Consider the following 60,948-nt stretch of genomic DNA (forward strand, 5'->3'; position numbering starts at 1 on the left):
AAGCTACCACCAAAAATGTATCAACACCTTCCATCAAAGAGGAGGGTGATAAATGCCCATCCATCCCTAAGAATAGTCCAGTGTTACTTGTAAGATTAGGTTTTAATAAAAACATGGTGTTGCCTAGAATTATTCATGCCTTAAAAAAGAGTGTAAGTATTTTTCCCCTTATGTAAGCTATGCACTTTAGTTAATTCATTATAAATTAGTTTGTTTCTAGGGGCTATTTCTCCACAGATAAGCTTTCTTCTCTGTTTCAGTTTTGTTCTGTGGCGGTTGCTGTTGTTTATTCCTGAGTGTGTTCCTCCATGAGTCTGCCACCCTGAGTGTTACTGAACACTGCTTACTAGACACACACTGATGGGTTACCAAGGAGAGGACTATAATCCAGCCTGAAATTATTCATGGCAGCATTTGTTGGTTGTCAACCAGGTCTGGTCGATAAGCAATAACTTTATTGTTACAACATGTGGTGGGGTTTTATATACTAAGCGCCATGCTGAGAAGAGCACAATAAAACCTGCTTGGTAAACCTGATTACCCGAAGTGACGCAGGCATCTATGTCGCCTGAGAATTTTCTCACAGGTTGGGATGTTGTTATTTTTAAGTTAGAGCAGTTCCATGATGCCCAAATTCACACAAATTAATAAATGGCTTACGAACATGTCAGAGTTTCTCCTGATAAATTTGGGACCGGCCACTAAAGACCAGACGTTGATTGCACAACGAACTGCAGCTCTCTGTTTAATTCTTAGCAGGTGGGCACAGGCCGGGCCTTCCCATCTTGCATTGCCAATGAACCTTGAACGTGACCTCTCCAAGGGAAGGACGGGAATTCATTCGCCATGTTTACTTTATACTGAAACTCTTTATAGATGAAGACCCCTAACTGTGCTGAATTGTTCTTAGTTAAGAGTGTGAGATGTGTGGCGTGACTGGTATTTCTGACAGTCTCAGCATTTTAAGAAGCTCATCTAATTTTATAGATGTTTCACATGAGCTTGTTCTTTAAGGGCAGTGAGGGCTTTGGAGCTGGCTGAAAACTTACAAACGACTTGAGCCCAGCTCCAAAGCCTCACTGCTTGTAAAGAACAAGCTCATGAGAAATATCTGTGAAATCAGATGAGCTCCTTAGTAGATTCTCACAAAGGACTGCATTATTTAAATGCCAATTTACTCTGTATGGCTAAGTGGTAAGGAGGGAAGACATTCAAGGGAGACTCTTCTTACTGACACATCCTTGGAATTGCCCAGATAACCTGGGACTGCACCTCTTCCTTTCAAGTGTTTTATGCAAGCCACCCACAAGTCAGCATTCACTACTGCGTTACTGAGTGGGTAATTATCCAGGGGCAATTGGGGGCATTCTTGTTTCCCCTCTTTCTTTCACAGATCTTGTTGTCTCTCTTTGCAAATTATGGCATGATTCCTGAATATATGCATCTGTCCTTCAGAAGAAAAAGCCTTGTACGAGCAGAAGGCTGCCTTAGATGGTGAGAAAGAACACTGCTTCCGAGGGTTGTCAGAGGCCTCCATTTGAGGAGGCTTCTGGCTATCAGTCTTTTTAGATCATCAGCACTTAAAAAACTAGCAAAAACTATCGGCTCTCTCGTGAGGTACATATACATGGAAACATTCTGCAATGCAGGTTTGGGTGGTTGATAGACCTACGATAACCATCTCCAGATTAAAAACCCTGGAACAGCCAGTCCATTGAGTACAAAAGGCTATTAATTGGAACCTTCAATCTATAGCTTTCATCCTTACTGTACTTCAGGGACGTTGCCCAGTCACATTAAACATATTGCCTAGGTTTCCATTAAATGGAAGTAGAAGATGCTGTTCACGCGTGAGATGCAGTGGAACTATTACTGCACTGATCATTAGGGGAACTAAATCTAACTCCAATTCTAACTGTAATTAACTTGCTACAATATATAGTTTTCTTAATTCGCTGAGTAATAGTTTCTTTGTCAATAAGTTTAAAAGATTGGGTTAGGTTTTCTCTAAGGTCTATTCCAGCTTGGCAATTATATGGCTACCTGGATTTTGTAAGAAAGGTTTCCTAATCTTACTGATTTCTGACTTAATAAGAGAAATCTTATATTAGTTCAGAAGAATACAGACATGGCAGCATTATTGTGGAATTGGACATCTGGACATTAAAAGGAAATTTTAAAAATTACTTTTTGATATATATTTTTGCAAATTTATGTCTCTGTTTATGTCTGCTTATAATTTTACTTCTATTTTTATTTCAAGTGTATAATTACTACAACATGAATACTTAAAATTATTGTTTTATGCCTTGTTTTTTAAAATATGTTATCTTTTACATGCTTAGTGACAAACAGAAAACATATCTCAGAAGTGATGAGTGATTTTATTAAATTTATACTTTGATTTTTATTTGTAGGGGAAAATTAATTGCTTTCTTCTAAATTGTGTCTAGTTAGGGAGGCAGAACATCCACACAGGTAGAGCCAGACATGTGATTTACACTGCCTGGTTCAAATCTTGTCTCTGCCCCTCATTAACGCTATGACCTGGAGCAGTAATGACAGTGGCCACTTTGCAGGACATTGGTAGACATGAGATACATACAACTTGGTAAAGTGTTAGCCCACTAGAGGTTTTGTATAAATATTATTCCACTTAATTTTTGTTTTTATTTACAAAATATATTTTAAAATTAGGAATGTAAGAATAAAACTGTATTCATTGCTTTTGGGGTGGGGGTTGGGGAGGCTCTGAGTAGTAGAAAAACTCCAATATACACATTTGTTTATCTCTGACAGAAGGTGTTCAAAGTAACCAACCCAAAAGTGAAATGGTCTTCTGTGGGACCAGGGACCTGGGCTTCTTCTATGATTTCCTCTGCTATCCTCAGCCTCCATTGATCTCTGCACTGGCCACCATGCACTGGACACCTAGAAGGAGGAAGGGGTGGAGGAGAACATATTGCTGTTCTAAGGACATGTCTCCTGCTTCTGTGCTATGAATTTCAACTTAATCATGGGCCAGTCTTAGCTGCAAGCTTTACACAAGGCGCCCTGTACCTATCTAAAAATTGGGGTTCCATTTCTAAGGAAAAAGACAATATACATTCAGGGATAATTAGCACTGTTGTCACAAAAACTAAATAAGTCATTTTTTAAAAATCAGGGTTAACTAGATCCATATAAAGAAAATATAGTTACTTCATGATTTAGTGATAAATAAGAGCAGTCCTTAGTTTCCTCAACAGTCATTAATCTCTCTAATAACTTAATAACCCCGTGAACTTTTGACCTATACCTTTTCCATTATTCCCTTCATTTATTGTATAAAACTGAAATATTTCACTTTTCAGGAAAATTCCCTTAAATTTCTCATCTTGTTAAGGTACTTATTCCTGTAATTTTATATCTTCCATATCGCATTCTAATCTTAGCACACATGACACTATAATCATTCGTTACATGTCTATATCCCTTATTAGAATATTCCTTGAGGGCAAACATTACATCTGACATGTTTTTGTAACCTCAGCCCCTCGCACATTCCTGGAACATAGTATGTTCAATCACTGCCTGTTAAAAACAAAGAAAAATGAATGGACTATCTGAGGTAATTTATATGTAGGATTATATAGAACATTGGCAACTGATGCATGTAAATTAGAAATCAGCTATTAGGCACATCACATATATTTGTTTAAGGTATCCAAGTAACATAACAAACACTTGAATTATTGCTCTAATAGAATGTAGTCAAAAGAATAAGTGGACTAAAAAATGCTCCTTTTTCCTCCTGCCTTCTCTGTCCCCTGATCAGGAAGTAAAGAAAATAAGAATCTTGAGCTATGATTTCAGTATATCTCGTATGAAGGGTAGTATTAAAATTCTGCCTTCTTCATATCATAGCAGGGAGAGTAGACAACAAACCTCAGTTTTCAGCTCCTTTCTTATTCCGGGCCAGCTTGAAGGATATGCTCAGAACTCATGGATAAAGGAAAGAAACTGACAGTCTTCTGACGTGACCGCAGAAATGAAGTGTTGCCTTACAGAGAGAAGCCTTGTGCGTTGTAAGGCAGTTAAAATGTATTTTCTAACTCTAGGTTAAAATTGTACTATCTCCGAAAAAGAGTGTTTGCTTGGGGGAGGCATGAGAGTGTGTGTGCACGCGTGTTGGTTCTACCATTGTTACCTAGGCAAGTGTCTCCCGGGTTCATGACACATATTGACTGTGGTGTAGAGAAGAACTTAGGTGTGACAGGGACTGCAATTTAGTTCACACATTCTGAACAATGAACCCATGGCATCGACAGTCTAGTCTCAGGAGAACAACATGCACAAATGGTCTGGTGGAAACTCCTGAGCACATGCTTTTCTCTCTGCTCGTTCGGTGATCGTGAGCTCACATTATGAAAATGCTTCCCAAACTTCACAGTTCCTAGCTGGGGTTGGCTCTGAGCAGTCCTCGCTTATCATATTTTGCTGTGTATAATGCACACTTTTTGCCCAAATTTTTGAGGGAAAAATAAGGATGTGCATTATTCATGGGTATAATGATTGTATACCATGGGTATAGTAATGAGTATAATAATTAATCCCGTGTATAACGCGCACAAAAACACGGGTGTGCATTGCACACACCAGAATGCAGTAGTCCATCCTGCACTTCCCTGTAGATGTCAACAGTTACCCCACACTGCCTTCATACCTCTTCCCTGAACTGCTGCACACAGGGAAGCCCAGCCCGGTGACTCCCTGGGTTGTCACACCATGCTAGCCCATACCTCCCTTCTTCCTTGTAGAGCTTCTCCTTTCTCTCAGCCTCAGGAATCCTTCTCGTGTTTCAGCCCTACCTTACACACAATTCCTAATCCTCCTATGCCTAATTCAGTCTTTGATGCCCTAACTCCAATTATAAAGGTTGGAAGTATATAATATTATTTTCTTTATATTGGACAAATAACTCAAATGCTCGGTTGCATTTCAGTCATCTTTATACTTAAAATGATACTAGTGTCAAACATTGCTTTGAAATTTAAATAATTACTTATAGATAAAGCAGCTAATAGGTGGTTGGACACATAGTAGGTCAAAAAATGCTAGTGTTATTTAATGTGTATTAGTTAATGAGGGCTACAGTGGTTTCTTAGATTCTGAGTGACTAAGAAGCCAAGTTCCTGATATCTAATGGTGAAGCTCTTAAGTTGTTAAATACAATTTCTCTGTTTCTTTGTTTATTCCATTATTTCATTTTTCATATTCACTTTACTTCATGATATAGACACATTTTTGTTTAGCAAAAAGATGGTTACTTTTTTGAGGTGTTGCTTTTGGTATTTAGTTAATTGCACTAAAATTTTGTGATCAACCTCTCTATATGCAATAACTTTAAGTGTTGTTGAGTGACATTTTCATGCAGGTATTTGGTTTGCTAAAGCTTCTCTAGGCTTTACGTTATTATTGTCAAATTGTTCCTGGATCACCTGAAAATGAATTAAATGATACATTGTATTTTACATATTTATTAAAGACCAACTCAAGTTTAAGCATCATGACTAAAACAAACAAGGGCACTGCTTTTACTGAGTTTATAATTTAGTCAAAGTAAAATGTGTTCAAAAATATAATGCAGCTCTGGGGAAAGAACATTGCAAACACACAATCTGAGACAACCCTCCACCATTTCAAATACATAACCATATAGATAAAATAGATAATCACATACATGACCATAATAGATTTAAAAAATTGTTAAGAAAAACACAACAAATAATAATGAAAAAAGAGAAGTATCTCCATGCTGAGGAAATTGAAAAGAAGTAGAATAAAATAATCAGAATTGAAGCTGATCGTCTGTTGGGTTCTGGATCTGGAAGCGGTCAGAAGCTACTACGAAGTCAACTTCTGTGGGGTAGAATATACTAAACGTGCCCTGGGTGTATTCTGGGAAAAGAGCCAACTCACTGCTGGAAGTGAGTGGTTGGAATGGGGATTTCTACTTGGCACAGAAAAGAAGGAAAACAATTCCTGGTGCTGGGGCTCTGCCTAGTATGAAGCAATTTGCTTCAGGAAGGAGGATACAGTCCAACCTTCCAACCAGAAACTGAGACAAAATTTCCTTGGTTGTTTTCTTGGATCGTGGAACTACTCTACAGTGTAAATCCCTCAGACTTTCAAAATAAGACCTGATTATGGACTGGGGTTCCAGGGACCTGGTAGAAGCAACATCTATACCACCAGAAAATGAGAGGGAGGGAAGGAAGGAGGGAGGGAGAGCCTAGAACTCAAAATACCGAAACATACAAATAAATCTAACACTACCAAAAAAATTTAAGAACAACAATAATCACAAGATCCCATAGGAAATTAAAATAAGAAAATAATCAAAATATATTTATCATTACTCCTCTTGGGATTCTAAAAATTATAACTCAAAAAATATCAGTTAAATATATTAAAGTCAAATGAAGAAAAACGAAACTAATATAGATGAATATAAAGAATTTAGAAATCTTGAAAATAATAGTAATTGTTTTTGAAAGAACAAAAATCATATAAAATCTGGATTGACTTCAAATAGGTATAGTAAACTGTAAGTAAAAGGTAGTAAGAAATTAACACAAAATGAAGCATAGAAACAAAGATGTAAAATATGTTAGAGTCGCAAAAGCAATAGATTAAGATGGCAAAATAAATTTAAGAGTAATTTAAGAAGACCAAATATAGAAAATTGTAGAGAACAAATGTTTAATAAGAGAGTGGTTGGGGATAACATATATGACAGAAGAGTTTAGACCCACACTCTCTGTATTAAACCGCCTGAGAATCTAATTTAAAACCTCTGCCGCAATTGGCCCAGAATGATTGTGACTTTATTGACTGATTTTATATATTTAGCAAGTTTGATTAGGGAAAAATATTTGTATAAAACAACTAATAGATTTGTAGTAAAAGATACAGAAACCATTAAAATATAATGTATAACATATTATGTAATAATATAATATATACTACAATTTAAAAATCCAATACATTTAAAAACTTGAATCAAATAGAAAATATTCTAAAATGTATATTCACTACCCACATTTTCTCATGGTAAGACATAACCTTGCCTAAGCCAGGGAGCATTTTGAAAATGTAATGATTAAGTAAATATTTATCCCTCAAAAATAAGAAATGATTTTAAAGGATATTTTAAAACCTTCAAGAAATAAGCAACAGCTAACTTCCACAAACTGTTTCAGACAACAGGAAAATAAATTTATCCTGAAAGTTTCATTTGAATGGAAAAATGAAATACACAGTCAGTCACGTGTGTCTGGTTTCTTTCTTATTGCACAATGTTTTGAAGGACCATCCATGTTGGAGCACTTGTCAGAACTTCATTTCAGTTACGGTTGAATAATATCTAACTGTGTGGATACACTACACTTTGTCATTCATCAGTTGGTGGTCATTTAGGTTGTTACCACTTGTTGGCCATCCAAGACATTTTTCATGGCATTTATAAAGGCTATATAAGAAAATAATATACATTTATTTATAATTATTGAAAAAATTGTAATAGAAGATTTTAAAATAAAATTCAGCAAGGTTGAAAATATATTTTTTTCTATTTTTAAATTAAATGTATAGGGATGATATTTGCTAATAAAATTCTATAGGTTTCAAGTGTACAATTTTATGATATACCATCTGTATATTGCATTGCATGCCCACCACCCAAAGCCAAATCTTCTTCCCTCATGAAATATTTTGATCATATTGGATTTAATCCTAAGAATACATACATATCCAACTTTATACCCTCTATTAATGGTGTATACTACATTATTTTAAAGGAAAATGATTATCACAAAGATGCAAAGTTTTTCTAATTCAATATTTTAGCAAACAAATAAATGAAACAAATTACTTTTTATAATATTTTCATGGAATAGGTTATAAAATTTTATTGCAGTACATAAAAATAGCTTCTAAAATGGAGAAATAAGATATGTGTGTTATTTAAAAATAAACCTTGATATTACCAACAATTCTAATTTCTCCATGTCTAGTGTAATTCCTATTATAAACTTTTCAGGGGGGTTTTATTGACCTTGTCAAGAAATGACAACTTTATATGGAAGACTAAGTAGCTAGGGTATCAAATTTTAGGACAATACTTTAAATGAGAGTTGGTAGAGAAGCTTTTTAAAAATAATATAAAATTTTTAAATTAAAAAAATTGATAATGTCATTACCCTAAAATTAAACATTTCTATAAAACAAAACACTGTAAAGCAAATTACAAGTATGTTGAATTTAAAACAATATACTAACTAGGAGAAAATATTTTTAACATATATTACTCTTCTAGAATTTAATAATGAAAAATAAATAAAAAGAAATAGCTCAAACAGGAAATAAAAAATATTATCAAGGCAAGCCACAAAATAAGAATAAGGAAATATTTGGGGGCAATAAAGATGAGAAAATGTTTCCTAAGAAATCAGTAAGAAGAAGATTATAACTATTCATTTCATGCTCATCAGACTGTCCATCGTTAACAAAGACTAAGAAAGCTCAAAAGCTCCATACATACACTGCTAGAGAAGTAAAAAGAGGTGCACTACTGGGAAACCTTTTAAAGGTAATAATTTTTCCCTGTCACAATATTTGAGAAAATTAGAATATTCAGGAGAGTTGATTTCAATTGTCTGTATACACTTGTGTACTTATTATGCCCCGCATTTGTGTTTCTTTGAACAATTTTATTGTGAAATAAATAAATAATGAGAACGAAGTAAATAAGTGCTAAGAAAGTAAAAGAAATTGGATTGACAAGACAGAATATCAGAACAGATATAATTATGTTGTTTGGTTAGAACAGCGCTCTCAACACCTTAACTTTTAAACTGAGATTTTGTTTAAAGAGTGATTCCCTGAGTCACAGTTGGGGAAGAGCCTTGCAGACAAAGAAAAGGACAGACTTTAAAGCTCCGAGATAGGAAAGACTTGGACATTTCTGGAGACAGAAAGAAAGCCAGGTTGGCTTAAGTGCAGTGAAAGATGGAATGGACCTGAATGAAGGTGACTGTGGCAAAGGATAGTCATTTTATTCAAGAGCAACAGGAAACTAATCAAGTACTTTTAAATAGGGACATACCGAAATCAGGTTTGTTTTACAGTTTTAGTCTATTATGAGAAGACTAAATTAAAGGGAGCAAGAAGAGACGAGGAGACAATAAACTGAAGCTTGTTGCTATTATCCAGGTAAGGAATAGTGGTGCTGTAGACAGGGAGAAGTGGGCCAACGTGAGAAATAGTTTGAAGTAGAATCATCTGGACTTTGTGATAGACAACTCGTTGAGAGTGAAGAACAGGAAGTTCGGAAGTGTGGCTCTCAGACTTCTGACTCAGGCCGGTACTGTTTTGAGAGGAAGACACTGGAGAAGAAACAGATTAGTGAAAGAGGGGGAGAGGTCAAGAACTTAGACACCGAAGTGGACAGATATTTTCACATGCCCTCAAAACAGTTATGAAATCAAGTAATGAACAAAATGTATTTCTCAGTCCAATAAAATGTATTGATTACTCTCTTTCTTAGTATTCTTTAAAATGGGATTCTTCTTACTTTCAAAATCATTCTCTTACAGTACCTGAGTTTCTTTTGTGTATTGAGTTTCAAATAATTTTGTTTTTCTTTAGTTGTAATTTTTCAGGTCCACTTATCAAAATTCTAACAATATGCATGTTATTGACTGAACTATTGTGATTTTGATTCAAAAGTATTAAAAATGTGTTGCTTATAAAATATACATAAGACTTTGAAATTTTTCATGTTTCTATATAGAGAAAAGAGGAAGACTTGCAATTAGATATATGGCAGCCAAGAAGAAAAACATCATAATTTTTAAATATATTTAATCACATATTTTTCATGTGATATCTACTGAGGATAGATTGATTTTAAACTCAATACTTTGCTCTCTTAGTGCTATGACAAAGCCCTTGATCCCTAAAAATAGATAAAACAATAACAATTGAATAAAATTATCTATCATTTCTTGAGCATTTACTGTGTGCCAGACACCGTACAAAGTAATTTATAACCTTTGCAACAACCCATATGATAAATATTATTATTCTGTTTTAAGCAGATAGGGAAATATTATAGAAGCAAAATAAAACAAATGATGTATTTTCTAAAATAAGCACTAAATATTTCTATTAGAATGAAATTATGTGCTTGTAATGCTATATGCTAGAGAGTCAGGCCTTTCATAACCTTAAATTTGAAAGAAGAGTGTCAGTTTGTAATCGAACACAGGTCTGGCTGCCTGCTGCTTCAAACGCCAATACTCAAGAGGCAGGTGCTGATGTGAAGGAAAGTGTTTTTATTCAGATGCCAGCAACCTGGAAGATGGGAGACTCATCTCAAAGCCCATCTCCACATCTCAGAGGAGGCAGAAGTTTTTGTAACAAGGGAGGAGGGAACAGAACAAAGAGAGTAAGGGAAGCATTTGAAAAGTTCTTTTGGAAAAAGCAAACAAAATACAACCAGAGACATTGAGGTTGGGAACAGTCTAGCAGTGGCCAGCGGGGAGTGGGGTGGGGACAGTGGGAAGAGGGGATTGCAGGAACTATTATAAAGGACACATGGACAAAATTGGGGGGGATGGTGGGGGTGGGGGAGGGAGGTGGGTTCAGCTGGGGTGGGGGGGAGGGAAGGGGAGAAAAGGCACACAACTGTAATTGAATAACAATAAAAAACTTTAAAAAAGGGAAACAAAATATAACCAGAGACACTGTAGTTAAGAACAATCTAACAATAGCCAGGGGGGAGTGGGGAGGGGACAGTGGGAAGAGGGGATTACAGGAACTACTTTAAAGGACACATGGACCAAATCAAGGGGGAGGGTGGAGGTGGGGGAGGGAGAGGGGTCAGCTGGGGTGGGGTGGAGGGATGGGGAGAAAAGGCACACAACTGTAACTGAATAACAATAGAAAATAAAAAATAAATAAAAAGAAGGGAACCAAAAAAAAAAATAAAAGTTCTTTTGGTACAGACTAGTAGGGCAGACCATTCAGATAAGGCAAGTGATGGTCCGCATGCATCATATTGGTTTACTCATCCTGGAATCTCCCAGAGCTGTGATGACTTGGAGGTCGGGGTCTGTATCTTTTGAAGTTGGTTCCTAGGATGCTTATAGAAACATGCTGCCCATTGAGAAGCTATATATTCATCAGAGTCAGCACTTACAGAAACAGTGCTAAAAGAATGGGAGGGGGAAGGTTACGATTTCCGACTGTTACAATTCTCTGCTGTTACAAATGGGTGCGGGCTTCCAGATCTGGATTAGCAAGTTATTATTATCTGGCTCCACGTTATTACAAAGGCAGTTACATTTCCTCACCTATGCAGATTATTGATTACTAACTTCAGATTCAGGGAAGAAAGTCTATTTCAGGTGTCATGACAACTGCGCTATGATCCTAGTGTTATTCCCCAAAACCAGACTATTGGTCTTAATGGAAGAAGGCACTAACCACATTGACACAGCCTAAGGTTGTTTCAATCTTGCAAGAAAAAGTGTGCGGGAAAATATTTAACATGCATTTTTTCCCAAAGAAAGTAGGTTTGTATTTATAGAAGATATACCCCTTTAAAGCACTCTATACTTGTAAAATTATACATTTTTATCTAATATACTAAAACCAAAAGTATATTTTGTTTAATAAATTGTTTTCTACACTATCCATATTAGGTGTATATTGATAAAAATACCCAGATGAAAAAATGTTGATTCTAATGCCCATACAAGTTCAAAGCACAGCAAAAATTAAATGGTGTATTAGTACTTAAGCAAAGTTTACTGAGTCTATTTGCATGCATTTTTTATAAAATATACTTCATTTTATCATAGTAAAAGAATATAAAGGATATCAAAATATTTTTTATTTCAAAGTTTAAGCCTTAATACTAATTATTTACCTCCAATTTGTGAAAATCTCAGTACATAGAGTCCCGCACACAGGGCTGCATTTTAATCTTTTCTGTGTAAGATTCACTTTGCGATCTATGTATCCGCCAAAGGAAGATGTGCTTTAGTTATATAAACAGTTAAGATTGATTTCTCCAATAAACACAGGGCTTCTGTTGTCCTAAATTTGTCATAGTTTACATCTTTTTTTTTCTAATCCAGTCAATGTTCCAAGCTAACTGTGAGTCAGATTACATTCAATAAGATCCAAACAATAAAAGTAATTCTTATTTGATAGCATTAATTGGTCCATATGCCTGCTCAGTTTAAATGTGTTATTGCATCACAATAGATAAGATACAAATACAACTGCTGTTTAAAGACTACATTGCTAGCAGTAAAATCAATATATTTCCAAATACAGAAATCATTTTTTAAACCTCTCTCAACAATAGTATCAGTTGAAAAGTATTTACTATCTTCAACTAAACCCTTTGAATTCTTTCTGCAGTGATACAAAGTTTCCACTATGCTTCTCCCAGATCTTTTTGGAATTCATTTTACCTGTTAGAATCCTGAAAAGTTTTTTTTTTTTACTTTGCCTTTTTTGTTAGCTTTTACACATAAATATTTTTTTCATTTACACAAGAAGAATCTAGAGACCACACAGAGCTAACATATTTTTCTGCATAGGTATTCCTTTTAATCTTTACCTTGTAGCTCATATCAAAGCTGTAATTGTTTGCTAGCCAGCAAAATCTAATGGCTCCCTCTGGTCAAAAGCTGTCAACAGCAATCTATCCAACAGTGGGGGCATTACCTTAAATAGAAAAGCATCGCATATGGTCGTATTCCTTGGTGAGCTACAAACAAGGCAGGGCTTACCATTTGCAAATACAAAATCATTACTACCCCACATAGTAAGACTGGGGCACTAACATATTATTAATAGAGTCTAGCATAGCATTACTAGAGAATATCACTTCTTGATTCATTACTGTCGTATAGGTGAAAGACAAACCAAACACTAACACTGAGGTGGGGTTTTTTTTCCCCCTTTTCTTTCGTTGATTTGGCAATGTGGCAATGAGTCTGTTTCTTAGATGTTAGATCATGATTTATTAGGTGTCCAAAAGTAAACCCTTACTCCACAATGTATAAAGAAAACAGGCCTCAAATGATCACTCCAGATTTCCTGCTAAGTATAAAGACTGCTAAATTCATTAGGGAATCCAACAAAGAAAACACTACAATATTAAGAAAAAAGAATTGTCCCTGAATGCTGTAAAGTATTGTTTAGGAAATTCTGAGGTGGGCAATTTGTTTGATATTGGTGTTATCACAATAGTATCGTGTAATCCTACTGACACAGTCCAGTAAAACGACTCAAAACATCAAACCAACTATTTAGCCTCACGCTGAGTTTCCCATCCAGGCTAATTAGAATTCTTGTCTTTTTAAAACATTGGTACTCCTGGCATTCCAATATTTTCCACTTGTGGCCCAGCCTCTTGGATATTTCTAAATCAGAATGTGTCAGACACCCTGCTGCTAGCTTCACTTACCTCTTTATTCCTTCTGCCTTCTCACCTGAATGCCAGAATTTTCTTAGTAATTCTTCAGAATAAATGGCAAAAAAGAGTTCTTATTATCTCATTTTTGAGACATCTGAATTTAAGTAGGGTTAAAACAAAATATTCACCAAGTAGTTTTTATACTAGAGCTTCCCCTCTACCAACCAGCTTTATATAATATATAATGCATGAGGGAGAACCCCCCAAAGCCCGGAATTTATTTATTAAAAATTGTGTATTTATTCTTACATATTTAGACTTCGGTCACCTTCAAAGTACTCTCCATTTGATGCAATACACCTATCGAGAGGTGTTTCCATTGCTCGAAACAGTTTTTGAACCCACTGATTTTGATGCTTTTTAGCGAATCTGCCATTTTCTGTTTTACCTCTTCCACGTTGGCAAAATGTTTCCCTTTGAGAATATTTTTTTCATCCAAACAAAAAAAGTCAATCGGGTGAATAGAGAGGGTGGGGCCAAGGGGTCAGGCCATTTTTGGTCAAAAACTGCTGAACGCTCTGTGCTGTGTGGGCAGTGCACTTGTAAATCACCCATCATGAAAGCAGCAAACACATTGAGTTTTCAAAAAAAATTCACTGAAGCTGAGTGCAGCCTCTCACAACAATGCCAGCTGGTGCACTGATACAGATGGGCTCTCACCTAGAGGGGGAAGCCTGTACTACAAAGGGTCTGCCCTCCAGAAGATAATTCTGTTTTTTAGGGGACTTCCCCCCTGTATGTTGGTATGTGAATTGTTCTGAAGTTACAAGTAAAATATCTCATATACACATAAGCTATACTGACCTTGGTGTAGTGCATACATATGTGTCTAATCTTAATCTAAAGGAATAATTATTTAGTGTAGGCTTTGGGTAATACATTGAAGGAGAAAATAAACAGCCAAGGTCAGGTAGAAGAACTATTACTCATTTGTTTACATTGAACATGATGAAAAGCAGGCTTCATATGTAAAACCGGGGGAGTTGCACGGCCCTGTGGCCTATTATGAGGGAAATAATAATGCAACTCTAAAAGCTTTTACGAAAAAAGCACATGGCATATAATTTTACTAATTTCTTTCTAATTAAAATACTTGCGTGAGTTGTAGGAAATTCACCCACCAATATAAATTTCAGACAGCTCATTACATGCTGCCAGGTTCTTGTACGGAGAGCTCCAAAAATGTACACACAGTGCTCCTTCAGAGATGATTTCACGTAACCGATGACAAGTTTTACTGGAATCTGCCATTGGTTCGATCACACTAATTCATCTCACAGCTGAATTAAATGCGGGAGAAGCCTTCAGTTTAAATTCAAACGCCTGAGACTGACTTTGGTTTAATGAAAGCATGACAACATATTTGGTATTTTGTCTGCTTCCCTGACACATAAGTACAAGGTTCAGTGAACTGGTAGTATGTTTTGTTCATTATAACATCTCAAGCATTTCTAAGATGTCTGGAGTTTGGCAAGCTCCAAAGTTACCTTGCCAAGCACATTTTCCATTAGAATTTACACCCATGTGTATTTTCAAGGAAACAGTCTGAGTGTTTCTGATTAAATAGAGCTATTAAATGGGCAAACGGCCGCTTGAATACACTATGATAAGTCACTGAACTTATTTTTAGAGGAAAAATAAAAACAATGAAGAAGAATTCATATTTGCCAATGGGTCAAAAATTGATTCATATATTTGAATGTAAGCCATAAATCAAAATATTAAGTATTAGGGTTGAATAAAATACATTCTTGCCAAGCAAAGTATCCCTGTAACATTCTATTCCCTTTGCCATCTCTATAATTTATATCTTATCTAACAACACACATTTTAAGTACTTTGACATGTGTATGTCATTTTGCTACCAATGCTTGTCTGACTGCTTCTATTTTAAGTTATCTAAGTTGAAAGTATTAGGAACTGTTCACAGAGAAAGGCAAAAGTCAGCTTGCTGAAAAACATAACAAAAATTAAGTGAAATTGTTTTATCTTCTCCTATGCACTAATGTATAGTATGTTATGAAAACTGTTAAATATCATGTAAAATAATACTTAAGTATGTGTAACTGTAATATAGTATTTTAAGCAGTACATTAAAGCACAAATCCTATCATATTAATAATGATGATAATATTAACTAAAGTTCATTTCATTTATCTTGCTCTTTATGAGTCTACTGGCCACTATTATGGTAAGCGAAGTGCCAGGTCTCAGTAAAAACTGACCCTTTAAGCTTGACCATCTTTTTGCATGGAGGGCCTGCTATTTGGATCAAATCAGGTTTATCAAAGTAGTGACAGATTCTAGCTCAAAGCAAACATACAGGCTTCCAGAAGATGAAGGAAAACAGTTATATGGACAAAATTGAAGTGTTAGCTGCTAAATTAGTTTCTTTTTTAAAAAAGATTTTATTTATTTATAGAGAAGGGAAGGGGAGGAGAAAGAGAAGGAGAGAAACATCAATGTGTGGTTGCCTCTCAAGCATCCCCTACTGGGGATCTGGCCTGCAACCCAGTGCCCTGACTGGGAATCGAATCAGCAACCCTTTGGTTGACAGGCCGGTGCCCAATCCACTGAACCACACCAGCCAGGGCAAAAGTTATTTTCTTGAAACCTTTTAGCATCTGTCCTATAAACATTTTTTTTTTTTACTTTGAGAGAGGCACCGTGTGTGACTTTGTTACAACAGAGGACAGTACCTTTCAAACTGGGAGTCATGTTCCCTTGCAAAATACACTTTCCAAGGGAGAGAAGCAAGCATGCACAGTATTAAGGATGTCACTTTCCCCCTCCAATTTTGAACTGCAATTCTCAACTCAGCTCAAATTAATTTGCCTAAGAACACACAAGCAGTTAAGATGTTGTTCCCACTTTTCTTACCACATCCCCCATCACTCTCTCCCACTTACTCTGGCACATCCTGAATTTTGCTCTGGTGCATTTGACCCTGTGTGTAAAAATCCCCAGTGTGCCAAAGAACAACAATAACAAAACAGTGAAACAAACCATTGCCAGAGAAACCTCCTTTCACTTCAAACACTTTTAGGAAAACTAAGAAACTTGATAGGTTTTGGTACAGCCTATATTTAGATTTCCCAAAAGTTGAGGATGTGCATGATTTTGATTACTGAGCAACAAATGCTTTCACAATTCAAGTGGTTTCCAATGTTTTCATTCAACAAAATTGAAGTAGGACCCTACTGAGTTGTGAGCTAATAAATCATTAAAAGTAATTTTGGTAAAAGATCACAATATAGTTTTGCCATGCAACACAGAAGGGTTTTAAATAATTGGGTAATATATCTATGCTAGAGTTCCTTTCTTTCCCATCCACTTATTTTTGAAACACTAAATGTATTCCTTATTGTTGACATTTATTAAAATGATAAAAGGGGTATAATTGAGGCTGAATATTGGATGATTCTAGAAACAAGTTATATTAATTCAGGCATGCATAAAATAATTAGAGAAAGCACCCATTCATTTCATTAAAAGATGATTAAAATTGTGTTGAATAATTAGTTATCAAAACGTGGTTATACTGATTAATGTGCACTAGTAATAATTCTAATAAAACTAAACAGAGAAATGTTTTTTAAAATTTAAGTTTATAATCACTTTTTTCAAATTATATACACATTTTTGTTGAATATGGTTTTATTCTTACATTTTCTTACAGTAAAGAGGAAAATTGTTTGGGTGATATATGTGTCTTTAAAGTGTCTTCTGATCAGATAATATGGAATGATTTGCTCAGATCATTTAGACCCTTGCTTTAATAATGGAATGTTTTTAAATATAAAATTAGATGTAGGCAACAAAAGCAAAAATAAACAAATGTGATAAAAATCAATCAAAAAGCTTTTGCACCATGAAGGAAATCATCAACAAAACAAAATGTTTCCAAATAATATATCCAATAAAAGGTCAATACTCAAAATATATAAAGAACTCATACAATTTAACATTAAAAAATTGATGAAAACGGATAGAGGACCTAAATAAACATTCCTCCAAAGAAGACAGTCAGATGGCTAACAGACAAATGAAAGGATGCTCAGCATCAATAATCATCAGGGAAATGCAAATCAAACCCACAATGAGATATCACCCCATATCTGTTAGAATAACTATTATCAAAAAGACAACAAAGAACAAATGTTGAGAGGATATGCAGAATAAGAAACCCTCGTGCCCTGTTGGTGGGATTGTAAACTTGTGCAGCAGCTAAGAAAAACAGTGTGAAGATTCCTGAAACAATTAAAAATAGAACTACCTAATAACAGAGCAGTTTCACTCCTGGGTATATATCTAAACAAAATGAAAACACTAATTTGAAAAGACCCATGCACCTTAGCTATTTATAATAGCCAAGATGTAGAAGCAACCTCAATGTCCATTGATGGATGGATAAAAAAGATGTGGTACATATATACAATGGAATATTACTCACTCATAAAACGAATGAAATCATGCCTATTGGGACATCATAGATGGACTTTGAGAGTATTATGCTAACCAAAATAAGTCAGACAAATAAAAACAAGTACCATATGATTTCACTTCCATGTGTAATCAAAAAAACAAAAGGAATGAACAAATAAAACAAAAGAGAAACAAACTCATAGATACATAGAACTGATGGTGAGCAGATGGGAAACGGGCGGGGTGGGTGAAAAGGTGAAGGAGACTGAGAGTACGAACTGCCAGTTATAGAATAAGTCACACAGATATAACACAGGGCATAGGAAATATAGTCAATAATATTGAATAACGGTAAGTGGTTCCTAGACTCACCATGATGACCTCTTTTGCAAGGTATATAAATGTTGAATCACTATGTTATACACCTGAAACAAATATGATATTATATGCCAACTATAATTTAAATTTTTAAAACTAAAAGTATATAAAAACACAAAATTAAGAATGATTGTGAAAAGAAAATACTTATAATCCTAATTTTCAATTGTTTTTTCTTCTAGTCTGTGTTATTTTTACAAAAATATAATGAAATATTTTAAAGAAACAGTCCTAATTTTATTTTTGAAACCTCAAAAATGTACAACAAAGAGATCATCTGTGTTATTAATGCAGTGGATAATTTTATGATAATTAATAGTAGGTCAACCAAATATTTTGTAAGTTCTGCTGTGATATAATATAGAGTATATAATTTCACTGATGATTATTCTAGTCAAAAAATTTCTTTTGAATCTATCAAATTTTTACATTTAACTTAAAAGTTACTGAAAATATGGCAGGAAGAAAGAAAAGAAAGATGAAAGGAAGGAATGAAGGAAGGAAGGAAGGAAGTTAGTTCATTCGTCCCAGTCAAGATGGTGGTGGAGGTAAACACAGGACACGAATCTCCCACAGCCACATCAAAATAAACATCTAAACTACAGAACAACCATGATTCAAAATCACCTGAAATCTAGCTAAACAGAAGTTCTATACCTAAGAATATAAAGAAGAAGCCTTATTGCATCTGGTGGGAGGGGCAGAGACAAATGGGCTCTTCTCATAACCACATGTGGCAGATAGAAATCAGCAGGGATATCTCAGCTGTGGAGGTCCCTCCTGAGAAGCCACACTAAGCCCTGAAACCCAGTGGGAGGAAGAGAAGTCCCCATGACTTCTGGCAGTAAAAACCAGCAGAGATTGTGGCTAAATTAGTTGGAGGGTTTCTGAAGTCCCAGGCGTTTATCTTAAAGGACCCATGAACAGACTTACACTGACTCACTCCCTCTGAGTTCTAGCACTGGGGCAACAGCTGGAAAGGCTGCAGGGACATTAGGGAGGAGATGAATGTTCTGGCTTTGGGGTGAGAGCTGGAGGAGCAACTTTCTCCCAGACAGAAGTGCTGGCAGAAGCCATTGTTCCTCTTTCTGAGCCCCCCCCATATCTAACTTCCCATGAATGTGCTATCACTGTTTACTGTGCCCTGGTGTGCCCTACCCTGGTGATTCCATGATACCCTGCCCCACCCCCCATCTTGTGAGCCCACCTCAGGTGTTTCCAGTGGTTTTTCCATACAAATGGCATCTCATGACTCATGCTTAGAACTTTCCTAAAATCTCTCAAACAATCAGTCACTGACATTGGTATACCCTATACCTCTTGTTAAGTAGCCCAGGCCTAGCACTAGCAGCAGCCAGCCTCAGTTCACAGCTTGACCTCTCCTGGGCACATCCAGGCCCAGCAGAAGTGGAAACTATTTGCAAATTGCTTTGCAGCTTATGGCAGGTAGCCCTAGGCAGGACACAGGTGGTGGCTGACTTTGGCCTGCACCTCCTGGGAGGGCCCAGAGCCAGTGCACCCAGTAGATAACTTCAGACCATGCTGCAGCACCACTCCACAAGTGATAGACTGAGGAGCAGACTGCACAGTCACTAGAGCCCCACCGAAGCGAGTCCTCCTCTGTGGGGTCAGCCCCTGAGCAGTAGCTCCTCTACTGTAGTCTCAGCAGGTCTTTGCAGTAGATTGGCCTAAGGGTCAATTTTTCCCATTGAGGTGCCAATAGTAATCAAGATTCAACTACAGTGGGAGGGTGCACACAGCCCACATGGGAAGGGTCACCTGTGGCACCTAGCTCAGGTGAAAGGGGAGGTTATGCCACTAGGCCTTACAGCACACCTACTACATAAGGCCACGCTACCAAGACCAGAGACATAGCAGCTCTACCTAATTTATAGAAATAAAGACAGGGAACCAGACAAAGAAATAAGTCCCAAATGAAAGAACAGGAGAAATATTCAGAAAAAAGAACTAGGTGGAATACAGGCAAGCAAACTACCAGATACAGAGTTCGAAACAATGGTTATAGGGATTCAGAAAGGACACAGTGAGAACTTCAACAGCATAAAAAAAAGAACATAGAAATCATTAAAAAAAAGACCCAGACAGAAATAAAGAATATGCTGACTGAAATGAAGAATACATTATAAACAACAATAGAGCATCAAATAAGTGATTTGTAGGCAAAGAGTCCCAATAAAGATGAACCCAAAGAGACCCACACCAAGACACTCCATAATTAAAATGACAAAATTTAAAGACAAAAGGAGAATCTTAAAAGCAGCAAGAGAAAAGTAGTTGTCTACAAGGAAGCTACCATAAGACTATTGGCTGATTTCTCAAAAGAAACTGCAGGCCAGAAGGGATTGACGAGAAACATTTAAAGTGATGAAAAGCAGAGACCTACAACCAAGTTTACTCTCCCCAGCAAAATTATCACTTAGAATTGAAGTACAGATAAAGAGCTACCCAGACAAGAAAAAGCTAAAGGACTTCATCATGACAAAAATAATATTACAAGAAACATTAAAGGGTCTTCTTTAAGAAGAAGAAAGAAAAAAGATTAAAAAATATGAATAATAAAATGGCAATAGGTACATATCAATCAACAAGTAGTTTAAATATAGATGGTTCAAATGCTCCAATCAAAAAACAAATGCAGGCTGAGTGGATAACAAAACAAGACCCTTACATATGCTGTCTGCAAGAGACTCACTTCAGTTTGAAAAGATGCACAGAATGAAAGCAAAGGGATGGAAAAAGATATTTCCTGAACATGGAAAAAAACAAAGGAAAGGCTGCTGTACCACACAAAATTGACTTTAAAACAAAGGCTATAACAAGAGGCCACGAAGGACCCAGCAATTCCACTTCTGGATATTTATTCAAAGAAACCCAAAACACTAAATCTAAAAGGCACATATACTCATATGTTCATTTCAGCATTACTTGCAATAGCCAAGATATGGAAGCAACCTAAGGGTCCATCATTAGATGAGTGGATAAAGAAGAAGAAGTAAATATATACAATGGAATATGCCTCAGCCATAAAAAAAGAATGAAATCTTGTCATCTGCAATAACATGGGTGGACCTATAGGATATTTTACTAATTGAAATCAGACAGAGGAAGACAAATGCCATATAATTTCACTTGTATATAAAATATAAAATATAAAATAAATGAACAAGCAGAACAGAAAGACTCATAGATACAGAGAACATTTTGATGGTTTCCACATGTTAGGGAGGGTTGTAAGATGGGTGAAAAATGTGAAGGAATTAAGAAGTACAAATTGGCAGTTACAGTATAGTAACAGGGATGGTAAGTACAGCATAAGAAATATAGTCAATAATATTGGAATATGTAACTACATATGGAGTCAGATGGGTTTTAGATGTGTCAAGGAATATGAATATGCTGAGAGACATTGAAAGGAAACAAGCAGACAAAATCAGAATACAGGACATTCTTTTGGACAATGTTTTATTCACATCAGCAAGTTAGTGTCAATTAAATTATCTCATAACAGAAAATCCAGAAATAGCCCAAATTGAGAATATAAATTTGGTGTAATATAAAAATGGCATCTCAAATTAGTTAGAAGAAAATGCAAATTTTTAACTCAAGATTGTGTAATGAGAGCTATGCAGAGATAATAAATTTGGATCCAGTTCTCATATCATATGACAGTATAACTTCTAAATGAGTTAGAGATTTTCTTTAAATCATATAACTGCTGGAAGAAAACATAGATAAATTTCACTATAAATCTAGAATGGATAAAATTGTCCATATTATGATTCAATTTATAGACAAAATAATGGAAAATAGAAAAACATTGATCAACATGTCTAAAAATATTTTAAAAATAGTGTACCCACACACACAAATGCCCCACCATTGCAAAACGGAAAAGACAAATGACAAACCGGAAAATTGTAATTTGATGATAGATAAAATGTAGTAAGCTAAATATATTAAGATCTTCTAAAAATAAAGGAAAAAAAAAAGTCCCGGCATTAGAGAAAAAATGAGCAGATCTGCATAAAGCTCAAAGAGAATAGAAATGTAAATGATTTGGAAAATATGGAAAAATGTTCTGCTTTGCTCATAATAAGAAATGGCAATTAAAACTACACTGGGATCCCATTTGTCACATATTGGATTGGCTAGAGTCCAAAAGTTTGGCAATGTCCTCTGTGGATAAAGATGAATAAAACATTCTCCAATATTGGTAATGGAAATGCAAAATGTTAAAACTACTCATGAAAGATATTTAGTAATCTCCGAGAACATCTATTTGTTTGCCCTGACACCCAGTAATCCCACTTCTGAGAATATTTCCCAAAGATACACTTACAAAAATATGAAAGATAAAACACATACAAGGCTACTATGGTAGCATTATTTCAATAACAGACTGAGAAAAAATGTACATCAATATGAGTAATACTAATATGAGAAAAGAAATATGTCTAAAAACAACTAAGGATTTTTCTCCAGTATAGGTTGTTAAATAAAGAAAGTTAGTGAAGAAAAATGGGTATAATGTGCTATTGTTTATCTAAGAATGGGACAGTATATGCAAAATGTTAAGTATAAATAGTAATATTTAAAATATAAACGTGTTGACTGCTAATATATACGTATGTATATAGCTTATGTCAAGAGCTGGAAAAATAATTTTAAAATCAGAAAGCATGTAGATGGATACTTTTGAGAATAAAAGAAGAAGATAACAAGGACAGAAATAAGATCTAGATTGCTCTGAATATCCTTTTTTGTAGGTTTTATTCTGGAACCATGTAAATATTCTGCATAAATACAAAACCAAATATATTTAAAATGGGAAAAATAGCAATTTCTAAAGCCTGAAAGCAAACTGAAACAAATTAAACTAAGTATTGAGTTGATGGTATAAACAGAGTAAAGTTATTTCAAGGGCCTTTAAAGCACAATAATTTGATTTTACACCCTTACATACAGAGCAAGGACAAAAATAATTAAAAATATAAATTGTTCTCAGTAGATATTTTGTTAGTAATTACAATGATACTTTTAGTCTGACACATACAGATAAACATACAAACACATATAAAATTATGTGTATTACATTAACAAATGCATATAGAGATACACATATATTATACATAGATGTATATTTCCATATATATGTTTATACACACATAATACATATATTATCATGGTTATGGTTTTTTAAAAATACTTATTTTGTGGAGATACAACTACATTTTATGGATGAAATGATATGATAATATCAAGAATGAGATTTACTTCAAATAATTTGTGTTTGTTCAGGGAAAGGAAGTATGTCTTTGTGGATACAATGAAAACAGGATTGGACTGAATTAATTAATGAAATTAGCTGATGAGTACCTGGGGAGTTATCTGTTTCCCTATTTTATAAATATTAGACATTGTTGGTGATAAAAAGGTTATAAAGATGGAGAGGTAGGCAAACATGCTAGATTAAAAAAGGTTTAAGAAATATCAAAGTGAAAAGCTATATAAGATATATTTATTATCTAATTGTCTAAAATGAATATTTACTATCTGAATAAGAATAGACATTTAGCCCTTGCTGCTGTGGCTCAGTTGGTTGGAGCATTGCCTGGTACATCAAAATGTTGGGGGTTTGATTCCTATCAGAGCACATTCCTAGGATGCATGCTCTCATGGCAAGTACAGAAGGCAACCAGTGGATGTTTCTCTCTCACATTGATGTCTTCTCTCTCTCTATTCCCCTTCCTCTTGCTCTGAAATTAATAAAAATATTTTTTAAAATAATAAAAATTTATGTAAGAAATAAAACAAAATATTTCTCTACCCTCGAGTCAGTGATATTTCTATTTTATCTGAATGTATAATGTGACTATAATCTTTAAAATTATTCCTCATTTTTAAGTCCAACTTCTTTGGGACTCTCTGAGCTTCCTGGACTTTCTGGAAGTTTATTTCCTTTGCCATACTGGGGAAGTTCTTCTTCATTATTTGTTCGAATAAGTTTCAATTTCTTGTTCTTCCTCTTCTCCTTCTGGTACCCCTATGTTTTGGATGTTGGAACATTTAAAGTTGTCCCAGAGGTACCTAAGCCTCCTAGTTTTTTTGAATTCTTGTTTCTTCACTCTGTTCTGGTTGAATGTTTATTTCTTCCTTCTGTTCCAAATCATTAATTTGAGTCCCAGTTTCCTTCCCTTCATTTTTGGTTCCCTGTATATTTTTCTTTATTTCATTTTTCATAACCTTAATTTTTTCCTCTATTTTTGACCATATTCAACCATTACATTATCCAAGATTAAAGATACAGAGAGAATCTTAAAAGCAGTAAGAGAAAAGGAGACAGTTACCTACAAAGGAGTTCCCATAAGTCTATCAGCTGATTTCTCAAAAGAAACCTTGCAGGCAAGAGGGGCTGGAAAGAAGTATTCCAAGTCATGAAAGGCAAAGACCTACATCCAAGATTACTCTATCCAGCAAAGCTATCATTTAGAATGGATGGGCAGATAAAGTGCTTCCCAGATAAGGTCAAGTTAAAGGAGTTCATCATCCCCAAGCCCTTGTTATATGAAATGTTAAAGGGACTTATCTAAGAAAAAGATGATCAAATATATGAACAGTAAAATGACAACAAACTCACAGCTATCAACAACTGAACCTAAAAAACAAAAACAAAACCAAACTAAGCAAACAATTAGAACAGGAACAGAATCACAGAAATGGAGATCACATGGAGGGTTATCAGTGGGGAGAGGGAGAATGTGGGAAAAGGTACAGGTAACAAGAGGTATAAATGGTAAGTACAAAATAGACAGGGGGAGGTTAAGAATAGTATGGGGAATGGAGAAGCCAAGGAAATTATAGGTACTACCTATGGACATGAACTAAGGGGGGGAATGCTGGTTGGAGGAGGGGGTGCAGGGCGGGTGGGAATAAAGGAGAGAGTAAAATATGGATGTAAATCAGCATCTGCTTTATAGAGGGAAATACATTTCTAAACATTAAGAAATAAAATTATTTTTCATTTTTATTATACTTGAGAATGTCAATACTCTGTATTTTTTAAAAGGATCATTTACAAGCGTAATATAAATCTAATTGCATTAAAACTAAAGCTTTGGGGGTTGGAGGAAGATGGCAGCGAGATAGGTGGGAGCGGAGTCCACTTCGCCCTGCACATGGGTAAAACACCTAGCCGATCTTCTAGAGGAGCAGAGCGAACAGCCAACAGCACCCCAGCATATATGAAGATTGGAGACCAAAAATTGTAGAGGACATAGAAAAATCAGATGGCCCAGAACAGGCGCAGGGGTTGGGTGTGAGGTGCCTTTCACTGACACTGATCATACATTGCCTTCTAACTATCCTGTGTTTTGTAGGCTGACTGATAAGGTATGAGAATATTAATGGGAATCTTACATGGCCCAGTGACATAAGCACCAAGAGAAACGTGCATTTCTGGGGAGAGAGAGAAAGCACGCTTCCCTTCCTTAAATTCCTGCTTCCAATATTTTTCTTTTATGAATATTATTTATAATTTGTTTTATACCTATAATGTTTTACCCTTCTCTTTCATAGCCTTTTTTTGGAATCTTTCTGAATTGTAATCAGGTGAAAATATGTATTTATTTATATATACAAATTTATATATATTTATATATTAAATAGGTGATAGTTACCGATATCCCTATAAGCATAATTATAAAAAGAATTTTAAGTACCATAACTCTGGTAGACAGACAAAATATCTTCAGTCTAAAAAAGAGTAATAATCATTTCTTTTCCCATTTTTCACCTTGGTAAACAATGGTTCCTGGTTCTTTTGGGGCTGGCAGCACTCACTGTTAGCAGTTGTAACTTCAGGATATGTTATATGGAATTCATTCTGCTTAGGGCTTCTGCATACTTGGAAAACTATTAGGTTTGGGTATTGTGATTGAGGTAAAGGTCAGTTTGGTCATTACTTTTTCATAGAGACATTGAGAGGCCAGGTTTACTACTTACTAAATGTTTCTAAAATGAAGTGTATGTTATTTATAAGAATAACATCTTAGAAAAAAAGTGTGATCCTTATAAAAATGATGCAAGTGATTTTAATAAAGGGGCTACAAAAAATGGAAAGCTATAATCTTCTCCCCCCCTTTCCACTCTGACCCCATCTGTTGTAAATGAATAAAAACACAAATTGAGACACTTTAAACTCAGTAGTGGTTTAAGGTTATAAGCAAATAAAAACCAGAAGGTGACTCAGAAGTTAAGCAAACCTATGTACTTGAAGATACAAGTCTCTCCAGGTAGTTAGGGTGAGAGAAATGATGAGATTAAGCTCGCAAGTTAAACAATGTCTACTCCAGTATTCCCATTCATTTTGTACTTTGGAGTCAGTCTGACAAGAAATCATCTTGGGTCAGGACTACATATAAACTAAAAGATGATACAAAAATTTTTAGAAAGCTAAATTTATTTCACTTAATGACTTCATTATTCTTTGCCTAAGAAACCTTTCCAAAAGCAAGGGACATAAAGGAAAGAATAAACAAATGGGACCTCATCAAAATAAAAAGCTTCTGCATGGCTAAAGAAAACAGCACCAAATTACAAAGAGAACCAACAATATGGGAAAACATATTTGCCAATGATACCTCAGACAAGGGCCTGATCTCCAAAATATATAAAGAACTCACACGACTCCACTCCAGGAAGACAAACAACCCAATTAAAAAATGGGCAAAGGACTTGAACAGACACTTCTCCAAGGAAGACATACAGAGGGCCCAGAGACATATGAGAAGATGCTCAGCATCACTAGCCATCAGGGAGATGCAAATTAAAACCACAATGAGGTATCATCTCACACCAGTCAGAATGGCCAACATAAACAAATCCACAAACAAATGTTGGAGAGGATGCGGAGAAAAGGGAACCCTCGTGCACTGTTGGTGGGAATGCAGACTGGTGAGGCCACTGTGGAAAACAATATGGAATTTCCTCAGAAAACTAAAAATGGAACTGCCCTTTGACCCAGTAATTCCGCTGCTGGGATTATACCCTAAGAACACTGAAACACCAATCCAAAAGAATCTGTGCACCCCAATGTTCATAGCAGCACAATTTACAATAGCCAAGTACTGGAAGCAACCGAAGTGCCCATCAGCAAACGAGTGGATCCAAAAACTATGGTATATTTACACAATGGAATTCTACGCAGCAGAGAGAAAGAAGGAGCTTATACCCTTTGCAACAGCATGGATGAAACTGGAGAGCATTATGCTAAGTGAAATAAGCCAGGAGGTGAGGGGCAAATACCATATGAACTCACCTTTAACTGGAACATAAGCAATAGAAGAAAAAAGCAAAAAAAATATAACCAGAGACATTGAAGTTAAGAACAATCTGACAATAGCAAGGGCGGGGGTGGGGGGTGGGGGCGGGGACAGTGGGTAGAGGGGATTACAGGAACTACTATAAAGGACACATGAACAAATCCAAGGGGGAGGGTGGAGAGGGGGGAGGGAAGTGGGTTCACCTGGGGTGGGGTGAATGGATGGGGAGAAAAGGCATACAACTGTAATTAAATAACAATTAAAAAAAAAAAAAAAAAGAAACCTTTCCACATTGTAATGTTGTTGTTAAGCTGTCCTTTCTTTTGTGAAATGACTATAATAGAGATTATATTGCTGTTGTTTTTAATCTTATGCTTTACTTCACATTTTTCCAGAACACAGAAGGTAGTAATGCTCTACAGATTAATAATTACTTTTGAAATCTTAACATGAAATGGAAAGGTCAGGGAACCACAGAATCGGTACAATGTGCCCAGAGAGAAATGTCACTCCAAAATGACACTTGTGTGTGAACTCTCTGTCATACCTGGTTGAGGCCAGTTGACTAAGATGTGAAATATAAGACATTGAGGATTGAATAACTTAACTTTGAGAAACTCAAGAACAGTAAATGCAATTTATTTGATATTTGTCTCATTCATTAAGTCTTCTGTGCCACCTCCATGCAGGTTAAGATTTACCCTCTGTGCCACCAGAATATCTTCACGGGAGCATGCGTTCGTCAAAAACAGCCTGGCTCACAGTGGGCATTTATCAACTCCGGGGTCAGCTGAGCTTTATCTTACTCATTCTGTCTAATTGGGCTCTTGATTATGATTACTATAGGTTTCCTATGTCATTTCATTTGATAAAGCAGAAACTGGTCCTGTGTAGTTACTCTGGACTCTCTGTGCATGACTTGCTTCCTGACGAGATATTAGAAGCAGGGCTGAATGGTTCAGAAGGTGAACTAGGGTCTGGTTACTAAGTTCTGACCAAATGCTTTTTTCCCGTTGACTTAAGGTAATGAAAGACACACACACACTTTGCATTATATCATGAAGAATCATGTAGCATCACAGCTCTTAAAGGAGCCCTTATCAAATATATTAAATAAATTTAATAATTAGAATGAGAGAGAGCTGTAGGCCACAAACAGTATTATTACTTTAAGAAACGATCAGAAAATTCCTCCCAGAAGGTATTCCCATCGTTGAGCAAACTACCTGGAGGGGCCATTTGATGTGTGGAAGTCAGCACTCACATTTGGGCCTAGATGAGATAAACTAGCCAAAAGTGAAAAAAAGAAAAAGAAATAGTAAATTTTCACTAAAAAATACAGAGGTGTGTGGGATATTGTGAATTCAAAGAACAGATGACTCTCAAGTCCCAGGAGAAGTAAAAAGAGTGAATGGTTTTTAGTTGTAGAACCAACATTATTATTTTTTTTTGAAGAGAGATGTCTACTGTTCCTTTGAAGTGGTCTGAGGTTCAGAGCTGCAGACTGCTCTTCCCACACCGATACAGTAGAAGTTGCTACTCAACAGCCAGGCAGAAGAGGGACTGTGCACTATTGCGCGTTATGTGAGAGGAGAGACTGGAATAGCCACAGGTGAAAAGACTTAAGGGAGGTGGAGAATTTGGTGAGAAGGGTAAATAGGAATCAGAGACAGCCAGGCAAAGGTCAAGTTCCTCACAAAAGCCAGGGGATGCTTGTAGAAGCTGGGAACCCTCCTGTGTAGAATGGTGTTTGAACTTAATTATTGTTTGTATCAAAAAGCATGAGGCGACCTTAACAACCTGGACAACTGAAGATAATCTAGGTCACCGGATATAAATGTCCCTGATATAAGACACAACATTAATGTTGGATTAGCAACAGAGGGGTATGTATACGGCATGGTACAGTCCTGGGCCTGAAAGGGTCAGGGGAACAATGGAGCATGTTGTCGATACCCTGATAGTACAGAGTACTTACCAATGGACAGCAATGTGGAAATCTAGTAGTCTCTGCAGTGCTTCTCAGCGTTCTGTAAGTATGGCGCACAGAGAATGATGTTTGCTGTTTGGATCGCAGGCTGGGGTAAACAGAAGCGGTTCGTCATGACTGCAGATACATTCCTTAGACATCTTAGGCTCCACCAAGCAGCTGCCAAATATGGAGGCACTCTAACACCTGTATTTGATGTACCAGTGGAAAACAAAATAAAGTGTTCCCGGAGCAGTTTCAGCTCACTCTCAATGCGACCACATTTTAGGACCTCATATCTTTGAGAAACCGGATATCAACCTGCAGCTGGCACTTGGATACATCTGTGTAAGAAATAGTTTTACCCTTGCTCTGGAGGGTGCAGCCAGTGGATTGAGGGCTGGTCTGTGAACAAAAGAGTCACCTGTTCGATTCTCAGTCAGGGCACAGGCCTGGGCTACAGGCCAGGTGCCCAGTAGGGGGCACACAAGAGGCAACCACACATTGATGTTTCTCTTCCTCTTTTTCTCCCTCCCTTCCACTCTCTCTAAAAATAAATAAATAAAATCTTAAAAAAAATAGTAAGATACTTTTACCCAATAGTGTAGACATACTGAGTTGGTCTTTAAAATTAGGATAGAAAGAATAACTTTCTAATAAGCAATGTTATTGGTTTTTAAGTTAAACTATTAACTTATTAACATGTTAAGTTATCCTCAACACAAGTGAATAAATAAAATCATTTCTGAGGATGATAAACCCTTGGAAGAAAGTAAAGCAGCGCAAGGCATGCAAAGGTGCCTGCGGTTGGAAGGCTGCTTCAGACTGGACCGTCAGGACAAGCCTGCCTGGCATGCTGCGAAAAACTCCCGTGCTCATCTAGACAATTACATTCCAGCTCTGGACACAGCAAGCTCTGAAAGCAGAAATAAACTCAGCATATTTGCTGAATAGAAAAGAGGCTAATATGGGTAGCACTTAGTGAGATGAGGAATGAGTGGTAAGAGATAAGACGGGCAGCTGGAGGCATATCCACCCAGAATCGTAGTCAAATTTTGAGGGGGTTTTTTTTGATCCCAAATTAGAGGGTGGGAAATTGGTAAATCAGCATGATATGATTTACATTTTTAAATGATCACTCTGTGTGGGAAATGTATTGCAGAGGAGCAAGAGTGGAATCAGGGAGACTGATTAGACTAGTACTGTAGCAAATTAGGTACAAAATGATAGCTTGGACCAGAGTGGGAGAACACAAATGAAGTAAATTGAGTAAATTCTAGCTGTATTTTAGAAAAAGAATCTCCCAGAATTAGAAATTTAAAATTGTTAGAATCTGAGTTTATTATATTCTCTTACTTTTATCACAAGAGACAGAGGTATAAAACCAGAATGTTAAATTTTTAAGAAGGAATACAGGTACAGCCTAAATCTTACCTGTTTAAAAAGTCTGTCTCTGTAAGGAAAACGAAACAAAACAAAAAAATTGTACAGTCCGGTCACAATGTCATCTGTTCACATGGGAATCCTTTTTTCTAAGTAGAATTTTTTTTCTCTCTGATTCATTTAGAACATGAATCCTTATGACTGATTTATAGCTAAATTCTCAGAACATGGTATTCTCATTATAGACATACCCAGTAGAACATATTCCTGGTTGATATATCCTAGTAAATGCTGTTTATTTTCAATAAACAAAATCTACCTCTTATATCATGTTTTCACTTGAAAATAATACTAGAAAAAATAGTTTTCACCCCCTTCAATAAAGCATGGCAACCAACCAACAACAACAACAACAAAAAAGGCATTCAAGGAAAGTCTTGAGTTACATTCCAAATGCAGTCCGTACAGCTCGGAATCTCACATAGATGCATTAAAGAATATTCTGAGAGATGCAAAGGGAATGTTGCTGGAACAAAGAGTGGCCATGCTATGGAATATAAAGCTACTATTTTTTGGTTGCCATATTAGATGCTTATTGATAAGGAAGTAATGTTTTAGGTATTTTATATCCTTACATGGTAGTGTATTTCTTACACGGAAATGTTTTACTGTGTTGTAGGTAAAAGATATTGGGCAAGGATTTGGTTTAACATATAACCCATTATAGTGTTTTCCAATATAAAATCATAGAAATTGAGTCCCGCATTAAGCTGAATAACATCTCCCTAATGTATGAGGTTCTAATGGCTGGGACAAGTAAACAGTTACCTTAGATGTAAAAAGGGTCTTAGTAAATGTGATTAAGTTAATGATTTTGACTCGAAGAGATTATTCTGGATTATCTGGGTGGACTGGAAATGGAATCCTGTGTATCCTTATAAGAGGAAAGCAGGCAGAGGGAAGGTAGGCCCAAAGAGGAGAAAGCTGTATGAAGGATGATAACAATCAGAAGCTGGAAGAGACAAGAAAAAGATTCTTCCCTAGAACATCCGGAGGGCGTGCCACTCTGCCAACACTTATTTTCACCCAGTAATGATTTAAGACTTACGGCCTCCAGAACTATGTGAGAATAAATGACAATTTTTCTAAGCCATCAAGTTTGTGGAAATTTGTTACAGAAACCACATGCAAGCAATACAGGTCCCCAGTTAGTATTTTCATAAATAATCTGAATTTTCAGAAATGGATTTTTGATGTTAGATTAAAGATATTGTGTGTCTGTTCCTTAGTTTCTTGGGTAAAAGCCTTCTTTTCTAACATAAAATATTTATATTCTGTGTATATTTTATGTACCCTCCATTGGGATAAACTTTAACCACAACTACTTACTCTCATTAAAAATGAACTGATACTGCCACTTTCTCCTGCTGTGCCCACTTGCTAAAGCCTTTGATCTGGCATTTTTCAAGCCTTCTCCTTGCTCCTTCCCCATTATCACTAACTACCTAAAACTACCTGGCTGCCCAGCTGGAGGTGGAGGTTTTTATATATTAAAGGTCAGAGTATTAAGTGATGTTGGAAAAGAAATATAGTCACAAATTACTTATGACAATTTTAAACCATCTATAGTATTGATTATGTTTTCTAACCATAAGATATTGATGAGAAAATCCCTATTGCTGAAATGTAGTGCTGAATAATAATTTTCAAAAAGTTAAAAATACGAGTTTCATGCAAATATAAAATTAATGCATATCGAAGATATTATCTGAGTCTCAGAGTTTCCCCTGTCACCTCCTTTTTGGCGCTCACTGGTTTGGAAAATGTCTGGAACACAGCTTTGTCCCCCATCTGGTTTCGGCCTGTGCAGATGTACTCTGCTAGCACCCCTCTCCCTCTAGTGATTCCTCATGGAACTCTTGCTATATAGGGGTTATCTTTTCTACCTGGGGCAGATCAATTGTTTCTCAAACATTTCATTTGTGTTGCTATGGACAGGAATTATTTGTGTTTCTTTCAGGCAAGAATTATTTACAGGGCTATCAGTTTTCTACCGGTTAACCTCACCCTGACAGAGCTATAAAACAGCCTGGTCAATAGAAAATCACACCCGTATAGAATCAGATAATCTCTGGAGGGTCAATTAGACAACACCCAGCACTTGATGGGAAGGATACTCAGTAATCTCCACAGTAAATAGTCTCAAGCAGTATTGACTTGTGCCCCCTCTTATTAAATATTGACTCGGCATTACCACTCATTCCTATCACCACTCCTGGTCTATTTGTTTCTGGCTATTTATACTGGCCCACCTTCATTATTGGAAGAAATCCGGAACTATCCACACCTCGAAGTGCAGGCCTAGCCTCTTACTGGGTCCAGTCAGAGTAACCCCTCCTGGCCTCAGTTCAGAGATCTGTATGCTATTCCTGACTTAATTGTCCTGCCCTCTACATAACAGACCGTAGGAAAACCCTAATCCCATACGTACGGTACGGCCTTTCTCAATGGACCTGGCAAGGCAATCGCCAAGAGCACAGTCTTCTGCAGCAGCATGAGCAGTACAGCGTAGCAGTCCGCACAGGGGGCCCATTCTGGCAGCAGTCAGCTTATGGTGAATACACTATGGAGTGTCCATTTTCAAGGGAGCCCTCCTGAGTTCCGTTCCATTAGGAAGTGGCAAAGAAAGCCGACACTTACATTTTGGATAACAGGAGAGCATGTGTAAACTCCCTTCACGTGGAGTACTACCATGAAATACCATGGGTTAAAAAAAAGAGAAGGATGATTTTGTTTCATGGCCGTGGTTAGAGAGGGCCAGGGTACATGGATCATACCCTAATGGGAAGAAAAAATACTCAATATAGCTCTCAAGAAGAGAATGTTTTTGCCAATAGAGTGATTGATTACCGTAAATGATAGACTCAAAAAGAGCAAAAATTAATTTATCTTCATGAGTAATTTTTAATATCTAAACTGACATTACCACTTACTTGCCAGGCGATGTTGGGTAAGTTATGTAATCTTACGCTAGTAGCTTCATCTTAAAAATGGACATTTATTCACAGGATTAGATGATACACATAAAGTTGAACAGAATCTAGAATTTTGCAAATAAATATTAGTCACTGCTGCTATTACTTCTCCTACTACTACCACTACTATAGCAAATATTATTTTATATTTGCATAATGTTTAGTATTAGTCACACTTATTGAAATAATGGAATAATTTATTGGATAGAACCTAATTAAGTATATCTGCTTTATCTCAAAAATAATGTGTCAGAGCAATTAAAAAATACCAAGGCTTCATTATACAACAAACACACAAGAAATGACAAAACTCTTCACGTGAAATTTAGGTTACACAATGAAGCCACCTGCATTCATGCAGACACCCACGCTAGTGTGTAAACAGCCAGTGATATTGAGAAGTCTGTTGAAAACCATGATTTTCTTCTACCACGAGCTCTTTAAAAGTAAACATTTCTCTTGCTTGAGGATAATAAATGATAACGAAAATGAGATATCTAACTTCCTTGAGTACCATGGAAGGAATGATTGCTAAAGAGAGAAAAGTATTTCATTTGTTTGACCTTTTATTTTTTCTTTTTTGCAATATCTTAATCAGTGTCCTAGTACTGTTATTCAGGGCAGGGAAATTGTACCAAGGGACAAAATAGATGTAAAAATTAAAATCATTAGGCCATTTAATAATTTCAGTGAATAATTATGTGCTATTTGAGAACATTCTTCATCTGGTTTCTAACCCATTAGTAATGACCTGCTTTTGTTACTGCCCCCTCGTCCCTCTGTTTCTCTCACTGTGGCGCACATGGGCTTGAGCGTACAACGCTGGCAAAAGTTACCTTCTCTTCACACCTTTCATGCTACCTCTGCAGAACTTTTTAAAATTGGAACACCAATATTTTTCATGTTTTGACATTAAGTAAAAAGTTTCACCATTTAATGGTTTTTTAAATTTTCCTATTTTTCGTTAAACTTTTAAAACTTGTCTGAGCTCCCTCAGTTGCCTCTGACTTATATGTGGAAATTTGTCATTGACTCTGTTACACTAGATTCAGAACTTCAATTTTTACTAAAGCCATTGCCACAGAAAAAAAGGATAAATACACAAAAGTGATATGATTTCTTATATTGACATAGCTTTTAAAATTAATTTTGAATTTGAAGTTCAGTTTTGCTAACTCTATGTGGATATTTAAAATTATTAGACTTACTTTTTCTTTTTACGGGTTCCTAGTGGTAAGTGACATTAAATGCATACCTTAACAAAGGTGTACCTATGCAGCACCTGGAGAGGAAAAATACTAATTACTTTCTAGAGGGATTGTATGGTAGCCTACTAAATTAGGTCTAATTTATAGTTATCATATTGCTAGGGACTTTATATATATTATTTCATTTCATCTCATTCAGTTATCTGAATTAAATAATTATGCTTATTTTAGAAGTGAGGAATTCATTGCCATTTCTAAATCTGAATTCAGAATCTGTGTTGGTTTTATTCCTCCAAGATATTTCCTATTATGAAGTCTGGAATAAAGAAGTATAAATAGAATAAGTCAATCATCTGTCAAAAAACACAAAAAATAAGGAATATGTGGATACAGCAAAATGTCTAATTGATAATTACTAGTGTTAACTATTAAGTAGTAATAATCCAGATGTTCAAATAAAATATAAACTTAAATGGAATGCTAAATCCCACCAATGGTTCCTGACATGTCTAACTAACAGCCAGTAAAATGGTTCAAAAGACAATGTGGGGAAGATCCATGAGCCTTACTTATTTATTTGTTCATTTATTTATTTATACTTTCAATCATGTATATAAAAACATCACACTAATTTTCTTGACAATCTCTAAAGGATTCAAAACACATACTCACACACACACACACACACTAGCTCACAATTGGTTACTCATGAAATGATGAGTACTTCAAATCTCATTCTTTTGCACATGTTATCAATAGTTCCCTTTTCTGAAAAGAACTCAGAACGTCAATTATGAAAGTCCCAATTAGAAATTCCTGTGAGAAATTGGAAGTCCCAATTTCTGTGAGATAAGTAAATCTCTCAGATTTACATATCTCATAGAACTACCCAATCTGAGAGATTTACATATCTCATAGAACTACTCAATCTGTTTTAGCCTCTGTGAAGGGTTCATAGAGTACAGCCTTCCCTGACTAGGACCCCTGTATTGTGTCAATACCTCCCTTTTTTTCATCAGTGTCGAGATTGCTTGTTTATGCCTTCAGTACCCTCCACACACATCACTGAGGGCAGGACAGTCTCATTTTATATGTCTTGGTGCCTGCAACAGTGCCTCTCAATGATGCCTCCACTCATGTTTGAGTGAAAGAATGAATGTGTGAAGGAATATGTTGCACTTTATGCATCTGAAATCTTAAAATGTAAGTTATATCTACAAAAATTAGATAACATGTCCAACAAAAGTCTTCCTCTCTTCTATTTCTCTTTTGTATGAGTTTTAGAGAAAAATGTTCAGAAGGACAAACAAGTCTGCAGTTCTCAACCTTGGCTACCAGAAGAATCACCCCCACACCAATTATAGCAGAATGTCGTGGGATAGGACCCAGTTTCTGTCTCTTAAAGCTCTCTGGGATGTTTCAATGAGAAACATTTGCTGACACTGTGGTTCTATTCTGGCAACCGAGAAAATGAGTATGGAAGTCGTGGGAACGCAAGTGAGATGATGATGGAGAAGCCCAGTGTAGGTGTCCATACAGCTACAAGCAGGAGGCCACCAAGCTAAAACTGAGAATCGCATATTTCTCATGATATTAATTTACTTTTCTTCTCTTTTCCCTTCTCTTTATATTCAAAGATCCAACACTCACCTTCCTCAATGGAATTAGATGATAGTCAAATTGAAATGTACTTAGTATAATTATGATTTAAGTTTGAAGCTAATAAAATGTTGTGAAAAAATAAGTTACAATTAAAACAAGACCATGCTTTGTATGCTGACCACTGGAGACAGGATCCCAACAGTGAGAGAGAGACTATACTACACTATACGGGAGAGAGACTCTTATTTTTGCCAAGTAAACATGTATATACTTTATAATTGTGACAGTGCATCGTAATTACACATTCAGAGAGATAAAATATCTTGGAAGATTGTGCATTTTTTATTTTTTATTCCATGTTATTTAAAGCTATCTTCTGATAATTACATGACTTTAATAAATTATTAATAAAAAGTTAAAACATTAAAATAACATTTTAGTAACTAAGCTGAAGGTGTTTTGAAAGGGCATATTACTTCACATTTCATGGATTTTTATCTGACTCTAGACTATTCTCGGAACTGTCAACGCAACATTCCAAATACAAAGTGAGGTTGTGGCATGTGGTATCTGCTCAGGTGAACATTTGAAGACTTAAAAAATATATTTTACATTGTTCTAACTAATGTTTGATTTCATCTAGGATTTACAGACTTCTTTGTTCACATGCAATAAACTCACTGGAAATACTTTAATATATGTATTCTGGGCATATCTCAACATTTATATGTACATAATTCTTTCAATTAATTTATTTGTGTATGGTAGCCAAAACTCAAATTATGTCTTAGGTGTTTCTTGATATTCTTGAGTTTGTGTAAATATAAACCATTTACCAAGTCTATTTAAGACTGTGATAGAAAAATTAGAAATCTTGAATGAGCAACTTGATACTAAATTCTCACTTTAGTTAATTTTAAAGAGTGGCTTTGTAAAAAATCAGACTTGCATTCATTTGGTTATCACAAGTCAATAATACTACCTGGTGATCTGAAAAGTATGTTTCTTTTATTTAAATTTTTTATTTATCATTTTCAGAGAGAGAGAGAGAGACATCCATTTGTTGTTCCATTTATGTATGTGTTCAGGGTTGCTCTTTGTGCGTGCCTAGACTAGAGAGGGACCCTGCAACCTTGGCATATCAGTGTGATGCTCTAACTAACTGAGCTGCCCTGCCAAGGCTGAAAACTGTGTCTCTGAACTTGCTGTATGTAATAAAAAGACTTTGAAGTTGGTTCAGTTTGAATAAGCTGAGGTTCCTTAACCACAGACCTATAATAGAGCTAAACCAAAGAAGACAGAGAAAGGAGCAAAGGAGATTTTCTAAATTCCAATAGATAAGTAACAACATTTTTTAAATCTCTTATTTTTTTGAAGATTTGGAATAAGTATTTGTATCAAAGCCATTCTGGAATTCTAAACTAGGTTACCTTTTTTAACATTTTTCCCATTTGTTTGCAGCCTTTCATCTGCTCATTAATTTATTAATTATATATTTATATATATATATCCTTTTAATATGCAACTCATTTATTGTTCCAGTGTTCTAAATGCTAGGCAAATTGTTACTTTAAATATAAATCTATTTGTTTTTGTTGTTGTTGATATTCAATTACAGTTGTCCCCATTTTTCCCCCATTACTCTCCCCTGCCCTACCCACCCCTCACCTCCCCCATTCAAATCTTTCCCATTGTCCTTGTCCATGGCCCTTTATTCATATTCCTTGATGTGACCCTCCCTCGATCAAATAGAAGAAGAGGACCTAAGTCTGCATCTCAACTTCAGTCACGTGGGGAGAATGCTTCCAGACAACAAGTTTGGGATTGTATCATTGGATAATGTCCAGCTGTGCAGTAGCCAATATAAAATAAACAATAGTGATCACATATTCAAGCACACATCAGTGCAACGCAGAAACATCACAGACCTGGGAAAGTGCATAAGAACAAGAGCGATATAGTAGCATTTATCAGTTTACAACAAGAGGTGGAAATGATAATACACAGTTGTTTTAATTTTATTTTTTAATTTTATGCATTATCCTGAGGGAAATTTATAAAGGGGTTCTATGGATAAGGTTTCCTCAATGATGTACAACAGGGTATCCTTCAAATGTTTTTAAAAATATGACTTAAATAATTAGGTCAGATTGCAAGAAAGTTACAGCATCTGGTTAAAACTCATCTATCATGCATAGTAACATGAATAAATAGAGACATTCATCACTATGCACACAACAGAAATTGTGTTCTCCTATTGATATAATTAAATACTCATAGAAGCCTAAATGCATAATGGCTTCCAGACCCTTTGTTTAATGCCAAAAATCAATGGCTCCGCTTCCAATGAACTTGATAGGCATATGTTCCTAGTCAGAACCATTGTGAACCCTCTCCAGTTTCTAAACATTTATTGCTGGTACCATAATAATAAACATCTTGCATTTATAAAATGTAATGTTGCCTAGAATTTTTCATTTTTCAAGAATGCAAAGCGTACTATCTAATGGCTCTCATATGTCTAGTGTGCCCACGAACAATTTGTCTTCTGAGCGGAGTGTTAATCTGACACCTCAAGGACAGGCCTGTTTTCAGAGGAACTCAAAGAAAAGCTAGAAATATTCATAGGCTTCAATAACTACTGAAAATCCTAGTGGACTGTGGCTGGGATTACTCAGAGTTCTGGATCACATTACTTCTTCATGCCATATTTTGCTTAAATAAGAGTTATTAAAGATGCTAGGAGATTATTTTTTGACTTATTTCCAAATACGTACACTAAACACACACTTATATGTACATATATATAAAATCAAGCTAATGATGACACTTATGGGCCAATTGTTTTATTTCTCATCTGGACTTAGAGATGCGTGTGTGATAATAATGTACTTTCCATTTGTTTAACCAGTTGCATGTGATAACCCCACAGCAGTAACGAAGGAAGCAAATATATTCTTTGGCCATAAACACTGTGGAACAGAGCAAAATCCCTCCTTTAAAGACAAATCCAAGAGTTTGATCTCAGGTCAAGGGTAACACATTAAACATGAAGTGTTCCATTTTTTTTTTAATTAAACTACTTCTTTTTAAAAAACGCTCACAAAAATGGGTTTTTATTAATGGCACTGAGTTTGCTTGCAGTAAAAGGAATTAGAAAGTCATCTCACCAATGGAATAAAGACTGCTTCCTGTAAAAAAAAAAAAAATTGAGGCATGGATACATGGAACAGACTGACAGATCTCAAAGGGTGGGGGAAAGGGAGGGATTGAATAAAAGAAGGTGAAGAGATTGTTAGCCAAAGAACAAAAATGCGTAGTCCATGGACACAGACTGTACTGTGGTGAAGGCCAAGGGTGGGGGGCAAGCTGGGTGGAGGGGGACAGAAGGGAATAAAATGGGGGGGCCATCTGTAATAGTGTCAATAACAACAAAAATTAAAAATGGATAGACACAGGAAAAGTATTGAACTAAAGCTAGAAACAAGGCAAACATATTCACACCTTACTCCACAATGTTTACTTTTTTTTTTGACATGCATTATTAATTTTCGCATTCCCAGGTGGCTCAAGTGAGAGTTGAATATTCACACCAATACCTGGAACTAGAACAATGTTTTATACAGGTGTGATGATAAAATAAAATGGAAATGATATCCATCAGGTTCACATACAAATTTTTCTCATTTCTTTGTTTACGCTTTATATTTAAGAATAAGGTGTTCGCCCAGCGAAATTGTCAACTCTTCACTATCACAGTGATTTTTACTGCTCTCCCCATATGTTTCACCCCAAGGAAATACTTATGTCAATGCTTCGAAATAATCACAACTTCTCAAATAGGAAAAGCAACCCAATCCCTCATATATGTTGATCACAATGATTATTTCTCATGCTGATATCCTAGGTTATTTTTTCTGCCCACAGGCATGCAGGCAACAGTGGTGATGTGTATTTGATGTACAAAAGAACGTTAATGGTAGGAACAATTTTCATGTGAGCTTAGTAATGTTAGACAACTTTATTATTTTACATAGATTCCATGGTCTAGTATTTCCATATGAGCTACAATGATTCATCAGATTTCCAAAGTTCATTTATCTATTTAAGTTTTTTTTTTTTAGTAAACAAATTCTCTTTTAACCTTGTTTATGTAGTTTTTATCTTTATTGAATGTGGTTAGATTGTTCTTAACTTCAATGTCTCTGGTTATATTTTGTTTCCTTTTTTCTTCTATTTATTATGTTCCAGTTAGAGGTGAGATCATATGGTATTTTTCCCTCACAGTCTGGCTTATTTCACTTAGCATAATGCTCTCCAGTTCCATCCATGCTGTTGCAAAGGGTATAAGCTCCTTCTTTCTCTCTGCTGCATAGAATTCTATTGTGTAAATGTACCATAGTTGAGAATTCAGTGTTTACACATGGTAGGCTTGGGATATCTCTGGTGCAGGCATGTGCAGTTTGGCATAAGCTCTGTGGCCCATCATGAGAATTACAATTCTGCCTCCTGATTTATTTTAAAATTAGTACTGAGATGTAATTAACATATAAATTATATTAGTTTTAAGTATACAACATAATGATTCGATATTTTTATGTTTTGTGAAATGACCACCAAGCTTAGTTAACATCCATCACCATACATAAACACAGATTTTTCTTTCTTTTGATAAGCATTATTAAGATCTACTCTCTTAGCAGCTTTCAAATATACAATATTTACATTATAGCCCACAAGTTATTTTATCACTGAAAATTTGTACCTTTTAACCAGTTGTACCCATTTTGCCCACCACCCGACCCCCACCCTACGTTTGGCAAACACCAATCTGTTCTATGTATCTATGAGGTCAGTTTTGTTTCTGTTTTTGTTTTATATTCCAAATATAAGTGAGATCTTACAGTATTTGTTTTTCTCTGGCTTATTTCACTTAACATAAGGCCCTTAAGTTTTATCCATGTAGTTGCAAATGGCAAAACTTCATTCTTTTTCTTCTTTCCTTCCTTCTTTCTCTCCTATTTTTCCTTCCTTCCTTCCTTCCTTTCTTCCTTCCTTCCTTCCTTCCTTCCTTCCTTCCTTCCTTCCTTCCTTCCTTCCTTCTGCATAGTCAGCAAGTTTAGTTACTTTTAAACCTCTAGCATTATTTTGTGTCCATTAAATAGAACCCACAAAGCTGGGACTATTTAAGAAAAAAAAAAAAAAAAAACACTGTGAACAAATCTCGTATCTTACCAAACCAGCTGTTCTGGCCATAGGATGGGGTAGGGGACAGGCTGGTGGCTGCGTGTCAGGAGGAGTTAGAGGAGGGTTAGAAAAGGGGGCTACCAGATAGAAGGGTCATGATTGTCCTAGTGGAAGGGGAACAAAGCACAACTGAAGAGGGGTGCCTGGGGAGCACGCTAGGATATTGCTTTCTCCACCAGGATACAATGTGAGAAGGGGCTCGGTGCTACCACCAGCCCAACTCTGGCATGTAGCAAACCAGTGACACATGAGCACTTGGAACGATGAACCCCATTTGAAACAAGATGGCAGCCTGCACATCCTACCATAACCCCCTTTCCTAGGGATCCCTGGCCAGTCTGAACTTCAGGACTTGGGGATCAGCTACTACTCACTCCTCAAAAAGTTAGGGAATCTTCAAGGGTTCATTTTCATTTTTTAAAAAATCTCTTAAAAACATTTTCCTACAAAATTCAATTTGATTGGCATGACAAAATTTAAGGCAACTCCAAACACAATTTCCTACATTTAATAAGGAAAGCATGATTAATGAAGCAAAACTGAGAGCTATTCTTTGAGCTAAATATAGATTCAACATTCTTTTCATAGTCTTATTTTTAAACAGCTCTTGGCAAATAGTTTTCTAATCATTTGGACAATACCAGAGTGAAGTAAAAGAGCCCATATGAATAGATGTTTATTCTAAAGAAGTTTCCAATACTTTACATGACCTGTTTGCTGAGCTTTTGATTTTATTTGTTGCTTTTTACATGCTAAGGACTGCTTACATAAAGCCACATTTATCTGCAATCTTTCTACTGGTGTCATGTAATCTTTTCCATTAGTGAAGCGGAAAGGCAGGCTGTGTCTCAGGAACACATACAAATATTTTAGTTTAAACTTAACACCCAATAGAAGTTAAAGCACTTTGCATTTAGCTACCAAGCATTTCTCCTTCAGAAAAAAAGAATCTAGAAAAAGGGTGAAGTATGAAGAGGGACTCAAAAAATGGAATTTACTTATACAAAATTGAGTATTTATTACACTCTTACACTACTTTCAAAGTAGTCTCCACTTGATACAATATACCTATTGAGATGTTTTTGCCCACCACTCAAAACTGTTTTTGAACTTGTCAATTTTGAAGTCTTTTAGTGTTTCTGCCATTTTTTGTTTTACCTCTTCCACATGAGCAAAACATTTACTTTTGAGGACTTTTTTTATCCAGGGAAACAAACAAACAAACAAACAAAAGATGCTTTGGGCAAAATTGGGTGAATAGGAGGGTGGGGCACAGGGATCATGCTGTTTAAGGCCAAAACCTGCTGATCACTCAGTGCAGTGTGGGCGGGTGTGTCATCAGGAAATGGGCAAATGTGTTGAAAGAGTCTTAAAAAAAACCACTGAAGCTGAATGCAGCCTCTCACAACAATGCCAGCTGGTACACTGATACAGATGGGTTTCTAAAACACTCACCTAGTGAGGGAATCCTACACTACAAAAGGCCTGTCCTCCAGAAGATAATGGTTATTTTTTGGGTCTCTCCTCATATACAACATCTAACTTTATAACAGAGGTGTTATCTCTAGTATTAGACATCTGCTTATTTAGAAAATAACAAGTTTTATGTCTTTCTGGAAATTCTTAGACTTTCTAGGTAGCTCATTTTGTTTTCAGTTGCTTAGAGCATCATCCCTGATATGCAAAGGGTGTGGGTTCACTCTCCGGTAATAAGTGGAACAATAAATGGATCTCTCTCTCTCTCTCTCTCTCTCTTTCTCCTCTCTTTCTCCCTCCTCTTCCCTCTAACAACAATAAATTTAAAAAAATAAAAAGAAATTCTTATATTCATATATATATTATAAAAGTAAGATTATACTCCATATACTATTTTCTTTTTTAATGTATTTAATTGATTATGCTATTACAGTTTTCCCATTTTTCCCCCTTTACCCCCCTCTACTGGTACCCTTCATTCCCTCTGACAATCCTCCCCCTTAGCTCATGCCCACTGGTCGTACATATAAGTTCTCTGGCGACTCCATTTCCTATACTGTTCTTAAGGTCCCCCTGTCTATTCTGTACCTAACAATTTGTACTTTTTAATCCCTGCATCTTTTCCCCATTCTCTCCCTCCTTCCTCCCAGTTGATAACCCTTCAAATGATCTCCTTATCTATGGTCCTATATCTATTATGTTTGGTGGCTTAGTTTGTTTTTTAGATTCAATTGTTGATTGTTGTAATTTATTGTCATTTTAATGTTCATAGTTTTGATCTTATTATTTTTCTTAAATAAGCCCCTTGAACATTTTAAATAATAAAGCTTTGGTGATGATAAACTCCTTTAGCTTTACCTTGGCTGAGAAGAACTTTATCTGCCCTTCAATCCTAAATGATAACTTTGCTGGATAGAGAAATGTAGGTTGTAGGCCCTTGCTTTTCATCTCTGTGAATACCTCTTGCCCGTCCCTTCTAGTCTGCAAAGTTTCTTTTGAGAAATCAGCTGACAGTCTTCTGAAAAATCCTTTGCAGGGGACTCTCTGCTTTACTCTTGCTGCTTTCAAGATTCTCTGTGTTTAACCTTGGCATTTATTTTTTAAATTTTTTGTTTATTTTTAACGATTTTGTTTATTTATTTTTAGAGAGAGGGGAAGGGAGGGAGAAAGAGAGGGAGAGAAACATCAATGTGTTGTTGCCTCTTGTGTACCTCCTACTGGGGACCTGGCCCACAACCAAGGAATGTGCCCTGACTGGGTATCAAACCAGCAACCCTTTGATTCTCAGGCCAGTGCTCAATCATCTGAGCCACAGAAGCCAGGGCATAACCTTTGGCATTTTCATTATGATGTGCTTGGAGTGTTTATCTTTATGTCCATCTTGTTTGGGACTCTGCTTCCTGGACTTATATGTCCATTTCCTTCACCAAATTAAAGTAGTTTTCTTTCATTATTTTGTTCAAATAAGTTGTCAGTTTCTTGCTCTTTCTTTTCTCCTTTCAGCATCCTTATGATCCAAATGTTGGTATGTTTGAAATTGTCCCAGAGTCTCCTTAGCATATCCTCTTTTTTGTCAGATCCTTTTTCTCTTCTTGCCGTTCTGATTGAATGTTTTTTCCTTCTTATGTTACAAATCATTTATTTGATTCTTGGCTTCATCCACTCTACTGTTGATTCCCTGTAAATTTTTCTTTATTTCAATTACTGTAACTGTCATTTCTGCCTGAGTCTTTTTATGTTGTTGAAGTACCCAATGAGTTCCTTGAGAATCCTAATAACCAGTGTTCTGAATACTGCATCTGATAGATTGCTTATCTCCATTTTGTTTAATTCTTTTTCTGGAGTTTTGACTTGTTCTTTCATTTGGGCCATATTGCTGTCTCCTCATTTTTGCAGTCTCCCTGTGCTTGTTTCTGTGTTTAGGTAGAGCCGCTTTGGCTCCTTGTTTTTGTAGTGTGGCCTACTGTAGAAAAGCCTACCAGTAAGCTGGATGGGGCAGAGCCTTAGGTAATCATCAGGTCAAGGCAACCATGTTAACCAGGTTGATGGAGTCTCTGATATGGTGTCACAGCTCTGTGGCTCTGGGGTGGGGGGTTAAGAAAGGGGAAAATGCTGCTACCTGGCTTCTAGTGTTTTCTCCAGGAGGAAACTGTCCCCCCAGCACTTGCCCTGATGCCAGACATTTCACTTTCTCCACATATGCCACTGGTGACCTTCCAGCTGCTGTCCTGGTGCTTCAGCCCAGAGGGAGAGAGTCTGCATAAGTCCTAAAACCGTTGTGGGTCCTTTATGAGGAGACTCCTGAGAATACCTGTTCATTCTGCCATCCCTACCCCCACTGGTTTTTACAGCCAGTAGTTATGAAGACTTATCTTCCTGTCATTGGAGCCCCTAAATGGGTGGTCTGGTATGGGGCTGGGAGCCCTCACTCCTGAGGTATCCCTCTCAATTTTTAGCCACCACTCATGGAGATGGGACTGCCCTTGCTGTGTCTCTGCATCTTTGCCCCTCCTACCCATCTGGATGAATGTTACTTCTTTAATTCTTTGGTTGTCAGACATCCATACAGTTCAATTTTCTGACAGTTGTGGGTGTTACTTGTTTTGTAGTTTAGTTGCAATTTTTGCTGTGATTGTGCGAGGAGACGAGCCATGTTTACTTCCACCTTCATCTCGGCCAGAAGTCCTGTGTGGGTACTTTCCATATACTATTTTCTTGATGTTGCATGGACATTTTTCTATGTACCTAAATATGTACAACATCATTTTAGTGATCAAATAATACTTTACTGATTATTGAAACATTATTCACATTTAGGCTATTGTTAACTTTCTCCTATCATCAATAATACACTGATAACATCCTACAGCTATTGCTTTGAATCTAAATCACTTTACTCATTTATTTCCTTTATGTTAATTCTTAGGTGTGAAAATTCTAGGTCAAGCACGGTACATATTTTGCCAATGTCTTCTATAAATGATCTCTCAAGTTACATGTATATACGTAGTGTGACTCAATTTGGGGAGATGTGTATAGGGTTGAAAAAGGTAAGATTATCTATTATGATAAATTTTTAAAATCATAATAGCTGCCTGTACTGAATTAAATCTATAATTACATTTTATATATTAAAAGACATTGAAATAATTTAGTTCTGTCTAGATTTTCTTTCTTAATCTTGCTCAGACTTAGGTCATAAGATTTTATGTTTATAAAAGGATAAAATAACTTTGGAGAATTAAAACACATTAAACATGAAAGATATACAATCTTTCGAGAAGAGGTTGATTGGCTTATTTTCAACCACCAGTATGAAAGTGGCCCTTCAGTGCCTCTAACCACTCTGACTGAATTTCTGCAGCTTAATCTCTACAGAGAATATAAAGTCTACTCTAATTGTGGATCCTTTAAAAAATGGATGCTTCTTTTACAGAGTTAATATGTGACAAATATGATTAACTCCTGGGAATTTAATAATTCCAAAAGGCACTACTTCAAAAGTAATTTAAAGGAATTTTAATGTATTTTTATAGGGGAAAAAAAGGAGATTGTCATTTCAATCAACATTTTTCCTTTTTTCTCCCATGTGTTTTAAGAGAATTTTTAAGTGAGTAAATTTAAGGTGAAAACTTATCTCTTCTACTCTCTATGCACCCCCAATCACAATTTCAAGTTGTGTTGGGATAAACCTGAGGGCAATGGAAATTGCTGAATACCTTGTCCCATAAGTAAGAAAGAATCTGTGCAGTGAATTGGCCTGAACATAGGACAATGATGCTGACCATCCTAGTGGTATATTTTCATATGGCTGTAGAAATTGAATAGTAACAGAACCTAAATAGTAATGAAACAATATGCACTGAATATTAGTTAAGGTGCACAATATTATTCATGGCTGATTGAGAGAAACAGGAAATAAGAATGCTGTATACCTAGGGTAAGTGTCAATGATACCATAGCTCCTGGTTCTCTGGTAACACAGTCATTGCTTTGCATCACCTACTTGTAAATGAGGAATTATCTCAAATTCCACACCAACTTCTCTATAGAGAGAGCCATTCATTACTGTAGCCTCACTGGATTTAATTAAATGGATAAGAAAGAGACCCAAGAACAGAAGAACATCTAAGACTGTACTAGAGAATGTAACAGATTTTTTTCAATTACTTTAACAAGAATTTCTAGGACAACTTCAGGTGCTGAAAACTGCTTAAAAAAAAGAAGAATGTCCCTTCTCCTAAATATTTTTTTTTTAGAAAAGGAGGGATATGGATTATGGGAAAAATTCTTGGCATCTGACGGTTTGAAACATGTCTAGTTCTTTTTTTGTCTGTTTTTTAAAAATTATGTTGATTTGTTTTTAAGACATCACTACATGTATTCTGCTGTTTGACACAATAGCATGCCAAAACTGACCTTGAAAGGACTCAGCAAAAGAGAAAGTTTGCTCTAAACTACTATGCTTATATAAGTTAATATTATTTAGAAATTCTGAATTCAGTGTGTGGTGATATAGGAAAAGTACACCTGAGAATTATTATTTTTATTTATAGTTACACAATACCTTAGGCAGTGTTTGATTATATAAGCATGTTTTTAATTGTATCCTTAAAACAAATTAAATGAATAAAAGATGTAAACCACTAATAAAGTCAGTACTTTGAGGACAAGTACACATTATTCAGTTTACTTTTGAAAATGTGTTTGTTTATTCAATTAGTGATTTAACCACATTTAACCTCATAGAAACATAACAATAAATATAGTCTAGTACTGTCTAGGTAATAATTACTAATACCAGTGGAGAGATAGTTTATAAAAAATAAAACGACAAAGAAAAACTAAGAACAATATTGGATATTTTTGATCACACTTTCAGTGGTTGATGAAATGTCAGTATTTCGAATGATTCTGTTATGGGGGGATTTACAAATACACGTATCATTCCATTATATATTTGTTCAACACCTATGCTTGTTTATTATATTATTTATAAAATCTGTTACTTAAATAGAAATTACTTGATTCCTATGCAATTTATTTTTAACTATGATATTCTCAAATGTGCTTATTTTTTTAAATATTATGTTGGGAAAAAACAACTTTAATTATTGTATTGATATGTTGTTGACACTTTGTTTCCATTCTATGATTATGAACAATTATAAAGTAAGTTAAAATACAGTTATTTTCTCTTATATGTGAGGCACATATTCTAAGACCCCTAGTGGATGCCTGAAATCATAGGTAGTACTAAGCCTTATAGGGGGGTTTCTGTTCATGTCTTCCACCTACAAATTCAATGCCTTTTTCTTTTTAACCAAGCACTTAACATGTAATGAAGTTTGATGTGTGACAGCCAAACGATTACAAGTTTTTTCCCCTGCGTTACAATTTCATGTGTAAAGGATTACTTCTTACCATAGAAATTAGCAACCCCAGCATAGGACTTTTTTCTTCCCCTATGAAGTAGAGAATGTTCATGCTTTCACTAAGGAAGCATTGTAGGGCTTCTCTTTAGCATATCCAAATTGCCAGCATTTCTACTCTAGTGCTTTGAGGGCATTAGTAAGTAAAATAATGTCACTTGAGCACTGTTTATTTCTGGAATTCTTCATTTAATATTTTCAGACCACAGCTGACCCTGGGAATAAGCCATGGGAGGTAAAACCTCAGATAAGACATACTACTGTAACACAATGCTCGTTGGTGGCTGGGAATCACAATTGCTACTTTTGAATCTCATGCTTAAACTACTAAGGGGAGAAAAATCTTATCTCATAGCGACTCCAAGATAAGTTAGTGTCATGGTAAATTTTTAAAATTTTATTAATATCACCTTGGCCGGGTGGCTCAGTTGGTTGGAGTTTTGTCCCCTACTCGAAAAGATTGTGGGTTCAATTCCCAGTCAGGGCACACACTTAGGTTGCTGATTCAGTCCCTAGCTGGGACACATATGATATCTCATTCTCTCTCTCTCTCAAATAAATAAACATAACCTGGGTGAGGATTTAAAAATATTATTATCTTCCTTTCTATGGTAAAAGAGAAAAAAGATAGAAATTATGCTGTTTTACTTTTTTGCCTGAGCTGAGTGTGATCATCTTTTCACTGTATAGGCAAAGACTGACTGTACATACCTGAGGGAATCATGGTAGAAAAGACCAATAGAAAAGTGGAATCTGGTTGCCAGCCAGTCATATTTACTGCAGTGTTCGTGTCAACTCCACGTCACAGTTATCTGTTGTGAACCTACCATGTGCCTCGGATATAACGAGGGGAATGGACCAGTGTGAAACATATGGGACATGGTCCCCTTTTTATAGTTTTATAGCTGCTGTGTGGGAGAGAACTTCACACCAAATAAGTATACCATAAAATAAAAAGTAATGACAGAAAATTTAGCAAACCGTACCATATGTTTAAATTCTCATGGAAGAAGCCAAAATAAAAACATAAAATAAATTTTTTTTATCGTTGTTCCCCCTTTGCCCTCTTCCGGCCAGCCTGACCCCAGATTCCACAGTCCATCCCCACACCATTGTCCATGTCCATAGCAAAACTGGAGGTTATATCTAAATTAAAATTCTACATTTCTAATTTTTTAATGATTGCATTTGTGTAACCCTTAACTTCTCGATGAAAAAAAAACCCAAAATATTTTCAAGTCTGAAAGTTTTGCACAAATATTTCAATATATTAACTTATTTCTCTAACAGATATGATAGGCCTAAACTATAATAACAGCCACTTCACCAAATTATTAATGACGTAAACACAACAGGTTATTTCTTGTTCACATAATAATCCAAAATTGACTTTAATGATGGAAAGCAGCTCTTTTTTGTGTAGTGATTCAGTGATTCTCAGGCTCTGCATTTTTCAAGGAACTTGTCACCTGCTACCTCCAGCCATTCTAAGGAGAAAGTCAGAGAGAAGGCAAATATGTCCTTATTGTAAGTCCCAACTTTTGAGCTATTAGATGAACTTAATAATGTGGCCACATGTATCTTCAAGGAGGCTGGATAAGGTAGTTCAGTCATATGCCTGGACTCTTTATTCTATTACCATGGAAAAAGTGAAATTTGGTGGACAGCTAGTTTACGTATCATGGCATCCATTAAAATGTTTGATTGATAATAAGAGGAAGAGTTCTCTGATTTTCTTGACTTTCAGTCTTTGGCCATAATATTATGGCCATAAATAGGTATATGTTTGTATATGCTTGTCATTATATGTATAACAAAGCCCACATTTGTCATTTTAAAATAATTTTAGTGGTGGCTATATATTTAATAAAGTGAATAAAGAAGCTGAAATATAGTTCCATAAGTTATTATTTGAATTACTTTTTAAAGATAGTTTATCTGTTAATGAAAACTGTATACAGGTTGGACAAAAGTAGTTTTACAGTTGTGAATATGTGAAACACCATTTATTCCCATTTAATTATTTATTATTGTATTATTTTTCACACAAACAACTATAAACCTACATTTGCCTCACCCTGTATAGGCATATTCTGTAAATCCTCTCTCCAATTAACACATTTTTGATAAAATAATCCCTACTTTTTCAATATCATAATTCCTTAAATTATAGTTTTCTACTCATGTCTATTGAGAAAAACATGTGTGTGTGTACCCTCAAATAAAGATTTTTACAGAATTATATAGAGGGGAGATTACATGTTATATGCTAAATATAACTAGATGAGCAAGATCACAGGCAGGTATTTTAAAATGTGTTTTGAGTGTTGACACAGGGATGTGACTGTCAAGTGTCACCTGCACCACGAGGATCATACTCTGTGTCATTGTTCTCTCTCCTTAGACAGGTGTCCTGAGCTTGGTTCAATGCTGTCTGCTTATACTTACGCTTCATGTTCTAAATTGTCTTTAAAAGTTTGAGAACGTTTGAAGGAGAGTGTGGGAGGTAAGGAAAGTAATTTTTTTCTTCATGTATAATGGAAGGGAAAATGAAAATAGGTTGTTTGACACCAGAGAGCCACCAAATACTTCATGTGCAGACTGTGCAGGTCAGTCATCAACTTGTGCGACATGAGGGCAAACAGTGAAAAAATAAGTGAAAGCCATAAGGCGTTTTGGTAGTAATATGGGTAGTGGGACAAAAATACCCCACTTTATGTTAGAAACGCTTTGGATAAATCTAGAAAAGTGGATATCGAGGGAGGGTGATCAGGTCGCTTCATTTCATACCATGTTAACCTAGGAGAAAGTAAACACTTCGGAGAAGCTGAAGGTGGAGAAAGATGAACTATTCAAGGAACAAGGCTGAATCGTGCTTCATAATCAAGTCACAGTAATTATCCAAACAATAGGAACAGCAGCTGCAGCTGACAGTGAGGTGGACACCAAATCCCTGTTTCATTTACAAATACATATATATGAGGCCTTGCCACTGAGCAATTGTACAATTGCACAGTGTAAAGAAATGTTTTGTTTTGGAGTGCCTGCTTTTCTCTATATTTATATTATAGTTAGAAAAAACAAAACATCTGATCACCAAGCCTCCAGGGGAGGATAATTTAATTGCTGGGTGTTAAGTTCAAACTCTTTGCAGTCATTATTCTGTGAACTTCTATGACCTCAAGATTTGCTCAAAAGAACATCTCCAGCTGCCCGGAGCTTCAACATCAACACTGGTTGATGAGAGGGTTTTTGTGAATTATATACAATTCTAATGGATATGCATCGCAAAGGAGAATATAGCCAAACAAAATTTTGCAAAGAAGACTTTACACAATATCAGCAATGTCCCTGGACATTCTGACAGTGTAGTAATATGGTAACAACATTCCAGTACGTTTCCTATAACCAAACCTATTTGGAAGAGGCGGGTATTGCATTGTTTGTGGCCTATTATTTGCCTGTGCAATTTGGAATCTAGGGTATGAATGCCAACAAAGACGCTTCCCTGAAAGACCTCTGGAAAAACTTTTACATAAAAAAAGACTTTCTGAGTTCATTGTGGAGTCATGGCACAGATTTGTTTTACAAGTAGAAGAAACGAATTCTGCAATATGTGGCCGATTTCAAGCTTTGAAAACATAGTTGATGCCAAAGGAGGGAATGGTCACATTTGCAATGGTAACTGGCTTTGAGGAGGTAAAAAAATATATATCAAGGACTTTTAAATTTCACTGAGACAAATGGCAATCACAGTCCGAAGGAGATCTGCAGTGATAAAAACCTGGAAGAGCAGTCCCTGAAATCACTGGGCATCCACTGAAAGAAGTATGGGCGTGCAGCCACAGGCATCCTCCTTGAATGGATGATGACTAGCTGTCTGTGAAGATGGCCTCCTGTCTCTTCTAACAACATCCACAGACCTCCAAACACAAAAAGAGTGTAAGCGAAGCTCCATTTTGCCTTGATTTTAAAATTCAAAAGCAACTGCTAAATCCCCTAAAAATATTTCAAAAAGTGTTCAGTAATGTTAGCATGAAACTAATAGAAAATCTGAGTTAGATCCTTTAATAGATTATCTAAAATTGTCCCTTTTTCACCTGATGAATCATCATCCTCAAAACCCAGTTACAGTCACTGCTCCATCCCTTTTCTACCTTATTTCTGAACTTGTTTGCAAGTTTCAGGCCTTCACCTACACAAGGAACAGTTAATTCCAGGAAATTGCTGTGGAAGAAGGAGTCAGCAACCTTTGTGTGACAGTAAGTACCTTGGATAATAAGAATATTCTCTGTCCTAATTATTTTAACTCTGCTTTTGAAAAGCACCAAAAGCATCATTGGCAACATTTAAATTAATGGGTGAAGCAGTGTTAAAATAAATCTTTATTTAAAAACTCAGGTGGCAAGATGGGTTTTTATGTCAAAATTGTAGTTTGTCAACTTCTGTGATAGGTAATATGAAATATGTTCAGTATCAATTACATCCCTTTCTGCATGTCCAAAGTGCACCTGATACCAAGAGGTGAAATCTAATCCCCCTCTCCTTCAATTTGAACTGGTCTTAGTGATTCACTTGTAAGTAAAACAATACAACAGAAATAATGTTTGGGGATTTCTGAGACTAAATTATAAGAAGCTTTACAGCTGCTGCTTGGACCTCTTACAATGCTTGCTCTTGCAAGGTTTCATGTTTATAGTAAGCCGCTATGCCATGAGAACTCCACAGAGAGATCAGGAGTAGGTGTTCCGGAAGACACTTCCATCCATCTCCTGGCCAGTAGCCAGCATCAGCTGCCAGCTACATGCATGAACATCTTGGAAGTCCTGTCCAGCTGCACCTTAGGATAATTACAATGATAGCTGCCATCTAACTGCAATCGAATGAGAAACCTGAAGCTAGAACTACCCAACTAAGCCCAGTAAACTAATGTGATTGTTTATGATAATAATATCATGGTCTTAAGGCACTTGTTTGGGTATAGGGGATAACCAGAACAATCACATAGTTGTTTTTTAATTGTGTATCATTGTCTGAATTTTTAAATAGATATTTATTATTTATATGATGCATTTGACATGCATCATAAATGAATGCTCATTATAAGGTGTAGAAAGAGTTCAGTGTACTGCATTTACTTCTTATGTTTTAATGTTTTATTTTTTTTTCAATTTTTAAATTATTTTATTGTTGTTCAATTACAGTTGTCTGCATTTCCTCCCTACCTCTCTACCCCACCCCAGCCAAACCCACATCCCTCCCCTGCTTCCACCCTCCCCCTTGGTTTTGTCCATGTGTCCTTTATAGTAGTTCCTGAAAACCCTTCTCCCCACTATCCCTTCCCCCTTCTCCTCTGGCTATTGTTAGATTGTTCTTAAGTTCAAAGTCTCTGGTTATATTTTGTTTGCTTTTTTCTTCTGTTGATTATGTTCCAGTTAAAGGTGAGATCATACGGTATTTGTCCCTCACAGCTTGGCTTATTTCACTTAGCATAATATTATTATTTTGTTAATCAGAAACTAATGTTTTAAAATGTATAGTATCTTAGCATGAGAGTTTGTTATTATGTATAGTCATTTTAGACAATTGGTTGACTTGAGATGGATGTGCAATACAACATAATTTCTACCTTTCAAATAAGAGGAAATGGGCTTTCAGCAATTATTTTCACACAAAACTTCTGCTTTTCAGAAGTGAATGCTGATGTTAGTAGAGAATGCCTAGATAACCTTTTTAGGGCTATAACTGCTAGTGAGACAAAGAATACGGAATTTGCCATTACTCAGTCTACACATGTGGATCTGTTTAAAAACCATATTATTTGAACTATGTGAATAGTTGTGTAAATCACTTCTGATAAACTTATAATGAAGTTATACCATATTTGAATTTAAAATTTTTATTTACCACTAAAGTTGAGCTGAGAAGTTATATGTGTTATAAACATAAGAAAAATCTTTGTCTCTAGTTTCCTTATGCTTTTAATAAGAAATGACAAGTCTGGAAAAAAACTTCTATCCCAGAGGTAAATTAAGAATATTATGGGGGGAAATGCCACAAAACCACTTATAGGTGTTTTCCTGCCACTTCTTTTTGATTACATGGCAGTGAAAAGAGAAAACAAAGAAACAAAACAAAAAAGCTTGTACATTGTTTCTTTTTAATGGTGGCTACATTGACCTAGGCTGCTTATATGTTCACAGTCATTTAAGATACAAAAACAAATATCTGATTTACTTGCAGTAATAATGAATATGCTGATCTACAAAAACACAAAGCAAAACCTTGGCCCTAGAATATCAGGTGTAATACGGATTTAGTGAACACACTTGCTGTTCCCCTGAGCATTGCTTTCACTTGAGTATGAACAACTTTCCTTACTCCGCTCTAGAGTTCTGAAAAACACATATGTCAGTCTTGGCTTGTAAAATCAGCGGACACCTCTCTGTGCTTGGGCCAAAACCCCCTGAAACAGATCCAGAGAAAGCAACAGTTCAGATGGGAGATTATAGTATGTTTGGACATTTCATATTTCACTGTGTGTAAGAAGCATTCAACTTACCGCCCCAAAAAGTATACCTGTGTTTAAAAAAGTTCAAACACCTAAACAGAAGAATAGATGTCTTGCGTATTTAAATGCACTGCAAACAAAGAAAAAGTACCCAACATAGTAAAGTATCATAAACACATAATTTAATATTGTTGTGAAAAATAAATAGGCATTTACTTACCAGTCTTAATCATACAATAGAGCTACAAATTCTATACCAAATATTTAAATTTACAAATGGATAAAATATGAAGGAAAATGTAGCCGCCTATTGGTTGAACACTTTGGAAAGTGTTCTGTCCTCAGACTCTGTTATCACTGAACTTCGAAGAGTAGATTTTGGCAGCATTGTTGGACTGGGGTCCCAAGGGCTGAATGAAAAAGAGACTTGCAGCGTATGTAGACATGCAAAATCTTGCTTGTTGGATACCGCCATAAACAATACGCTACGGCCATCTCAACCTTTTGCTTCTTTCTCGGGGGCTCCCAAGGGTAGAAGAAATACTTCTCATAAAATAGGTTTCTTTCTCAGTGGCAAGACATGGAGAACAAACAAATAGGACTGTGACAGAAGCAGATACCACGTCCCGGGTATCAGAAGCTATGAAAACGCCGATGCGTCCGCAACACTGAGGCAACATTTAAATGGGGGAAACCTTATAGGCAACGAGGAGAGAGATTTTAAGGCTACAACTATGTCTCAAAAATGTTCTCTTAACAATATCCTTCTAGGTGCATTGCTACTTCCTACTTCACTTGTTCTGCTTTTCTGACAGGGAAAGTAGATAAACTCCAGAATTCTGAAACCTCATAAACTTTAAAATAAACTTTACAGTTCTTACAGAAAATATAAATTTCATTTAAAATACAATTAGCTGTCTGGATGTATCATCATGTAATGAAAAGGTTAGTTTAATTATTCAGAGGATGATTGAAATTTTAGAATTGATTAGTGGTGCATTATAGAGATTCCTTGTGCTATAAGGAGAAAATAAGATTTGCTAGAGAAAAACTTACACTATCTGGGTCAAATGTAAAATGTCTGATATGTTCCCAAGCAGGAAACAAAATTAGAGAAGAAATTATAAACAACCCTTCAACACCACATATTCCCCTGGAACTTGTGACTGATTATTAAGGGAAGGGCATGATAAAACTGAGCTATTTCACTGCTCACGAAACAGAAGATATCACCCAGCATAATTTCTCAATTACAGGTCAGCTGGGCTTGTGCTTGTATTTTCGAGATTATGAACAAGAAATTTTTAATGTTACTAGAAAGTGTTGCTTTCCGCCATTCCTGTTGATATTTTCCTCCTTATAAACACCTGTTTCAAAAGTAGAAACACATGAACAGTCTAGATCAGGTTATATCATTTTTATGAGTTTTCAGATTCTAGGAGTGTGTCCTGAAATTCTTAATATCACATTTCCTACCCATTTTACCATTTAAAAAGAAAATGTTTAATTGATGTTTGGCTTATTATAAATGGGTAAATGCATCATTGAAAGGCTTATATTTAAAAGTAACTTTCCCCCTGACCAGTGTGGCTCAGTTGCTTGGGTGTTGTCCCACAGACCAAAATGTCCCTGGTTGATTCCCAGTTAGGGCACGTGCCTGGGTTGCAGGTTTAGTCCCCATCAGAGCACTTGCAAGAAGCAACAAATGGATGCTTCTCTCTCACATCAATGTTTCTCCCCCTCTCTTTCTCTCTCCCTTCCCCTCTCTCTAAAAATAAATAAATAAAATCTTTAAAAAATAAAGTAACTTTTAAAAACTTACATTAATTTAGCCTACTTTGCAATAATTTTTCATTTCATAATACAGAATATGAAGTCTAGTTTAGGATTTTGAGGAGCATTGGCAAAATACATTATTTTCTCTTAGGGGACAGATGAACTAAGGATGTATTGCCAGTGAAGTTTACTCTTGAAGACTTTCAGATAGCTTGTATACACTTACATGCAGAAAGCTATAGCAACAGGGCAGTAAAATGTTACTGAAGATCACTTGAGATTTAGCAAAAGCCTTTTACAATATTAGGTAACCTCCTAGAAATGCGATTCTATTTATTGCTCCCTGAGTCTAAGATGTACGGCAAAGATTACAGTCCCTGGGGATGTGCATGCTGCCATAAACAAAAACCACGATTGTTTTTTAAAAGTGATTCCATCGTTCTTAAAGGAAGAGGGAAGATTGTTTTTCATTCATATATATATTGCACCATGTAATAGAGTAACACTCTGGATAATATTGGGAAATGCAATGTTAAACTAGTATATACAATATCAATCTTTCCCATTAAAATAGAAAATCAAAAGGAGTTGCTTGAATTTGAATATGTTTTGTGACAATTTAAAAAATAAATATTGATTCATGTTGTTAGAGAAATGTATAAAAAATGTAGTTAATAATGCATTGATTAAAAGCATTTGCCATTGGAATTTTAAAAAAAAGACAAGAAAAACATTTTGATATAATTCCTACTATCCAATTTTACTTGGGCAAGTTATTTAACTCCCCAAAGACAAAAATAACTGATTTCTACAGTGGAGATAATGCATGATAGGGTTGTTTAACCTTTTCAACAGCAATTATTTATTAAATACTTACTATGGGTCCAGGCACTCAACTGGGCTCAATACCAGTTGACCAAAGGAAAAAAAAAATTGTTAACAATGTCACTAGTGAATAAAAGAGACTGCCCTGGCCCTTAGGGAGCCTATATTCCAAAGGATGAAAGACAATGCCAAATAAATTAATGTAAAATTGCATGCATAATCATGCATTTTAACAAGCACTTTTGAAGGAGGAAGGAGAGGATGCCCTGAAAGATGAAAAGAGCTGAAGAGAAGAGGAGTGTAAGAGGTACCCCTTTAGATAGCATCCTTGCTCCTCTTCAGGACAGTTCTAACCCAGCTGCCACAGTAGAATGGTTTGAAATGTTACTTAGTTGCCTCTCTGACCTCATCTACAATTGCCCTTGCACAGCTTGAATTTTCCTACTGTTTCTTCCTTGGGGCTTTTAGAATTAACACTTCCTCAGCCTGTTATACCCCAGATTTCCATGGCTCATTCCTTCACTTTCCTTTGGTCTTTTCTCGAATACTATTTTCCTAGAGAGGTCTTCCCTGAACAACATTTTTAAACTTGCAACCTCCCGCAAGCCCAAACCTATCTGTGCCCCCTTATCCTTCTTCTCTTTGTTATTCTCTCCCATGGCTCTGATCATCTAACCAAACATGGGTTTACTTTGTATTTCAGCTTTCATATTCCCATGTACCGTATTTTGCCGTGTATAATGCGCACCCATGTTTTTGGCCCAAACTTTAAGGAAAAGAATCTTTTATTTTAATATTTTAATTCAAATTTTATTTATTTATATTTAGATACTTGTTCTTCATAATATAAAGGAAATTTAGCATTTATTTTTGAACATGTTATGGTACAAGAAATTTTATGTAACAAATAATTACAAAACACAAGAACAGATACAAGGTATTTCAGGCACTACCCATATATAATGTGCACCCTTATTTTTCCCTCAAAAATTTGGGCAAAAAAGGTACACATTATACACAGAAAAATACATTAATTGTAAACTCTGTGAAGGTTGAAGTTTTTATCTCTTTCACTCACTACTATAGTCCATTACCCAGGACAAGGGCTGCTACATAATACACATCAGTAAAAAATTTTGATTGGCTTAGTCAGAGAAGACCTATCTGAGGAAGTGAGGTTTAAGCTGAGAAATGAGTAATGACTAGAAGTAACAAAGACTAGGGGAAGGTCTTCAAAGAGAAGAGAATTATAAACAGACAACTCTTGAAACCAGGAAAATCTGGCTACAGGGAGGCTCCAAGAGAAGGGTCTGGGTGACCTTAGATGCAGAAGGAGAGGTGAACAGCAGCGCTATCGCACACAGACCAAGTCTTCCACTCAGAACAAAATAAAACTTCTAGCAACCTTTCTTTCTTTAAAGAAGAAAACAACTCACAAACTGGAAGAAATGTAAAGTATAAACATAAAAACAATATTTTATTTTAGCCAGTTGAAACAAAGAAAGCGATAAAGAGGGAAGCAGGAAGTAAACGGAATGAAGGATAAAATTAATAACTACGAGCTCAGATTCTGAAGAATAGATTCCTGAAATATTGGCATTCATGAAGGAAAAGCAGGAGGCAACAGGACAGGGAGAGAATGAAAGAAATAGAGAAAGTTATGAACAAAACTGATATTTTATGCTTGCATTTACTTAATCCCTTGTGTTTTCATTGTACCCTTATGATTATACATTTTCTCACATTTTTAAAAGATTTGCTTTTTTTATTTTCTAATTTGCTGACTTGCTCTAAACCTGGTTTTATGTGACCTTCCTGTCACCTGGTTCGCCTCATTGTGCCACCATAAACCAGGCCTTTAGCCACATCCTACTCTAACATCTCTCATAACTTCCAGCTGTCCCTAACATGCAGCTCCAAAAATCACTCTTTGACCTTCTTATAAGACATCACTCCTTGGTTCCTTACTTAGAAGACACGGGCCTGAACACTCCTCAATTTCTCTGCTTTTGCCTAACTCTGATTCCCAAGTTAAGTGGCAGCTGCTCCTAAATCCATATTCTGTATTTTTGTTTACAAAATATCTCTAGGTAGTATGAGCCCATATAATGTATTGTACCAACCAGGGGCCACCAATAGAAGGGGATGCAGGCTAGAATGGCAGGCATAATCAGAGACTGTGGTGAGTCACACCTACCTTTAGGGAACTGGTGAATCCGCTTAATGTTGCCACCTATGACCCTTCAGAGTGTCATCTCAGCATCAAAATAGGGCATTTCTACTGAGGGCACTTGGAACAGCAGCAGCAACAACAGCAGCAGAGGCTAGCACCTACTGAAACACGGATTATTTGTCATGCGCTAAACACTTGGCTGTAGTCTCACATGTGCACATGATTGTATTGTTGATTTCAAGGCTAGGGTAGAAAAAGCCAAAGGAAACTTCACTTTATATTTAATCTAATGACAAATAAAATAAACCAACTGCTGTATATAATCTGAAGGCTAAAGTGTCTCAATTACTAGTTGTTATGTATATATGATTTGAAAAATGAATTACTTTTTTGTTCCTAAAGAAGTCCTGCCAATGTTTTATATGACTATAGAAAAAACTTCCTTACAATAAACTCAACTGTCTCATAGTATAATTCAATGTAGCCTTTTTGAGTCATACAGTCTATTCTTGTTGTTCACAGTAGTTATGTTCTATAAAGCCAGTGCAAGTACTGAATTAATGAATACTGAACCTATGAATTAATGAATAGGTTTAATTTCTCCTAGGAGAAATACAGGGTTAGGTT

At 35.9% G+C, this 60,948-nt stretch overlaps 1 long non-coding RNA gene across 1 annotated transcript; it reads right to left on the minus strand.

Moving 5' to 3' along the window:
• Positions 1–23,586: 23,586 nt before the first annotated feature.
• Positions 23,587–60,476, minus strand: LOC128781192 (uncharacterized). The gene is made up of 3 exons (XR_008427096.1): positions 60,346–60,476; positions 29,663–29,860; positions 23,587–24,120 (listed from the first exon to the last, which is right to left on the minus strand). It is a non-coding gene; the product is annotated as an uncharacterized lncRNA (long non-coding RNA).
• Positions 60,477–60,948: the final 472 nt, after the last annotated feature.

This window comes from Desmodus rotundus, chromosome 6 (genome assembly GCF_022682495.2).
Source record: "Desmodus rotundus isolate HL8 chromosome 6, HLdesRot8A.1, whole genome shotgun sequence".
NCBI lineage: Eukaryota > Metazoa > Chordata > Mammalia > Chiroptera > Phyllostomidae > Desmodus > Desmodus rotundus.